This window comes from Sabethes cyaneus, chromosome 3, assembly GCF_943734655.1.
Source record: "Sabethes cyaneus chromosome 3, idSabCyanKW18_F2, whole genome shotgun sequence".
NCBI classification, from domain to species: Eukaryota; Metazoa; Arthropoda; class Insecta; order Diptera; family Culicidae; genus Sabethes; species Sabethes cyaneus.
The window spans coordinates 30,869,565-30,934,942 of NC_071355.1; the positions used below are offsets into that span (position 1 = coordinate 30,869,565).

Here is a 65,378-nt window from a genome sequence, read left to right on the forward strand (position 1 = left end):
CTGCGCGATTCGAAGTGTCCCCGGGAGTGTCCCCGAAACGCGCACGTAGCACATCACTCGTTCCAGAGTAGCTTTGATCAGTCGCGCCAGTTTGTCCGGAAAACCGTACTCGTGCATTATCTGCCATAGCTGTTCGCGTTCAACGGTATCGTATGCTGCTTTGAAATCCACGAAAATATGATGCGTGGGCACGTTGTACTCTCGACATTTCTGAAGGATTTGTCGGAGAGTAAAAATTTGATCCGTAGTAGCACGGGCCCCCATAAAGCCCGCCTGATACTCCCCTACGAATACTCTTGCTCTTGGGGATAGACGACGCAACAAAATCTGGGAGAGCACCTTGTAGGCGGCGTTGACCAGCGTAATGCCGCGGTAGTTACAGCAGTCTAGTCGGTCGCCCTTTTTGTCGATGGGACAGACTACGCCTTCCATCCACTCCTCCGGTACAGTCAACTTTCGCTAATTGCACTAAGCCGTCCGTTAGCCCGTTTAGTGAAAGACTTTCGTTAATTGGGCTGAGGTGTCAAAACCGAGGGACATATCGACTGTTTTTGTGGAAATCGTCCCAGAAAGGTTTATAAAAATATACACTCTTGTATTAACACAGAATCAAAGTAGAACCTAATCTTTTCATTGTTGAAATTTAGTTCTGGATTATTTAACAAGTAAATAGTAGAATTTCATGCTACAATGTTAATATATATTGGCATTTTTAACTGTTTCACCGTGATGCTAAAAATAGGAGGGTCAAGTTCATAAGGGATCGAAAAACGATATGATGTAATTGCGTTCCATTCAATTAATTTTAATATTTTCTATATAAATTATTTTCCTCACTTGAATGAACTATATTCAAGAGCCCCTTGGAAGAAAAAATACGCAGTCAGAAATGACGTTTGACTTCGTTTCAGATGGGCTATAGCCCAATTAACGGGAGCCCGATTAAAACGTAGCCCACTTAAAGATAGCCCAACGAACGAAAGTTGACTGTAGTTTCTCTTCTTTCCAAATCCTTGAAATCAGCCAGTGAAGTGCCGTTACTAGCGGTTCTTGGCCATTTTTGAAGAGTTCTGCCAGGAGTCGGTCGTTCCCGGTGGCTCTATTATTCTTCAGCAGACCGATTTCTCGTCCGATCTCTTCGAGATCGGGAGCCGGCACACTGTTGTCGTTTGTAGGTACGCCGAGGTTAACATCCATTGCGTCTCCTGCTGCTATATCGCCGTTGAGGTGTTCATCGAAGAACTGCTTCCACCTGTCGACCACCTCGCGCTCGTTTGTGATTAGATCCCCTCCCTCGTCCCTACACATGTCAGGATTTGGTGTGTGGGCCTTGCGAGTTTGGTTCACCTTCTCGTGAAACTTGCGGGTATCATTAGCCCGGAATAGTTGTTCAAGCTATTCCGGGCTAATGATGCCCGCAAGTTTGTTGGTTAATGATACCCGCAAGGGCATATTGGTCAAAGTCCCTAATAAAGGACACCTAACTGAATGCGGTAACTGGCGTGGCATCACGTTGCTCTGTATTACGCTTAAAGTACTCTGTAAGGTAATCCTCAATCGGATCCAGGAAAAGATTGACGCTACTCTCCGGAGGCAGCAAGCTGGATTCCGTGCTGGCCTATCATGTGTAGACCATATCACAACGCTCCGCATTATATTTCTTATTTATTTATTTATTACATGAACAGACTTATATGGTCCTAATGATGGTCTAACTTGTTAAAACTACTTAGTGATCAAGTGTATAAATAGTAATAAATTCAGATAAATATAACTAATCGGATATACAAGTTAATTGGACCGGCTGAAGAAGCGGCTGAATCGTTCACGAAGAGTTTGGCGCGATGGACGGAAATCGAATATGAATGCTACTTTGTTAAACATCCTCTGGAGACCGCTGAGAGCCCCATATTTGCTGTAGTTCGTACGGTGGTATGACGTCCTCAGCATAGCAGTATTTCGAAGGGATCCAAGCTGCACATCGAAGGTCGATTCGCTCTAGAAGTTGAGGGCAATCTGTTTTACCTCGCAGAGTATCAGCGACTAGCCGTATAGAGAGAAAGTATCTAGGTGGACCATCATACATCGATTTTCGTAGCTCGGTAAGTGATACGGATGTCGCCAGAGCAGCCGACGAAAGGCAAAAAGGGAATATGAGCGGTTCGAGATGACTACCCTGCGGAATACCTGTGGTGGCGCAAAATGTGCTGGATCTCCAATCGTCGATGGCAACCATCAGCTGACGATCTGTTAGATAAGAACGGAACCATCTCAAAAAAGTTCCGCCTATCCCAAGCCTTTCGAGTTTAGCGATTGAGATTACGTGATTGAGCTTATCAAAGGCGGCTGACAGGTCGGTATGTATGACGTCGGTTTGCGTCATTGCAGACATGTTGTCGACGAGGTGCACTCAACGATGTAATTCCTCGGTAATTGTCCACGTCTTGCTTGTTGCCTTTTTTGTGCACATGAAATATATAAGCAGATTTCCAGCAAGGCGGAAAAATACCGCTGGAGATGGAGTTCTGGAATACGAGCTGTAGTGGTCTAGCCAAACAAGAGATGTGCTTCTTCAGGAGAGCGGACGGAATTCCATTAGGCCAGGGGTTGGAGGACTTCAGTTGCGTAGCGGCCATGGAGATCATCTCGGTGTTTATCCCCAGATTACTTAGAGCTTGACCGTACGATGGGACGTTCCTTGCAGCGCAGTCGACATCGTCGCTGGTTAAACTTTCATGACTAAGCAGGCTTGCAAACTTTTCAACGAATAAGCTGCATATGTATGTAAAATTTGAGGCAGTTTCATCGCGATAGATCATAGAGGAGGGCAGCCCGCATTCCTTGCGTTGCTCGTTCACAAACTTCCAGAAAGCTTTGGGGTGCGACCTGAGTTTCCTCTGAATACTACGATGATATTGCTGAAAACAAACACGAGTGATTTGCTTGAACTCGCGATTTACTCTAACGTTGTGATGATGTAGTGAGAGCGTACGGTGTCTGAAAAACTTCCGTAGAGCGGCTCTATTGGAGCAGATCAACGAATTCCAGGACTCTCTTCTGCTGGTGTTCGTTGACTTCGAAAAGGCGTTCGACCGTCTCAACCACGAAACCATCTGGGGCGCACTTAGGCGTAGAGGAGTTCCAGATAAGCTGGTCCACCTCATCGAGGCTCAGTACGAGGCGTTCTCGTGCAAGGTTTTGCACAGCGGCGTCTTGTCCGACCCTATAAGGGTGACTGCTGGCGTGAGACAGCGCTGCATTTTATCACCGCTTCTGTTTCTCGTCGTTATGGATGAGATATTAGTTGGAGCAATTGACAGTAGACCAAATCGATGATTGCCTTGGAATCCTCTAACGATGGAGCAGCTCAATGACCTCGACCTAGCCAACGACATTGTCTTGCTCGCACAACGCCGAAACGATATGCAGAGCAAGTTCGATGACCTCTCCGAGAGCTCCGAGGCAGCAGTCGGCAGGCCTGACAGTCAATGTAGCAAAAACTAAGTCTTTGGTAATGAACACTGACACTGAGCAGGTAGACGCCTTTCAAATTCTTGGTGGCCAGACAACGCCCGATGGAGGTACCAAGACTGATATAGCCACACGGATCAGGAAGGCTAGGGGTGCCTTTGAAGGTCTGCGAAACATCTGGCGTTCAAACCAGATCACTCTACATACGAAGACCCGAGTTCTCAATTCAAACGTTAAATCCGTACTGCTATATGCCTGCGAATATTATTCGTACCTGGTCCTGGTGGCCCACCAACTGGATATCCAATGAGGACCCCATCATCGATGTCATCAACGACCGATAGTAACAGAAATTCGTGAAGGTAAGTGGAAGTGGATTGGATATAACGATGAGGAATAGGAAAGGAGCGAACGAGATCTGCAGAGAAGTACCGTGGACCCTCGTTCGTTTGACCATTTTTAATCTGAACACTTTTTAATTTGAACCCCGTTGGTTTGCACGACGTGCAAATTAAAAATGGTTCAAATGTCATTCTCAACATGACATCATTTGTTTAGGCAGACAATGCACATAAACACGATTTGTTTGTACTGACCTAGCGTGTTTATTCGGTTTCACATTTCGTTTTCCTAACGATTAAGATAGAAATCCGATCGGAAAATGCAATATTCGCACTTGCAACTGCCAACTAAAACAAACCACCAAAACAATAACAAAGAGCAGGGCGGCCAGTTCACACAGGTTTCAGCATATTTCGGGTTACCAGTTGTTCAAATTAAAAAGTAACCCCGTTAGTTTGCATGAGGAATCGTTCAAACGAACGGGGGTCCACTGTACTCGATTGGAATCCGCAAGGACAGCGTAGAAGAAGCAGACCCAGAGGCTCATGGTGAAGCAGTTTAGCCAACGACACTCAAGCTGTAGACGAGAACCTGTCCTGGCGAGTAACCGTCAACAGTGGAGATCTCTGATTTCATCCCTTTGTTCTGCCGGACAAAGCCGGATTTTGAACCACACTCACATATGAGCACTTTCATGAGGGTAAAAGACATCGCGTAGCATCGTAGTCGAGAATGCAGACAAGGCAGTAATGTCACGATCAAGGCACACTGTCATGGAAAGAGGAGACGAGGGAGACGACTGGGTAATTTTATCGTACCTCGAAGTACCAAAAACATCACGAAGGTCTAAGCCAGGGGGCCACGTGGTTCACGTATAGGAACTATGAATGCAGGCACAATTCGATAATGCTTGACATTTTGCAAATATTCAGCAATTTGTTACATATTATGTTGTAATTGTGAAGACGTAGTCCTACGTTCAAAGCATATTAAAAATGAATATCCTGCAAACAAATGCTTATATCAAATACTGTTCCTAAGCAATCGGTTTTGTGGGTAACGTCTGTCTCGGCGCGATGGACCAACCATTATCGCCGTCCTCGAAAGAAAGCAAAACAAATACCGTGGACCCCCGTTCGTTTGACCATTTTTAATCTGAACACTTTTTAATTTGAACCCCGTTGGTTTGCACGACGTGCAAATTAAAAATGGTTCAAACGTCATTCTCAACATGACATCATTTGTTTATACAGACAATGCACATAAACACGAATTGTTTGTACTGACCTAGCGTGTTTAATCGGTTTCACATGTCGTTTTCCTAACGATTAAGATAGAAATCCGATCTGAAAATGCAATATTCGCACTTGCAACTGCCAACTAAAACAAACCACCAAAACAATAACAAAGAGCAGGGCGGCCAGTTCACACAGGTTTCAGTATATTTCGGGTTACCAATTGTTCAAATTAAAAAGTAACCCCGTTAGTTTGCATGAGGAATCGTTCAAACGAACGGGGGTCCACTGTATCTGCCTCCTCCCCACCTTAATACAAAGCAAAATCCTGACTACAGCACTGTCATGACCTACCCGATCGTCTGTCACCTGCTTACACACGGTTGCCAGTATGCTAAATAAAAATTAATTTTACCATCAAAATTTCAATTGCGCGTCAAAATCCCCAAAATAAATCTTTCTCAAAGTAATTATCCCGCATTTTGCACCTTACTGGACACCGCAGTCTAAAAGTGCGACTGGCACAAAAAGTGCGACAATGCAAATGCTGTGAGTAAGAAAGAGAAAGAGTGACAACTGCAATGTTGCTGTTTTGTTTTGTCATATACATTGGCATTAGAGAAAATAATCTGGATTAATCCAGGTACAGCTGCAAAGCACAATAAAAATATGCCAGAGTTTTCTTAAACGGCTTTACATATATGTATGTACATAGACGTTAGATTTTGCACCATAGCTGCGATATTCGCAGGAATTGAAATTTTTGAGTTATGATTTTGGGTTATGATTTTGAATTTTAAGTAAAGCCTATTGGCAACCCAGTACGAACTTCAATAATGACAATCACAAGGATGACTGACAGTGACAGTTGACAGATACAACAAAACAAACGTCGCCTACTATACCTAACAAAAGTGAAAAGTGTAAAGAAAAGAAGAGCTCGATTCAGTCGGGGTTGTTTGCTGTGAGCAGTTAACAGAGAATTCAGTGACCGTTTGAGACGCGACCTTTAACAAACAGAGGTTTTAGAATCAATATATTCTGCACTGCATTTCGCGACTTGGTGTCTGTCCATCTAAATACATAAATTTGAGTTTTGTTCACTCTTGGTGGTATTGACTTGTAGTTGGTGCCTATTCGGAAGTAGCTTAGCGGAGCTTTCTATTCGCTCTTTTTTCAGATTTTCCTCTTTCCGGGAGTGCCATCCGATCTGGTCACTAGTTTCTTCCGAGCGGAGAGGCTGCGACAGTTCAACTGCACACTTTTCCTCGTTTTATGTCTAGTCTTTTGAGTTTTCCATTACTCTTCTCGCTTCTTAGACTACACGCATAACAAAAAACACCTCTCCTATACTAGAAACATTAAAAATGTCCGTAATAGCCAATAATATCGATTACCAGCAGAACGCTGATACCGACCAAAATATGGCCTCGCCATCCCAAGCCAGTCCACTCGCCTCGGCAGCATCCGGAGCGGCAGCCCTCGGTGGAGGCGCAAGCTCCAGCAGTGGACAAAAATCAAATCTTGCAGCGGTAGCATCTTCAAGCTCCAGTGGAAGCAACGACACCGCCACACAGGTACATATATCTAATTAAAACCAGCGACATAACTAAATCCAGTTTTAATTGATTTTACATGCTTCAGATCCTAACCAAACCACGGCTGCAAGAACTAGTTCGGGAAATCGATCCTACAGAACAGCTGGATGAGGAAGTAGAGGAATTGTTGCTGCAAATAGCCGACGACTTTGTCGAGAACACCGTTAATTCTGCCTGTCTGCTAGCTAAGCACAGGAAAGTCTCCAAGGTAGAAGTTCGTGACGTTCAGTTACATCTCGGTGAGAAACACAATGCTATAGCTTCATTTGCTGTTTTTAATGAAAGATTTCTTTTTTGTAGAACGCAATTGGAACATGTGGATTCCAGGCTTCGGAACCGATGAACTACGACCTTACAAACGAGCAACGGTTACCGAAGCACATAAACAGCGGCTGGCATTAATCCGGAAAGCAATTAAAAAGTATTAGGAAGTACTTCCGCGTCCTGTCCTAACTACATCGGTTCTGTCAGAAAAAAAAAACAGTGTTCACTTCAAACAGCCCCCAACGAACGTTCATATGGCGAAATTCGAAATAAAGCTTTTATTTCAATAAATCGACAAACGCTAGCATGCCAGCATCGCTTACTTACCGAGTTACAGTTCTGTCTTACGCTCGATTTTTACTAATTCCACTTCAAAGACTAGCACAGCATTAGGAGGAATCTTCTCTCCGGCACCGCGCGCACCGTAGCCCAGCTCCGGAGGAATGACTAGTTTTCGTTTTTCACCTTCGCACATGTTCAGCAGTCCCTGGTCCCAGCCTTTGATTACCTGACCCATACCAAGGGTAAAGGTAAGCGGCTCACCGCGAGGTATGCTACTGTCAAACTCCGTGCCATCTTCTAGGGTTCCCTGAAAAAATGCCAGCAATGGTTCGTTATACAAACAAGCGTCAGCCAAATGCAATCGCTCTTTGATTTGATATTTACTAACCGTGTAGTGCATGTGCACCAGATCACCTTTCTTGGTACGGATCGCACAGTTTTCGACGCGTTTTTTGACGCCAATTTTTAACTTTCCTTCACCACCATTTGCTTGACTCGGATAGATCGTAGCAAGAATAACGATTGAAAGGATTTGCACCGTTAAAAACTTCATATCGAGGATATATTTCGCTGAGAAAATAGATAATCTGCCGGTTCCTTGCCGAATTGCCACCGAAACAACCGAACCGAACGGAAAAACAAACAGAACGAGAACACGTACTCTTCTCGATCGAGCTCGAGATGGATGATGATTGATGATGATGATGACGCTTGGTTGGTTTGTGCGAGGGCTTTGGTTGTGGTGGGCTGGTGGGTGGGGGAATCCAGAGATGCCAGATTTGCGGTACCAAAACTCAATAATAGAGTTTGGGCGTCGTTCGCAAAGGACGTCCGGTATTTTTCGGCGGCCTCCATCGTCCATTTTCATCTTCATCAGCTTAACTCCCGCACTCCCACTAAGTAGGGCGGACGTCCATTGCCGAATCTTATAAAATGGATTTCTGTCTGTCTGTCTGTCTGTCGGGATGTACCTTATAGAATCAAAAACTGCTGAACCAATCGGCGTGAAAATTTGCATGTAGAGGTTTATGGGGCCAGGAAAGGTTTTAGTGATGGTTAGAGACCCCTCCCCCCAAAAGGGGGGGCTTCCATACAAATGAAACACAAATTTCTGCATAACTCGAGAACTAATCAAGGAAATAGAACAAAATTTGGCATGTTGGTGTTTTTGGTGGCAAGAATTTATTCTATGGTAAATTGAGACTCCTCTCCTCTTTAGAAGGGGAATTATTATTCCTCTCACCTTTAAGAGGGGGAGCTTCCTTACAAATGAAATACAAATTTCCTCATAACTCGAGAACTAATCAAGCAAATGAAACCAAATTTGGCATGTAAAGGTTTTCGAGGGCAAGAATATTTTCTATGGTGAATTAGGACCCCTCCCCACCTTAACAGGGGGGGCTCCTGTACAAATGAAAAACAAATTTCCTCATAACTCGAGTACTAATCAAGCAAGTGGAACCAAATTTGGCATGTGGGAGTTTTAAAAAGCAGAAATTTTTTCTACGGTGAATTACGACCCCTTCCCCTATTAAGAGGGGGGGCTTCCATACAAATGAAATACAAATTTTCTTATAACTTGAGTACTAATCAAGCAAATGGAACCAAATTTGGCATGTGGGGCTTTTAGGGTGCAGAAATTTTTTCTATGATGAATTAAGACCCCTCCCCTGTTTAGGAGGGGGGCTCCCGTCCAAATGAAATGCAAATTTCCTTATAATTTGAGTACTAATCAAGCAAATGGAACCAAATTTAGCATGTAGGAGATTTTTGAGTCTTGAATTTATTTTATGATAGTTAGAGACCTCTCACCCTCTCATACAAATAAAACAGAAATCTTTGCAAAACTCAAAAACTAATCGAACTCGAGAAATTCGAGACTCTTCCATAAAACATTAGTCAATAACAAGACCACAAAAACTATCTATAGTAACTCTAGATCATTCAGGACGAGACGGCCGCGAGTGTTGCAGGCGACCCACCGTCGGAAGCGCCGCCCACTGGGGGGAGGCAACTCTCCGCAGAAATCGCCACTGTCTAGGTTTATTTGTTTTTCTAGGTTTACCTGGGTTTCATGGAATGAGCGACAGCGAGTAAGGAGGATCGCGAAATGGTACTTTCCACAAAAAAGTTTTCCGTGAAATGGTATCCCGCATTTTGCACCTTACTGGACACCGCAGTCTAAAAGTGCGACTGGCACAAAAAGTGCGACAATGCGAATGCTGTGAGTGAGAAAGAGAAAGAGTGACAACTGCTGCAGCTGCAGCTGCAGCTGCAAAGCACAATGCTTTCCGCTTAAGGTTTTTCGCAAAATGATATTCGGCGAAATGTTGTACAACCATGGCGAATATTAGTATCCGCTTTCTGGCTATGGAATGAGGCAATGACTACCCATTCCTGGTAACTAATAAGCATTAACATAAGCAGCAAATCAGCGTATCTGGCATTTTATACTGCACGTTGTTGTATACAGTGGACCCCCGTTCGTTTGAACGATTCCTCATGCAAACTAACGGGGTTACTTTTTAATTTGAACAATTGGTAACCCGAAATATACTGAAACCTGTGTGAACTGGCCGCCCTGCTCTTTGTTATTGTTTTGGTGGTTTGTTTTAGTTGGCAGTTGCAAGTGCGAATATTGCATTTTCAGATCGGATTTCTATCTTAATCGTTAGGAAAACGACATGTGAAACCGATTAAACACGCTAGGTCAGTACAAACAATTCGTGTTTATGTGCATTGTCTGTATAAACAAATGATGTCATGTTGAGAATGACGTTTGAACCATTTTTAATTTGCACGTCGTGCAAACCAACGGGGTTCAAATTAAAAAGTGTTCAGATTAAAAATGGTCAAACGAACGGGGGTCCACGGTATTAGCTTTTTGACTGCATAGGTGTTGTAAATTGGCATCCAAAATTGTATTCAGATTCTTCGTGTCGGTAATTAGCTCTAAACTAGCATTGTCAGCACTATAAGAAGGTTATCAGTAAAGTAGCTGTATATTTTGCCAAAATAGCATTTAAGTAGCATTTAAGGCGACTTAAATGCTTATTGGCCTACATTTGAATAGCAATGGTGATGCTTATTGGTTACCTGGGATGCTTTCATAGTTACGTTCAATTGGCAGTTACGTATCATCTAAGGTTGAACTCCTCAGAAACTTGCAAAACTCGAGATTGTGACAAAGATCATCCGAGATTAATTTCCGAGGTTAATTTGTGGCAATACGAAGTTTGTCGGGGCAGAAGCGTTTTATCGAACACCGCACATTTATTTATCAGTCTTTATCACCCTATTGACATCTTCATATCAAGCTGCAGAATAATGCTAACTGAATTTGCTGGATTTTTTTATTTGTTTTAGGTTTTTATGACTGGATGTCCGAAATCTCGTAAGCCCTTTCCCCTAAGGACGGTATAGTATATACAAGACATAAAAAATCGAAAAGGAAACCTGATACAGCCTGAATTCGTTAATTGGGCCACGACTGCACTCCAGCTGATTCGCTAATTGGGCCGACTGACAGTTGTTAGAAAATTCTAAACTCGAAAATTCCATACAATTTTGACATTCAAGTTGTCACATAGCCCAATTAGCGAACGCTCAATTAACGAACCGCCCAATTAACGAACCACCAATTAACGAAACTTTGCTGTATTGTTGTTGCAGTTGAAAACCGTAATAATCGACGTGCGACATTCGGTTTTGTTCTTGTTCTGTGTGTCGCAACTACGTCGCACGTGGTGCGCTGTGATCGCACATTGATGCACTATACAGCGCACCACAATACGTTTTTTATATATGGGAGCTGTCAGTTTGTTACCCCGTTGGTGTCCATGTCCGCGGGTCCGACAGAATAAAGGGATGAAATCAGTGATCTCCACTGCTGACGGTTACCCGCTATGGCTTTTACCTGGCTACGCTGCGTCGCCATGAGCCTTTGGGTCTGCCTCTTCTACACTGTCATTGCGGATTCCAGCCGAATGCTTCTCTGAAGATCTCTGATGCATTACGCAAACCAGCTATTTAGAAGCGCAGAAGAGCCTCTGCTAAGCTTTATTGCAGCCAAAACCTCGTTGAAATCACCGAAACCACCAGGTTTAGATGTTTAAGAGCTGAGTAATGCTTTTCATTTCTAATAACAAAACCGTCATTCTGGCAAAGGTTAAATAAAATAATTTGTTCTGCCTGAAATTGTTATTTGGAGAAAATAGATATTAAAGGGTCGCAAACTTTTGCAATTTGCTTGCAGAGCTTACATCTCTTACTGGCTGCACTGTCACTCATTTGTCAGTGTTGTCTGGTTGTCATTATAGTTGTCATGCGTCACTGTCACTGTCATTGTCATTGCAGTCGCAATCGTTTTTCTTTTGTCTTGTCGAGCTCGAGTACGTCGAATAATGCATATTGCATTGCACTCGCAGAATAAGACAGCAGCTTAGTAGAAGTGAAATTCCTGTGACTGCCAGTAAATTAGAAAATTACAGAATTTCTAAATTTTCTCCCGTGATCGTTGTGCTCAGTTTAGTGGATTTACTGTCGATAGTGTAGCAGTTCCTAGGTGGGGTTTGAGTGTAGCAATTTCTTGACCTTGTGAAGGCAACCCCATTTGTGCCACGCAAAACAAACTTGCTCGGATTAGGGTGGAGTGTAAAACCGACACATTGTGCAATCGGGTGATACAGAAAATTCGATAAAGTGATACGATAATTGTGTGTGCACTGGTGACCCGTCCTATGTAGCAATTGTTTTTCGGTGGGGGATAACATACGGTGCTCACAGCAATGAGATCGCAGTTCAGCCCGTTCAATACATCGCTTCTAACGCCCAGCGGAAGTGCATCCGCATCACCGGGTTCGATGCCGCAACGACCCCCCCGACGAAGAGCACAATCGGTAGGCAATTCCAGCCACGGCAGTTCGCTAGCATTGGCTTCTTCGACTCCAAGAGGTTCCCTGTTTAGCGCTGTAAGTAAATCGAGCATCACTATAATACGTACGTGCCAGCCTATCCCACAAGGTCACGGCAGTCTAGAGCTAAAAGTAAGTCCACGACGTTTCACATCTTTCATGAACATGGCAGCATTTATCTTTGTTTGCGACGGGAGCTTGCAAGCAGATGAAACCGGTGCGGTGGCTGGCAGGCTGGCTTCCCACCGGGCGGTCCGTGTATTGCGCTACAGATAACGCTATCCGTCGTTTTGGGATGCGATGGCGTGAATTGCGCTATTCCAGCACAATCGCTGATAAGATAAGCTCGCGGTTATTCTGTAGAAAAAATGACAAAGTCGACCAAAAGCAGCATTAATATATGCAGCAGATAGTGCAAATGGGTTATTTTATTGGGCAAAAATAAACAGTGTCTAAACGGAAAGTTTTTTTCGAATCTTATTTCATGAAGCTGTAGATGCTTATGTTTCCTTGACTAAATGTAGTTTAAAAAAATCCCAAATGCTAGCTTAACCACAGCCGATTACAGAGGATCGGTTTATGTCTCTGTGGAAATAATAGTTGAAAAATAGTAAATTCAAACATAAATGGGCATTCTACTGTTATTGATGACAATCTTTTCATTACACTACCGGAATGTGAGAGGGTTTCGAACCAACATTCGTGCGTGAAGTGCGATATAGTAGTGATAAGTCTGAAAGACGAAATTAACTGCATTAACTGTAATCTCCCAGGGAAAGGAGAGGAGGTGGTGTACTTATTGCAGCTTCTACTAAGATTAATTCTTCGAAGTCTCGCGTCTCGAGCCAGCAATAGTGTAGAAGATCTTTGGATGAACGTCTATTGACCGATCATATTCGATTATATTTTGTTTATTTATCTACTTGTGAAGTTCTTCGTTCTTGAGAATGCTTGTTACGTGTTACAATAATCTTACAACTATCAAAATATTAGTTTTAACAAAGTTAGTAAAGAACACTCGCAATCACACTGAAATTCAGATTTTCTATTACGACGGCTTTGCTGACGCGTTCAAAATTGCTTTGTTTTCACGGTCGCTTCCGCAACCCAACGGCACTACTATCGCGCAGTCTCTCTCTCTCTTTCTATCGCTCGCTTTTCCCGCGGACATAAGTCGTAGGCCTAGGCATATACGAGTTCACACCGGCTACCAGGCAGACAGTCGCACGGACGTGTTTATTTGTGTTTTTTTTTAGTTTCAAATGCATCATCTAAAGCGCTCCAGTGGAAAATTTGGACTCGGCTAGATGTAATGAGATGTTCAGAGGCGTGCCCAATTGGTCCATTTTACGACCAATACTCTTCGATAGTTTCCGACCCCCGCAGTTCATATCTCGAGTCACGCTAGTGGCGATGCGATCAATTTACACATAACCAAAAGACCGGAACGAGATTGCTTTGCACCGTTCGGACCACTGTGACTATCTGAATGGTAGCGTACGATATTATAATAATTAAGTTGCTTATCATGCATAATCTAATAGTATAGTTTTGCTGGAGATGTTGAACCGATAATTGTTTTGATTCGTCCCACAATCCAACATCAAATCTTATCATGTTGAAAGTTTTGCTAACGTAATAAAATGCTCAAAAAGATAACATTGAATTGCCTGTTTCGATTGCATTGAAACAGACCAAGGTTTTGGTCTGTGGCATAATTTGCCGAACGTGAATTCATTAATCGTTCGAGCAAGCGGAAACGCTATTGTTTTCCTCCGGAATTGAACCATATGGAAATTATATAAAACAAACTATTTTGATTACCGATTGGTCACGTGCCACCGTGCGTAACAAATAAATGGATAGCGACGAATCCGTCTGCTATGTATCACGGTTTACGAAATTGGTACATTTTTTTAAGTTCATTGATAACAGACAAACTTTTATTGTTGGATGTTAAGGATATTCGGTACGAATGAGGAAATTATATGAATCGGTTGGCAGTTGACTAAAGTCTAACCATATATCTACTCTCGATATAAATTGACTAATTAACCAATCTCACCTAGAGCTGCAGGATCACCATGTCTACATGTTCTATGCCACGTCGTGGGGCGTGTCTACTGCCATCGATATTTCACTGGTCGTTTTTCCCCTTGTTAAGGCCACTCGTTTTATGGCAACAGCCTCCGATGGGAATTCGGCATCCTTCATCATCGAACGTCACAGCAGCTCTTTTTCGCGAATTTCACGAGAACTGACAACAGGTTCTGTTCCAGGCTTGCAACAAACAAGTTTTGCCGTCTCCATGGTAACACGAAATTTTTCCAGCGCCAGCACCTTTTTCCGTCGCGATTTTTCCGTCGACCAAAGTGACGGTTTTCACGGTGCTTTCCTGGACTTTCTCGAAGAATTCGCGATCATGGCACATGTGAGCGAATGCACCCAAATTCACGATCCATTCAGCATCCACTCACCATCAAAGCAAACGTAATATTTTGGTTTTCGCTTTTGGATATTTTTACTTATCATCGTCAGCTTTCTTCACATGCTACTTGCACTTCTTGCTGAAATAGCATGTTATTGTTTTTCTTGTTTTTCGGAACTGCTGCTTTCATTACCGCACATGGTGATCCTGGATTTCGTCTCTTTGCCATTTCATCTAACAGCTTATTCTTTACCAGCTACAGTGTCCAGGGTCAGTTTTTTTCATGTGTGAACTCATCACTGCGACCAGTATAGCTGACCTATTGTGATACATTTCTTTTTGCTATAATCGCTATTGAATGAGCGATATGCTTATTAAATTTTATGCGTGCTTGTGTGTATTGGGGTTTATCCTTCCTTGAAAGCTTGATCTACTTTACCCACTTATTCCTCGCTGCCAGTACTATCCCATATTATAACCGTCCCTAGCGAGGACTCATTCGTGCCTCTGACCAGTACACTTAACTATAGGAGGGACATTTGCACCGTCAAGAGGCGTCAGAGGGTAAATATAGAATTCAGCATGAAGGAAGGGTAAATGGAGGGGCCTGTGAATAAACCCATGCTAAAGTCACTTAACATCGAATGGCTTGATTCTACTAAGATTCGAACCCACGACCACTCGCTTGTCAAAGCAGACTCGATCAGCTTATCATCGGACCGGCTCTCCACTGCCGTCGTCAACGTATCAAATGAATCGGGCCGGGTCCTAAGAACGAGGGCAACCATCAACTGTTCACCCAAGTCCAATCCAGCGCACGACAGCTCTTCCAGCTCGAAAAGATGATTCTGCATGTCGTCTCGGTTCCGTTGTTAAACGATTTGTTGCAAATTCGTTGCAGCAGTTCAAGCTTGGAGCAAAAAGATGGTTTTTCATTATTTTTTTTGAGATTTTTCCAGTTTTCTTTGGCGTTCTTTGTGTTTCAAATCAGCAAAGGCTGCTGATCTTCCACAAGAAACCTTGCCTTTCGGTCTCCGGTTTTCCAAGTTTCCGTTAACGGGTCTGGAGTTTCGTCCTCGATGTACTCCCACAGGTCCTTCCTGGCCAATAACATCTCCGCCCTAAGCTTCCAAATTGTATAACTGAAATTGTTTAGGTTCACAATGAACACCTTACTGCTCTCCATTATTCCTTTCAGAATTTTTACGACAGTGGAAAAATTCAAACTGTTTGATACGTTGCTATGCTGCCTGAAGTAACAATGCTGGTTTTATTACACACTTACGACGGTTCTGGTGACCAAAATTGGTCATAAACACCGCAACAAGAGTGCAATAAAACTCAAATTGTTACTTAGGCACTCTGGATTCACAACCTACTGGATATTTGAAAGGGACGAGGAAATGATATGAATCGGTTGTCAGTTGACATGACTTTCCATAAATGTTTTCGGTCGATGGTATCACATGCAGCTTTGAAAGAGCAATGGTTTACTCCTGTTTGTGTCTTTTCGGCGTGTAGCACTGCGCATATTTGCCACTCGCGCAGATCCCCCTCATGTATTGATCGTTATACCATTACACCATTCCATACCAGTCGTTCCGTTGATTCCGTGCCACGTACAGTATCCCCACAGAGAACAGATTAACAGACTCGAAGGAAGTAATCGATTTTTTGTGTGTAAAATCTGTCGGTAGCGCCCTCCAGAAATAGTTTGCCAAACGCATCAAAAACATCCTTATACCTTTATCAATATTTCTTTGTGCTGGAGTTACATAGCAGCGATGGCAGCGACATCAAGATTTAGTTTGCCACTTACTGCTCGAGGGGTGCTCTATTGAAGGATTACTCGTAGATTACATAAAAACCTTTTACACACTTTTTGTCAATTACCTGGTAGTCTGTTCTCTGTGGTATCCCTCCGCTAATCCAACACCCAATAATCTGACGACTCGATAGTCCGAATCTCGGTAATCCGAAAAATTCCGAATTAAAAAGCATTGTTCTTAGCTTTTTTCAACCGAACACTGCCTCCATTTGGGGCCTTCATTTGAGTCAAGATGTTACTCATTCCAACTAAATGAAAATGGTAAGTGGTGCTCCTTATGACTGCGTTCAATTTCGCCAGGGGCTCCATTTTTCATCCCTCTGTTGAGAAACGTTAGCGTTTTTGCACTTATTTCTAAGCTAAACAAGAATTTAAAAGTATTTAATAGAATAAATTGAGCATTACTTAGTACAACACAAATTAATTGCGTATTTACGACAATTTTTTTCGGAAACTGCTGGAGTTGTTTTCGTTTTGATATAAACAACACGATCTTTCAAAACCCCACTGACGTCAGTTTGACTGCCGGATTATCGAGTCAAAATTCGTTAATCCGGCCATGAATTTGTCGGATTAGCGGGTTGCTACTGTACTGTTTTGATAGTATTTAAACAGTACAGCTTCGAGTGAATGTGCGTAGTGCGTAGACGTGCGAGTTTTAACCGAGGTTGGTGTCTAATGTTGTTCACAACGGAGTGTTTTGGGCATATCTTAACCATAATACCGTGGACCCCCGTTTGCACGACGTGCACATTAAAAATAGTTCAAATGTCATTCTCAGCATGAGTTCATTTGCTTATGCAGACAATGCACATAAATATGATTCGTTTGTACTGACCTAGCGTGTTTAATCTGATTCACATTCCGTTTTTCCAACGATTATGATAGAAATCCAACCGGGGAATGAAATATTTGCTGTTTGCAGCTGCGAATTAAATGAAACCACGGGAATGACACTTCCAATACCAACCTATACAAAAAAAACGTAGCCAACATAGAGCGGGCCCAAGCTGACAGCTTCATAGATGGGCTCAAGCTGACAACCGAGTCGGATGAATAAATTGTTAAATTTTGTTAGTTTTAGTTCGATTTTAGTCAAGGTTTTAGCATCACATAGCCAATTTCAGGCAGACAATTAATGTGAAATACATGAAACTGTGAAAATGGTTAGATAAATTCGTTTTGTGAAATCGCTATGCGTTTGCCGCCTTTTTCATGTGAGCAACGAAAATGTGACGTCATATCAGCCCCCTGAATGAAACCACCAAAACAATAACAAAGAGCAGGGCGGCCAGTTCATGCAAGTTTCAGCATTTTTAGGGTTGCTAGTTGTTCATATTAAAAACTAACCCCGTTAGTATGCATGAGCAGTCGTTCAAACGAACGGGGGTCCACTGTACCGGCAGTTGTCTGAGTTGACATTGGCGCTTCGATAGAATCCGACGTCAATGATGTTTGAGATGTGCCAACAGCAGATCGAAACTTGATCGATCTGTGTTTTTGTCTAATTTAGAAATCTCCAGGTGTACTTGCGAGGGAGTCGATCCTGGATGACCTATATTCTTGGAGGCTACAAAATCTATAAGGCTTAGATCCGTTTCGTTGGTCAACGGCTGTGCGCTGAACCCTCCAAACACCGATATGTATACCTCCTCCCCTCCTCCTGGTTTCTTCTTTAGTTCTATGGGTCTGTTCCGTTTGTTCCAGTTCGTTATTTTTTCCTCATTCATTACATAATTATTATGATGTTAGTTTGCCAAGGCCTGCGGCATCAACCCTCTGTCACCATACAACCTTGGCTTCCTCCGGGGTTGGTTATCCGATCTTCATCAAAGTTGCTCGTCTTCTTCAGCAGCATAGAGCCGGGGTGGCTCGTGCTGTTTCAAGCACTCGTCTCCATTCAACTCGGTCTTGGGCCACTCGTCGCCAATTTCCTAGTCGTCTCAGAAGCCGCAAATCGTTTTCGACCTGGTCGAGCCATCGTGCACGTTGGGCCCCCCTGTTCCTGGTGCCGGTGGGGTTGTTGAAGAGGACTATATTCGTCGCACTGTCGTCTGGCATCCTTACGACGTGTCCGGCCCACCGTAGCCTGCTAACTTTCGCTAGATGTACGATGGGAGTCTCCCCAAGCAGAGCCTGTAGCTCGTGATTCATACGCCTCCGCCACTCTCCGCTTTCAGTTTGTACTCCGCCAAATATCGTCCGCAGCACTTTCCGCTCAACACGGCAAGGGCGCGTATGTCCTCCGTAAGCAGCGTCACGCCTTCAAGTCCATAAAGAACTACCGGTCTAATAATGGTTTTGTACATTGTTAGCTTCGTGCGGCGGCGTATGCTTCCTGATCGTAGCGTTTTACGACGGGCAAAGTAGGCCCGATTTCCCGCTTGGAAGCGCCGCTGGATCTCCTCACTAGTGTTGTTGTCCGCGGTCACCAGCGATCCCAAATACACGAACTCCTCTACCACTTCTAGTTCGTCGCCATCAACGGTTACCGTCCGTGGGAGGCGCGCGTTTGTTTCCTTTGAGCCTCTTCCTTTCATGTATTTGGTCTTCGACGCATTTATTTTTAGCCCGATTCTCCTAGACTCCGCTTTCAGTCTGGCGTAGATTGCCTCCGTCGTCGCAAAGTTCCTGGCAATGATATCGAAGTCATCTGCAAAGCCTAGAAGTTGGCTACTCTTGGTAAAAATCGTGCCTCTCGTTTCGATACCCGCTCGTCGGATCACCCCCTCAAGAGCGATGTTGAACAGCATGCAGGATAAACCGTCACCTTGTCTCAACCCTCGTCGCGTCTCGAAGGGACTCGAGAGTGTCCCAGAGATGCGTACGAAACACATCACTCGATCCAATGTAGCTCTGATCAGTCGCGTCAGTTTGTCCGGAAAACCGTGTTCGTGCATTATCTGCCATAGCTTGTCTCGATCGACTGTATCGTATGCTGCTTTGAAATCAATAAAGATGTGATGCGTGGGCACGTTGTACTCCCGACATTTCTGCAAGATCTGTCGGATAGTAAAAATTTGGTCCGTAGTTGCGCGAGCCCCCATGAAACCCGCCTGATAATTCCCTACGAAACCATGTGCCATCGGTGACAGCCGGCGTAACAGGATCTGGGAGAGTACCTTGTAGGCGGCGTTTACCAGCGTAATACCACGATAGTTGCAGCAGTCTAGCCGATCACCCTTTTTGTAGATGGGACAAACCACTCCTTCCATCCATTCCTCTGGTAGCTTTTCCTCCTTTCAAATCCTCGAAATAACACAGTGTGGAGCCTTTGCTAGCGTTTCTCCGCCATGTTTATAAAGCTCTGCCGGTAGGCGGTCCTTCCCAGCGGCTTTATTGGTCATCAGCAGCCTGATTTCTCGTTTGACTTCTTGGAGATCAGGTGCTAGGACATCCCTATCTTCCATGGGCGCTCCTAGGTTAATTTCCGTTCCGCCTCCTTCTGCGACTTCGCCATTGAGGTGTTCATCGAAGAACTGCTTCCACCCAGGGACGTTAAATGTACTGGTTGGTGATAAAAATTTGAAGACTTTTACCATTTTATCTTGCTACCAGTCTTGCGACATGTTACTAGTACACAAGCACCGGAAAGAAATGCACGAACACCGAAAACATTTTTTGTTCGACATGTCAGACACTCTTCGATATGCGGGAAAAAGTGTCACCAGTCTTGGAGATACTTTTTTGTATTCTCTTTTGCTGCTTTGCGTCCGTAAGCCAAACATACAGCTTTCCCCCAAACAACACGGTTTTACATAAGAAGGTTCCCAATACATCTTATTCTCAATTACTTCTCTATACTATTTCAACTATAACTGTAAGTATAAAGCGGCTAATGCATGTCATTTCTACACGACATTTTGCGTGAATGGTCGGCTAACGTATGAAAATGTTTGCTTATTATCATGTACATATTCTGACTAGTCTCGACACTTATAAGATAGGCACTACCGGTACAGAAACAGTACAGAGCGATGGTATTGGTTAAGAGTATGACATGGCATTGCATGCTGGTAAATGTAATAGAAAAAGTGTAACCGTTTCGGTCCCTGCTTCCACCTGTCGACCACCTCGCGCTCGTTTGTAATTAGATTCCCTCCCTCGTCCCTACACATGCCAGGTTCCGGTGTGTAGCCCTTCCGAGTTTGGTTCACCTTCTCATAAAACTTGCGCGTGTCATTAGCTCGGAATAGTTGCTCTAATTCTTCACGATCTCTGTCCTCCTTTTGGCGCTTTTTTCTCCTCTGGATCGTGGTCAACTGGTTCCTAGCTCGTCGGTACTTGGCCAGGTTCTCTCTAGTGGCAATACTTAGATAATTTTTCCAAGCATTTTTTTTCTCTTCCACCGCTTGTTGGCATTCCCCATCAAACCAATCATTTTGTGTACTTCGAGGCTCAATATCTAGTGCCGCGGTAGCGGCCTCTCCGATGGCCGAGCGTATTCTGCCCCAACCGTCTTCGAGGTTTGGAGCACCTAACTCCTCGGAAGAAGGCAGTGCCTCATTCAGTACTCGCGCGTAGTTCTCGGCAGCTTGTGGGTTATCTAGCTGCCTGATGTTCAGCCGAGGAGGGCGGCTTTGACGTGTCCGGTATACGGTGGACAGCTTTGAGCGCACATGTACTGCTACTAGGTAGTGGTCAGAATCAATATCCGCACCCCAACGGGAGCGTACGTTCGTGATGTTAGAGAAGAACCGGCCCTCTATGAGAACGTGGTTAATTTGGTTCATTGTATGTTGGTCAGGTGATCTCCAGGTGGCTTTGTGGATATCCTTGCGTGGGAAAAAGGTGCTTCGGATCACCAGGCCTCGGAAAGCTGCGAAGTTTATACATCGTTGGCCGTTATCGTTTGTGTCGGTGTGCAGGCTATGGGGTCCTACCACCGGTCTATACATTTCTTCCCTACCGACCTGGGCGTTCATATCCCCGATGACGATCTTGATGTCCCGTGACGAGCAGCTGTCGTACGTTGCCTCCAGTCTCGCGTAGAACGCTTTTTCTCATCGTCGGGTCTACCTTCGTGCGGGCAGTGCACGTTAATGATGCTCTAATTGAAGAAACGGCCCTTTATCCTCAATACACACATTCTCTCGTCGATCGCCTTCCAATCTATCACGCGATCCTGCATTCCGCCCAGCACTACAAAGCCCGTTCCCAGTTCGTTGGTAGCGCCACCGCTCTGGTAAAACTGGGCCTTTCCGCCACGGATCTTCCATACCTTCTCTCCTTTGCGACAGATTTCCTGCAGAGCTACGATGCCGAGTTTGCGGGGTTCCAGCTGTTCAATCAGCACCCGCTCGCAACCTGCGAAATTTAGCGATCTGCAGTTCCAAGTCCCGAGTCTCCATTCGTCGTCCTATTCCGTCGCCTAAGTCGATGCCGAATATTCCGCTCCGAATATGCTTGAAAGTTGTTAGTTTAAGTTTATTTAGGTGTGTAGCCGTACTGGGGCAACACTACCGAGCCTCGCGATGGGGCTGCCATCTTATAGTGCCGAGACTCACTATTCCTCCTTCCCGGTTAGTATACGACCTTAGTTTCCATCGGGGTTGGTTACCCGATCTCCGCTAAGGTTGCTCGTACCCCGGCTATTATCACGAGGAGGTATGGATGGGAGTTACTGTATAAGAGGCTGTGAACTACTGTAAAGCAAAGGAAAGCAAAGCCTAGGTGCTACATTCCGTTATCGAAACTTGACCTTCTGTTTTTATACGACAGACTTCGCAGCCAGCTGTTAGAGTGCAAGACAATTGCAGGGACAGTTGCTAGGATCTTATTGACTCTAACAGCCTCTCCCAGTCGAGATTCGAACATACGACGACTGGCTTATTAGGCCAGCGTCATACCTCGAAGCCAATTGGGAGGCAATAACTACTGTAGGGTCTATTTTATACCTACAGGTGCCCAAGGTACCGAAGTTTCGCTTAATTTATTTAAATCTGCCTAATTTTTTTCAAGTGCTGTCTTCAACTAGGCCCAAAGATCTGCCTAGAGCACGTACGACAGTCTAGACAAGGTAGTCGAGAACACGATCATGCCATAAACGTGTGATGGACTTATTTGAGGTTGTTCGGCTGCTGGTCGTCGAGTGGAAATCGAAGTGTGAATCGATAGTGGGGCTGTGATTGGAGATGTTACTTTTGCCTAACAATGATTTTGGACTTTTGGAAACCCCGTTCAGTGCACCAGCTAGCTGCTGGTCGCTAGCTAGAGGTCGGGGGCCTTTACGATACTAACTACAGTACACCCCAGGGTCACTAGGCGGTAAAGCCAGCGTTTGGCTGAAATCAACAATAGGCCAGAATCGGCCAGCCTGAGATCAAACAGCGAAAAGTCGATAGTTGAAGAAGTAAAGGTGCAAACTGCGTCAGTGGTATTTAGAGGATTGAAGGCTTCCATGACACCAGTCTTGTTGAATCACGGAATTGTAAGTATTTTGTAAACCATGTTTCGTCCTCTGCAGAAGTTTATACCAGGCCAGGATTCGAAGTTGTAATGGACTGGAGCACCAGAAAAAGCGCAGAGTTGTTGGAAAGTTCCGCCGCTGTGCTAACTCGGGTGCCCTCAGATTGCCGGAATACGCAGCGCCAGCAACCGGTTTTTCGTGACCGCCGGTAACAAGTTTTTTGGAGTCTCCAAATCACCGCATTTTAAAGAGTGATCGCGATGCGATCCGTAGGAGTTTCCGCAATAACTTTGTGGATAGGTAATAAATGTGGTACTGGCTCGAGGAGCGTAATAAGGCATCTCATTCAGGGACAAACTATGAAACTATGACTAGTTTACGAACCCTCTGGCTCTGTGAGTGATATTGATATTGGTATTGCAAAGTAGTATAAAGAAAAAAAAAGGTACATAACACCTTCACACATAATATTCACAAGGATAATGAACTTTAATAAGCGCTACCATTTCGCTATGTTGTAAATGTTGTGGGTAATTTTTTTCAAAATTTTAGTTCTTGCTATTTGTTTTCAGGATGAGTTCATTCGTTTACATCATGGCGTCACCGGAATAATCACGTCCTGCATGATCGCAATAAAATGGTCCTTTATCCACCCGTTCCGCTCTGCTTACTTGAAAGTGGTGACTCTGGCAGTGCCTTCTTTCCGACCAACCACAAAGTTTTTATCAGGTTGTAAGGTTATAAAGTTTTTCGCTTTTCGCTGTTTCACTGTCAGCGTCATAATTTTAGCTTTTTACTTTTTTCTACGAAGCATACAGCTTGTCGTGATCAAAAGCTAAATCAGTCAGCCAGTTTTATTAACACGAGGTTGGTCTATCCCATAGACACGGAGCCTTCAACCCGAAGATCTGCGTTAAGAATCACGGCTAACACGCTACCGGACGAACGACGCCACGTCTCACGGGCAGTGCCTTGTAACTCGCAAGTGCCTGTACAGTTTCGTCGTCCTGTGAGTAAAAACGAGTGAGATTAAAACTTCTCAACTCGGTGGTTCGATTACAATAGATCGAGGAAGAGTCACAAATATAAATAACCCAACCCACCAGATGGTGAAGTTTGAAGATACATCGCGCGCTTAATAAGGGGGTTGTGCCGTCTCCTTTTGTCCAGCGCCTCTATAGTTTAAAGGTACATTAGTACCAGCGAGCCACATGCCCTGGTGGGTGTTGTGGTTCGAATCCGGTTACAGTCTCAGATTATAGCTTGGTTCGACCCATGTCCATTGTTAAGCGTAGCTACTAATAACCCCCCCCCCCTCATCTTTCCGGTCTTTCTTCTTCACTTTAAAATTTCTTTTTTCTACCGTCCCTTCGTCAATTGTAATAGAACTACCGTTTCAAAAAGAGTTGCTAACTTGATAGTATATCTGGCCTGATTTTTGAAAAGGTCCTAAATGCAAACGAGGAATTCTTTTCGAGTCTCCTCTCTTACGCTTACCACACATAACGATACAAATGCATTTGAACGCATCTTTTTCCCATGAAATGGTAGCTGGCGTCATAAGCTAGCTAACCGTAAAGAAAAATTGGATTGAAATGCTTTTATGCAGCCATGATAAAGAATAAGAGAGGAGACATGAAGACAATCTCTCAGTTAGGACCTATTCAAAAGCAGGCGAGATATATTCGTGAGCAGGAAATTCAAAATTTTACTGTCAGATCATTCTGATTGATTTGATTTATAGTGACCATAATAAACTATCAGATAGAATAAATAATAAATTTTCAGCAGTTTCCTTTGTTGTGCAGCATATGCGCATGAAATTTTATCCTGCAAGATGGTATGATAGGTGGATAAAGTCAATGCACCATCGAAATTTTGCAGTTTTTGTAAACTACTTGTTTTAACAAAATAAAAATGTCCAATTAATCAATCGCAAGCAAGATCGTTTTAGTTGCTACCTGTGACATGAAAACCGACTGATAAAAACTTTCTATCTGCAACTCACACTTTGCTTTGATGAATTTTTGTTTGAGGGTAAAAAAAATATTAGCATATGCCTCGCTTAAAAATGTTTTATTATGGTTTTATAGCTGGCTTTAGGTATATTTTGACCAAGCGGCTTTAAAAATTTTACTTGGGAATGGACGGTGAAACTTATTCTAGACAAGAATTTTGCACCTCGTTCGACCAGCTTTTCAGGCTAGTCCAACTCGACGTGCTAGTCTATTACAATCCAAAATCCAGCAATTCAAATTTCATCAAACAATAATAGTACAATGACAATGGCGTCACTATGGTTTCCAACGAAGCTAAGACTGATTGAGAAATGTATTGTTGAATGATTGTAAAGAGCAAAGTGAAACCGAACGGTCGAACTGAGAAGCAGAATTGGGAATCAGGTTCAGGTAATTTGTCGGGCTTCAGCAGCAGCGAGCGTCTGACTAACAATTTTTACCACCCACAAGCTAACAGTATTTGGTATTGACTAGTACGTCCAGATTTCAGAATGTTACCCCACCGTTAGTAATATGCACAACGTTATCCTACATAAAAAGATGACTCAGGCTATAAGAGATTTGATAAAATAAAATAACAAATAGCAGAACGAGCCATACTATTCTGACGAGTCACTAGATAAGTTGGAAACCGCTGAGATTGTTGAATCTTGCTCAACAAATTTTACGTTGCGGAGACGGTTGCGTCCCGAGCGCATGGTAGTATCCATCATCAGACAGCGCGTTATCATCAGCAACAGCCGTGCTTATCATTCATCATTCAGTGATAAACGTCGCAGTTGCTCGCAGCTTGTAAGTACAGCATTTTATCGGCTGATACTCAACGGGGATCACTGAATGGTGCTGGTTAGCGTAATCGAGTGATTGTGAGATGTGAAAAAATTTAGCCAATTTTTAAATTATTTAGTAATAATCTTCTGCTAGTTGTATTTGCCGGTGGAAAACTTTACGAAGCTCGTGGACTTACAATGGTTTCGGTAAATTTTGACCATGAGATTAAAAGTGTCTAGCTGATAAGAGTGTGTTCTACAATCAAAGAGTAAATTTGTAAGAAAAATCGATATTTTTTTGTTTCGAATTCCACAGAATGACGAGGATACCTGCATGGTGCGAATAAAGGTGGTGGCCGCTCATTCCCTAACCAAGAAGGACATCTTTGGAAACAGTGATCCGTACGTGAAAATAGACATCAATACGATCGTGGGGGATGCGAACATCGATTCCATGGTCACGAAGACAAAGAAAAAAGTAAGTAACGTTTGTCCTAGTTGCGTTTTCTTTCAGCTAATAGTGTCAATTAACTATTCTTAGACGCTCAATCCTGTGTGGAACGAAGAGTTTACTCTTAGGGTTAAGCCCAACGAACACAAACTGGTGTTTCAGGTGTATGATGAAAATCGACTGACCCGTGATGGTTTCTTGGGAATGGTTGAGCTAACTCTCATCAATCTGCCCCGGGAACAGGAAGGTCGAACGATTGGCGTAAAAAACTATCCGCTTCGACCCAAGAAAATCTCTAGTATGCTGCGATCCAAAATACGAGGTTCGTTAGATATCTACCACGCAGTCATGCGTGATCCAGAAAGTGCGGGTCCGGACTCTTGGAGTGCTGCCGTACTGCAAACGCCCACACCTAGTGTAAGTTATTAAATACCTGTGTATGCATTGATCGGTGAAACTGAGTTGAACTTCAATTCGGAACAGCTTCGAGCGGCTCAGGCTGCGGTCGTCAACGTGGAAAGTGCACTGCCAGCCGGCTGGGAGGAGCGACAGGATGCGATCGGACGAACCTACTACGTGAATCACATTGCCCGCACCACGCAGTGGGAACGACCGACGGCGGTACTGCCGCAGCACGGCATTAACGAGATGGCCGCCGCCTTTCAGCGACGGTTCCACATTAGCAACGATCCGGGCGACACCGAGGCCAGTAACAACAATGCGGTAAGTACAGTCGCTCCGGGTGTGGTTAATAACTGCTGATGGTATTGCTCTATGGTTTTGTACGATGTCCGAAGTGTTTTCGACTATCGACTTTGCCCAATCAGTCTCCTGTTTGTCCACGGTATGCTTTTTCTTTGCTTCTTTAGATGTTTTATAGTAAGTTAAGTGTAAGAGCTGGGGAAACGATTCTACTAATGTCAGTAACATACATAACAATTACCATTTCTTTAAAATATCTACAAAAATCTATGATTTATTCGGTCGAATATCGAACTGAAAATCATTTTATGACGCCGAGTTTTCTTGCGTTTTTCTAAATACAACGCAGACTTTCAAGATAACTTTAAGGTCACGAACTTGTGTCACTCTAGATAGAGACTGTGGCACGTCATGGTGTAGTCAAATATTATCGTTTTTGTTTCTAAAATGAAACAGGATAGTCTACTAGTTTTGAGATCAAAGATCAAATTAAAATTTCTAGATTAAAGACATCGAGAGCTAAAGCGGCAATCGAGTGATTTGGGTGCAGTGAAAGATGGTTTACTGGTCAGTCCAAGAGTTTGAAACAATCTGATAATCTGCCGTGACAATCACCGAGAATGTACCTCCAGTCTTTTTTTGAAAACAGGTCATGATGAATATAAGATATGGAAGCGAGATGAGATTCAAGCATTATTTCATCATTTCGTATTTAAGACACAGATTGCATTAATAGGAACAACTTTGAGAAAAGGTCACGATTCCGCTTTCGTTTCGGATCCATGAACATACCGCAATCGCCAGTTGCACAATCGGAGATTTCAAGAATTTTGCGGCTGTTAGCAAATTATGGGAATTGCTTGCAGATGCCATGACAACCCGCTTTTTTATACAACTTCTCTGGGAATCCGGAATGAAATTCGAAAATAATATAAATCACCACCCATCGCCTTTTTTTTATGGGAGCCTGGACCACTGCGACCATTAGTAAGATCTATTGTGGTATACTCCGAGTTGCTGTTTGCATAATCAGTTCGTTCCATCACTATGAGTCAGAGTGTTGGTCGCCCTATGAATTTGCAAGAAGGTATGACTTCCTTAATGAATTTCAGTACCTTTTTTGTTTCAGCAGACCATATCTCGCTAGGCGTTAGAACGCCCTCTCCGAGAATACGCAGTCTTCGTTGAATTAGAGCGCTGCATTGTCACAGTATATGTTCTGAGGTCTCGATCTCAAAATTACAGAATCGACATATATCATCTGTCAGCTTACCTGTATTTTTAAGGTGATATCTGCTCGGACAGTGTCCGGTTAAAAGACCGGTCAGCGTACTCAGATCCACTTTATTCAAACTGATTAAGCTGCGTGTGATGCTTTTGCATGGCGTAATGAAACGCTTTGATTGTCGTAATGTTGGAACAGCTCTCCAGTTGGCATCAATCGTTGATGATTCCCAGACTTTGAGCTCAGCTTTTACGCAGGCTGTAGACATCCCGCAGAATGGCTCAGACCCAACGAATTCAGTTGAAGAACTAATTCTCGCTAAGAGATCGGCCTTTTCATTTTTTTCTATACCGGCATGACCGGGTGCCCAGTATAAATTAACATTGTTAGTTAAAGCCAATTGTCTTAGGGAGAGGATGCACTCCCAAACCAGCTTTGACTGGCATGTGTATGCCTTTAAAGCATTTAGAGCTGCTTGACTATCGGAGAAAATACAGATATTGGCATGTCTGTATTTCCTAGTCAAGCAAATGTTTGTACAAGTTGATATGGTATGTATTTCTGCTTGGAAGACTGTGGGCCACTGTCCCATTGGAATTGATATGTCGATTCCTGGTTCAGTAACTCCAGCTCCTCTAGATTTGCCAATTTTAGGACTATCGGTGTAAAACAGGAGTGATCCCGGACGAGTCTTAGGATCACCTTCTTCCCATAATCTGCGATCGGTTTCGATTGCTTTGAAGGGTATATCGAAGTTTGTCCTAGTTTCCATCCAGTCTTCGTTCATGATTACCAGGGTGTTCAGTTAAAAATCTCTGAGGATTCGTAGGTGTCCATTGGGATCCCCATCTTGAAAATGTTTAACACGCCTAAGCCTAAGAGCACCTTTTTCTGCTTCAAGTTGTACGAATTGGTGCAACGGTAGAAGATATAAAAGAGCTACAAAAACTATTTTTATGCCAACGTAAGAACCGATAACTCAATATTTAGTGAACGGGACATAACACTAATAGTTCTTACAAACGGATAGTTTACCTTTTAAACCGACCGGTTTCGGGAAATATGTTTCCCATCAACGGGGTGATGTCCAACTGATTATCTTGAAGAGGTGGAGCATTTACAACCTTAACTTAGTCAAAGTGAAGAGCGGCGATGTTATTGGAGCATCGTCCTCATTCATTAGCGGTTGCTCAGCTGTAGCTGTATGCAAATATCTACAGCTGAGCAACCGCTAATGAATGAGGACGATGCTCCAATAACATCGCCGCTCTTCACTTTGACTAAGTTAAGGTTGTAAATGCTCCACCTCTTCAAGATAATCAGTTGGACATCACCCCGTTGATGGGAAACATATTTCCCGAAACCGGTCGGTTTAAAAGGTAAACTATCCGTTTGTAAGAACTATTAGTGTTATGTCCCGTTCACTAAATATTGATATAAAAGAGCATCTAGAGCTTTGGAAGGTGTGCTGGTCATTGCTCCAGTTATTGAAGAGCACGCCATACGTTGTAGCTTTCCAAGCATTTTTTGAGCTGTTATTTGTGTAGTTTTAGGCCACCACAATAGCGAAGCATATGTTAGTCTGGGTCTTACAATTGCCGAATAGATCCAGTGAATCATCCTCGGTTTAAGTCCCCACTTTTTGCCAAATGTATTGCTGCAAGCCCAAAGAGCATTGTTCGCTTTTGAGATTGCATACTCTAGATGATCGTTCCAATTTAGCTTATGGTCAAGTATAACACCCGAGTAATTTGTACTTTTGGATAGCTGCAATTGGACTCCCTTCAGCTGCAGAGCTGCAATACTGTAGGGGTGGTAGGGGCAATATGGGCCACCTAAGCAAAACGCGTCATAAAACATGTAGTGCGTAATCAAAATTCTAATAATTAACATAAACTTACGATTGGACATGTCTTTGATAAATTAACAATGTTAGAATATTGATTGACTATGAACAGCCATCAAATTTGAATGTTTAAAAAATGATACTTTTTGCTTCGTTCAAAACCATACGGGGCATAATGGGCCACTATGGGCACTTTCATTAAAGTTACCATTTTAGCCAGTTTTTACTAGAAAATAACATAAAAGATTATATGATATAAAAGAAAAGAGAAATGGTGACTATTTGCATTTCATTTAGCGGTTGTTTTATGATTGTTTCTATTTAACGATTTTTTTTCAGTTGAACAACATAGGCAACATGGCGGTTCAAGTGGCAGGTAGATGAAAGACACAACTTTTGCTCTGTAACCGCTATTTTCGAGTTGATTGTTGCGTACAATTACGCAGCATTATACTTGACTGTGTCATTTTAATGTTTATATTACTTTAAAGCGTTTATTGGTTATGTACAAATACATTGCCAGGTATGCTCATCATGCCCCTTACAGCTATGCTTATCAAAAATAATTATAATAATGCGATAAAACAACAAAATATCTAAATTATACAAAGTGATTGTTAATATATGGTAATAGTAACCATATATGGAGTGGAGAAGTCCAGAACACGCAACGAAATAGCTATAGAGCTTATTTTGTGGGTTGCAATTCTTATAGTATTTTTACAATCCTGAGTCGGCTCGAGTTTTTTCTTAATATCTCAGGCATGTCAACGAATTTGGATGCAGTTTTTGTTGAGGTGCTTATTAAGAGCATTATCAACAAGTTCATTAATAAAATTAGCGAAATAGATTGTCCAATATGCTCAAACGAACGGTGACCCATTTTGCCCCATATGCTCATTATGCCCCTATTACCCCTATTTCCTTCTTCTTGTAAATGGTATTCTGACTGTTTTAGAAGGGTTAATACTTAGTCCTTCCAAGTCACACCATTAAAGTGTGTAGCTCAGGGCATTCTATTAGAAATAGTATGTTAATACTTTCCCCTTACTAAAATTGTTATATCGTCAGCGAATCCTATGACTTCATAGCCTTTTTCAGCCAATTTATTTAGAAGATCATCGACTACTAGGGACCACAGCATAGTAGATAGGACTCCCCCTTGAGGGCAACCTCTAGTTGGTTTTGTCGTTAAAGTAAATCCTCCCAGTTTTGTAGTTATTGTGCGGTTGGTTAGCATAGCATGTATCCAACTGGAAATGCACATGTCAAAACCCCGTTTCTCCATGGCTCTATTTATTGAATTGTGGGAGGTATTATCAAATGCTCCCTCAATGTCAAGAAAAGCTGTAGCCCATCGCCTTATTCAGGGGATTCCTGTTTTAGTCGTCCAGTCGGTCTTTTGTAAATATAATTGTTTATTGCGCCTGCCTTTCCTTACCCTAGGAGTCAGCCCTCTTTTTGTCCGAAATGGAACAATGAAAGGGAGGTTATGCATAAATTAACAGTTCGTGGGCATTCATTAGCTAACCTCAAGTCTAGAAAGAGGAGTTGAATTCCTATTGAGCCCAGCGACACACGGGGCCCTGATGAAGTGGGAACCTATAAACGAAAGAATAATCGTTACCAGATTCAGAACACGGGTTGAAAACCTTACAGCAATCCAGTGCGATGCACCAACAGATGCTACCGACCTGCAGGGGAAAGAGAATTTCTACAGTTAGCTGAACAGTGTGGTTTTAAGAAAATCCCGAAGGGGGCCACTTGGACGAACGACTTCAACGCAAAGATTGGGTCAAACAACGCAGACCTTGAACGCGTCGTGGGACGCCATGGCCCAGGAGAGGTGAGCGAATACGGGGAACTATTCACAGAATTCTGTAGTAATAACAACATGGTCAATGGTGGATCGCTCTTTCCGCACAGACCAGCACATAAAGTTACGTGGGTTTCCCGCGACGGTCGAACAGAAAACCAAATCGACCACATCTGCATCAGCCGAAAATGCCGAAGGAGTTTTCTTGATGTACGCAATAAACGTAGCGCTGATATTGCATCCGACTATCATCTTGTTATCGCTGAAATACGTTTGCGTGTCGCACGTGTCCAACGACGGGAGGAGAAAGTTGGGTGCCGTTACGACGTCCGCCGGTTTGAGAATCCTGAAGTGAACGGGTCTTCCTCGAACAACTTGAATTCCGAGCCTCGGAGTTGCCGCCTGGTGGAACCGTCGAAGAGCAAGGGACAGGCATCAAGAATGCCTTCATCATTATCAGTGACGAAATCCTCGGCAAAGTGCTCAGCGGGCGGACGGAGTAGATTTCGGATGAAACTTGGAGGAAACGTGAAATAATTCCACGTAAAATGACACTTTTTGTGTTTGCTGAGCGAACTTAGTTTGCTATCAAGGAAAATTCCTAAATCTTTCACAGAATCGACTCGACTGACACTGACTGTTTGTATTCTATAGTCAAACAAATTTGTTTGTTCGCTTCTGCAGAATGAGATCACATAACATTTCCGTATATCAAGCTCCACGCCGTTCAATGTACACAAATTCAGCAGTGAATCGATACCGGATTGTATGTGGAGTGGAGCACAAATCGTTCACAAAAAGGTTGAACAGCAGTGGGCCAAGGTGGCTTCCTTGAGGCAAACCTGATTTTATCTTAAAAGAAAGAGAGAGCTAGTTCCATTAACACATACGAACGGTAAAATACGACGGTATCCAGCGTGTCAGCCATTCAGGGAATCCCAATCTTACCAGCTTCGTTACCATAAAAAATGTGATACCCTTTCAAACGCTTTAGCAAGATCTACATTGGCGGCATCGATCTACTGACGCTTCTCAAGTGCATTCGTCAGCGTAAAAACATGCGACATTAAGTCAGTAATCGTTGAACGTTTTTTTTTTGACAAACCCATAATTGATATTCCGAGGTCGAGGTATGATGAACCTTCAGTTAAAGAATTGTGGATAAGGTTTTCGAATACCTTTGGCAAGCAACTTTGAATCGAATTACCACGATAACTCTGTCCGAAAAATGTTTTGGCCTAGAAAATCGTGTAATCATAGGATGGCGAGTTAATTTCGCTTATCACAAAAAGACCAGCCGGTTAGGTTGAAAATTCCGAACTGGAACTCGAGTGCAACTGGATTTAGAATGAAAGTTGAAATTGAACTAGAAATAGACTTGGAGCTGAACTATAAACAGCAAAGCATGGGTGCTAATTCCGTTATCGAAATTTGACCTTCTGTTTTTATACGACAGACTTCGCAACCAGCTGTTAGAATACAGGACAGTGCGAGGTCAGAGCTACGATCCTATGGACTCTAAAAGGCTCTCCCAGCCGACATTCTGCTGAGAGCTAAACTATAAATAAGAGTTGAAATTGGCGTTGAAATCGGACTTAATATAGGGTATTAAATTAGACTTGAATTTGGACTAATTTGGGCTTGAAGTGTTATTTCAAATAACGTTTTTCGCTCACCCGTTATTCTCATATAACAACTAGATTCTATAGTTATCTGTTTGTATAGAGCGAAAGAAAAACATTCCGCTATAGAATGAGAGTTGATAATAGGGTAGCACGGGGCAAGATGTCCACCTTAAGCTCATTATCAATATATCCGCCACCGCCACCGCCACACCAAAGGGCTCAAAACCCTTGCTAGGTTTTTTTGCGTTATTGCTATAAGCTGTATTGCATATTGGGTGCTAAAAGTTATAACGCATTATCAAATATTCACGAGCAAAAATTCATCGATTTTTGGGAATTTTTCCTACCTGCGCGGTAAGTTGACCACCTTTGCGGGGCAAGATGACCATCCTTTCCAAAAGCTATTAAACCTTCATTGTATTTCACGTATAATTTAAATAATAAATATTATGGATTCAAGCTGCTCATAAACTATTTTAAACATTATTTGAATAATTTGGAGTGTTTAGTTAATCATAAAAAAGTTGTTCATTGAATGTACGTATTCCTCTGTGGTCATTATTAGACAGAAATATGTTAAACAATGTATTTTTATCGAAAACAAATAGATATGCGTGTTTATTCCGTTACAAATATTTTATGCAGCGATTGTTGCTGATTTAAAGTTATGGTTATGCAATTCAGTCTAGCAATCTAGGTCTACAAAGCGGTGCGCATTTTGCCCGGCAAGTAGATGTATTTTTAATGGCAATTTTTAGTAAATACATTATCTTCACAATTGCTGCAATACCATTATCTGATTCATTACGAAATTAAGGTTTCTAGCCAAAAATTGACCTTCCAGACAAAACTTTTGTTCGACAAAGTTGTTGCATGTAGAAAGGCGCTCATTTGTGTGCTATCCAATTTTGGGGTGGTACTTATTTTCAAACAAATCGAAAATCTAACTTTTTTATTTTGAAAAATAGAAGTAAACATTGTTCGTCAAAGTTGTAGAACTGTTAATTTTATGCAATTTAAAAAAAAATTGTTGTATCTCTTCAATTGACTGATTTGGAGCCATTTTTCTGAATCGATTTAGGATGACTCTTGAAAAAACCGTTTTTTTTGTTGTAGTTTTAATAGCGAAATTCTCGTAAATATTGTCTTCAGATGACTTTTAGAACTCTTTAAGACAAAAGTTTTGCAGCCTAGAGCGTGCTTATACATTGAGCAAATCATGAGTAATTAGCATTTTTCTTTATAAAATAGGCTCTTTTCAAATGTTGATATCTTTAGTGGCGGCAAACGAAAAAAATATTTTTTGACGGCATTTTGAAGTCGGAAGTAGCTTATTAATATCCTAATTTACCTAAAAAAAGTTGTAATTTAGACGGACTTTGTTCAAAAAATTTTCCAAAAAGTATCAAACTGGAACAGTTGAACTGTCCCATGGTAATATTATCCATTATAAACATTTTCTTTTTGCCAGTTAAGGTAACAATATTCTTTTAATTTACGCCGCTCTTCAGTGTGATGATAACTTACCAAAAAAGTAATACGACGGCAATATTTGTTTGTAAGTTTATATTAAAGCTCGGCCACGATTTTTTTTAATCGGCAAAGATTTCACACAGGCACAATTTTCTTTCGGCGATGACAGAGAGAAAAGTATTTGATAGAGCAGCTTTTCTTTACGATTCGATTCCATAATGTCCTTCATGGTGATTTTTCATTTCATTTGAGAAGTTTTCAAAAAATAGCTCGTGTTGTGTTTTCGACAGTAATGCATACTTGAAGTTCAAAATTCATACTTTATCAAGTTTTCTGCTATATTTAACAGCGAAACTGCCCTCTTTTGAATATAATCTTACGAATGCCTTGGGTATGTGCATACATTGCCATAGGAACTATCTTCCGCCATGTACTATTAAAAATTTAAAAAGAATATACGGGACAGACATGCTTTTATTTATCAACTTGCGCTTGTAAATAAAAGCTTAACTGTCCAATCTTCGAAATTTTGAAAAAAAAAATTCATTTGTGTTTAACTTTACAACAAAATTAATTTGGATAGTTTGATTACTAGTGTAACGTAATTTTTCCTCCGAAGACAGTAAAATAATTTTTGTATAATAACACACAACATATAGAGTAAGGAGGGGTAAAAGTGCGATTCAATGATTTATCGGTGTAGATTCCGAGTAAATTGACTACATTGGCATGGATGGGTGACTACTTTGATAGCTAGAATCTAACGTAAACTTTGGTTGCTTACGAAGTATAGTTGCTGAGTTATGTGCAAATGTTATTTTAGAGCGGTTTTGATGTAATTTTTCGTTATACGGCAAATGTGATATCAACAAGAGGATATTACTTGTTGAAAATTTGTAGCAGCGTTTTACATCACTCACATATCTGTTTTGAAAATACGGTGAAAAGAATTTACAAAATATATTTCGCTTTTCCGTAATTTAATCTAAACCCGTCAAGCGCCTAGCGGGGTAAAAGTGCGATTCACGGACGAGGCAAAAGTGCGATTTATGGACGAAGTAAAAATGTATAGCTAATTATATACAGCTTTAGGCACTGTATTACAGATACTAGAAATGGAAGATCTGCAGAAAACTGTGTGCTCTACAGATGTTGGCCGAAAGAAAACAATGTTTTTCTGCTGATGAAACAAAAAACAAACGCCTGGAAAAGTTTCGATCTAACGGAGGCTGCAATACACCAGCGCAAAATAGTAAAGGTGCAAATTGAGAATATTCCTTACCGAACCATAACGCAGATTGAAGATAATATGGTTTTGTTAGCTACTGTTGGGCTAATTTCATGGATTCGAGCTTCGTACTTTTGCCCCGTGGTATTCGTACTTTTGCCCCGCTAGTGGGGTAAAAGTGCGAATTGGCACTGGATCAGAAGAAAGAAGAATTCATTTTGCAAAACACTATTACCGCAGATGATTTATAGTTGAATGTCGAAGACGTTGTGTTACTGCATTACTATAAAATATATTATGTTGTTGCCCTTCATTATATCTCACGAAAATTGATGACAACTTCAAACATCGCACCCCTACTCTATATTTATAAACTAGCTGACCCGACAAACTTCGTATTGCCACAAATTAAACTGTGTTGTTCAGAAATCGTGAATCTCGGATGACCTTTGTCACAATCTCGAGTTTTGCAAGTTTCTGGGGAGTTCATGGGTGTTTTAATATACAAATTTTCCTCACAGTAAAGTAGAAAACATCTCTCCACTGCTTAGCCTGATAAAATAAAGCGGATAGCATTTCATTATTCGCCATCATTACAAACCATTTCGCCGACTACCATTTTGCGTAACACAATTCTCGGTTGACCATAACGTGGAATATAGAGTTTCGCAGAATACCATTTCGCGAAAAACCTTACGCGGGATGTACCATTTCACGGAAAATCTTTTCGTAGAAAGTACCATTTCGCAGGGGTGACTCAACTGAAGGAAAGTAATAGAGGTCAGTAGATCTAGGAAAATAAATATACCTAGATAGAGGTGATCTCTATGGGGGCCGTGATCGGCGCTTCCGACGGCAGGTCGTCGGCAACACTCGCGGCCTGTGGCCGTCTCGCGCTGAATTATATAATGTTACTATTAATAGTTTTTGGTGGTCTTGTTATTGATTACTGTTTTATGAAAGAGTCTAAAATTTCTCGAGTTCGATTAGTTTTTGAGCTACGCAAAAATTTCTGTTTTATTTGTATGATAGTCCTTATCCCCCTACCACAGGGGTGAGGGGTCTCAAACCATCATAAAAAAATCCCGCCTCCAACACCCCCCACATGCCAAATTTGGTTCCATTTGATTGATTATTTCTCGAGTTATGAGGAAATTTGTATTTCATTTAGATAGCAGTCCCCCTTCTAATTCACCATAGAAAAAATTCTTGCCTCCAAAAACCTTCACATGCCAAATTTGGTTCCATTTGATTGATTAGTTCTCGAGTTATGAGGAAATTTGTATTTCATTTGTATGGAAGCCCTCCCCCTCTTAGTGGGGGGAGGGGTCTCTAACCATCATAAGAACCTTCCCTGGCCCCAAAAACCTCTACTTGCAAATTTTCACGCCGATTGGTTCCGTAGTTTTCGATTCAATAAGGAACATCCCGACAGACAGACAGAAATCCATTTTTATAGGTATAGATTCCTGTATCCTCACTCTGTTTCTAGGCACTTCATTGCGTAATTGTGTCGGAGATATGCCAGTGTGTGCCGTAGACTGTACCGGAGTATGTGCTGAGTGTCCGACCCCTTGTGCGATATTAAGTTAGCAATCGTTGAACGTTTTTTTTCACAAACCCATAATTGATATTCTGAGGTCCTTGTACGATGAATCTTCAGTTAGGGCGAATCGTGGATAAGGTTTTCGAATACCTTCGACAAGCAACTTTGAATCGAAATATCACGATAATTCTTTCAGAAAAATGTTTTGGCCTGGATGGCGAGTTTATTTTGACTTATCACAAAAAGACCAGCCGATTAGGTTAAAAATTCCGAACTTTTGGGTGTAACTGGATTTGGAATCAAAGTTGAAATTGAACTAGAAATAGACTTGGGTCTGAACTATAAATGGTCGGTGTTAAATCAGACCGGACCAAGTCGCAAAATTTAAAAAAATATATTTATATTATCTATTTATATAAGAGGCTTATGTCTGTACCGAAAACCAGATCTCTGACAGGACGTCATAAGAGGCTTATCGGTAACTAAAACAGATCCCAGACAGGACGTCATGCTTTCGTAGCAATGGGATGTATTCTCAGTCACTCAGTCATTGGTCGACTGCTGGACTGCTCAACTGGACGACTGGACTGGTCGATTAGACTGCTCGATTTGATTGCTCGACTGGACTGCTTAACTGAACTGCTCGACTGAACTGCTTGATTGGACAGATCGACTTGACAGCTTGACTGCTTGACTGAACAGCTCGGTTTAACTGCTCAAGTGGACTAATTGACTTAACTACTCGATTCGACTGCTTGACACGTTTGCTTGACGTACTACTCGACCCGGCTGGTCTACTTAACTGCACGATTGAACTGCCCGACTGGACTGTTCGATTCGACTGCTCGACTGGACAGCATAATTCATCTGCTCAATAGACCACTCGACTCAACTGTTTGATAGGACGCTCGACTCAACTGCTCGATTCAACTGTTTGATTCCATTGCTTGACTGGACTATTCGACTCGACTGCTCGAATGAACTGTTTGACTCACCTACTCGATTGGACTATTCGAATCGGCTGCTCGACGCAACTGCTCAACCCGATTGCTCGATTCAACTGCTCGACTAGACTACTCAATTTGGTTATTCGACTCAACTGAAAACTTGATTCAACAGCTTGACTAGTCTGCTCGACTTAACTGCTCGATTCAGCCACTCAACCCGACTGCTCGACTCAACTTTTTGACTTAACTGTTTGATTCGACAGCTCGACTTAACTGCTCGACTGGACTACTCGACTGAACTGTTCGACTTAACTGTTCGAATCAACTATTCGACTCAACTGCTCAACTGAACCGCTTGACACGACAGCTTGACTAGACTGCTTGACTCAACTGCTCGACTAGACTACTCGATTCAACTTTCGAGTAGACTACTCGATTCCACTGCTCGACTGGACTACTTGACTCGACTGCTCGACTCAGTTGCTCAACTGGACTACACGACTCAACTGCTCGAATAAACTGTTCGACTGGACTAGGACTACACGACTCAACTGCTCAACTCAACTGCTCGACTCGGCTGCCCGAGTCGAATGTTCGACTCAACTGTTCGACCTAACCGCTTGACCCGACTGCTTGACTAAACCACTCGATGCGACTACTTGACTCAAGTGCTCGACTAGGCTACTCGATTCAACTGCTCGACTTAACTGCTCGATTAATCTGCTCGACTGGACTGCTCGATTTAACTGCTCAACTTGACTGCTCGACTCGACCACTCGATTCAACTGATCGACTTGACTGCTCGACTCAATTGCTCGATCGGATTGCTTGACTGAACAGCTTGATTTAATTGCTCGACTAGACTGCTCGACTTGATCGTTCAACTCGACTGCTCGACCCAACTGCTTGACTCGATTGCTTGATTCGACTGCAAGACTCGACTGCTCAACTCGATTGCTTGTCACGATATCATAATGATAGCAAACGATCAAGAATTTACTTAGCAACATTTTACTCTAATCATACTACATAATTGTTGCAAACACCCAGAAGTTTTTACTCAGTTAAATAAAATCCAATACGACCATAAAAGCTATTTGTTTCAGTTTCCGGCTGACTCTTTTATGTACAACATCTTAGAGCTATATTATGCAATTTAAGAACTCAAAGAACTAGTACAAAGATTAAACATGTTAGCAAACACTGGCCAATGGAATATATCCGCAGTTTTCTGAATTCTGACATTTATATTTTCCGGATCGTAAGATTCGGGCTCAACTAGTGAGTTAATAATAACAAACGGTCAAAAATGTTCTATGCTGCATTTTACTCTAATCAGACTACATAAATGTTGCAAACAGCCAGAGTTATGAGATGATTTCGAACGACTGATAGCTATAAACCATACAGAGCAGCAAACTTCGAACGCGTTTTTCTCAAAATCAGAGTTTTGTCACTTGGTTCGGTCTGACCAACGGGGTAACAAACTGACAGCTCCCATATATAAAAAACGTACCTCGAAATGCTGGTTCCTGGTTCCGCTACTAACCTTTGAGTGTGGTGAATAACTCGAAATGTTAACATTGCATGAATTTTCATGCAATACGCGTGCAAATTTTGTCTTTCAGTATACTATTTAGAAATTATTGTTTCACTCAAGACCGTGAAAAAATGTCGGCATGGACCGACAATCCCAAAATCATCGTCGTAAATGCTTATTGCAACAAAGTTGATCTACCTTTCATTCTACTTTTTTCGTTGAAATCTGCGTAAACAGATACAGAATGTTTGAAGCATGAACCTACAAAAAGGCATTTGTGCAAACGAAAACCAAAACAAGTAAAAGATTGTTTTTTTATATACATATGCTGGTTGGTACTGCAAAAAATTTCCACTCGGTTTCTTTACGTTTGTATATTTGTCGTGTGATGGATTAAGTAGATCTTATTTGCTTACGACTTTCATTTTAATTACATAATTATAAACAAATACAACAAAGAATAAAAGCTATCGATTTACAATCAGCAAGATAAATGTGCAATTTTGTAATACGCGCATTTCAAATGTAACGCAAGATGAGCTTTTCCTTCCATAATTGCTACTACAAAAGTGAACGGTTTCCTATAGAAATAATGCATCATTTATTATGGATGGCCCGAAAATGCGATTGCAGCGCCGCTTACAACACTGGTAGCAGTTACGGGAAACATGCTCTGAACTGTCATTATAATAGGGGACTTAACACCGACCAAATAAGACTTAAAATTGGCCTTGAAATCGGACTTAACATAGGATATTAAATTAGGCTTGAATTTGGACTAAGTTGGGCTTGAAGTGTTATTTCTATTTGTAATTGAAATGAAAAAATGGATTTGGAATTGGCCTTAAATTTGGAGTAATATGGAAAGGAGTGAAATTAGACATGAAATCGGCGAACGTTCACTGAGCTACTAATAATGATCTAGCAGCATTGTAGCACCGTAAATACTAATAGATACAGCAAAACATTTTTCAGCAAAATTGTAGACAAATAACTAGTTCTACAAATGTCCCATATATATCTTGGTCAAATTTTGCGGTACCGTCAAATGAATCAAAATTGAGTCAAAGTGATCGAACTGTCCCTGAGTAGAAGAATTTTTTTTTAATCCTTCCATTGATTATAATAGTAGATTTGAATGGAAAAAAAATCTTACGCATACATCACGTGATGTTGATTGCTGTTATTACCTACGATGTTTGTTTACAAATACAACCGATCTATTGATGAATACATTTTATGGTATTCGGAAGTTACCGACCAGATTACTTGGTATTAATTATCGAGTGTGTTTTTACCGACTAATCAGGGTCTAATAGGCAATGAATTAAAAATAAATACTGCAAGTTGTAAACACAACAATTTATTTATTCACATCTAAAGTTTCAACATAGATTATCTCAACATATTTACATTTAAATTCACTAATCAAATCACATGCGCCGAATGAAATAAAAACTGAGAATCTTTCTCTGGTCGTGTGAGCAAATCCCGGCACAACAAAATGATCTGCTAAATATCACAATTAGATTGGCTTTAAGAAACATAGTTAGTTTGTTTGTGATTATAAACAAATTATTGGAATTCAGACAGACGTATCATGCGGCATTCATAGGCAGAACTATATTTGATAAGAGTGTGCTAGGTTAGCCTATCGCTTCATAGTAATCGGATGACTTTAGTAAACATATACATATTCACACAGCCGGTTTTGTTTTCATTTATTCATTGCAATGTAAACCCGCCAAACAATGCAGACGAATACAGTGCCAACCAGTAGCACCAGGACAGTGAGACCAATCACCGTGAGCCAGCCTCTATCGATGTAGCTGTGCTTTTGCATACAAATCTCTTCTGCATAATTTTCCTGATTGCATCCGAATGGATCATTTTCATTTTTGTAACTTATATTGTGACGGTCCAGGAGGGTGATGGTCTCTGAGAGTTCACCATGACTGATTAAATTGCCGCCTATGTAGAATGTTGTCAGCTTCGGCATTGCCTGTAGCAATGCCCGAGTGTTAATCGTTTGCAGATAGTTATGTTCTAGGTTTAAAGTCTCCAGTTCGGGAAGCGTCATTTGCTCGTAATTCAGTTCCTTTATTTCGTTGTTAAAAAGTTTCAGAAAACTTAAACTTCGTGGAAATTCTTCCATCGAGACACGTACAATATTATTGCCCTCAAGGTTGAGAATTTTAAGTTTTTTGAGACCCTTAAGGGCGTACCGAGTGATGATTTCTATTTGGTTGTCGACTAGATAGAGGGTTTCTAGGTTTACCAAACTAGTCACGTTAATCAGGTCAGTGATGGAGTTTCTGGTAACATCCAAATATGTAAGCAACGGGTCTCCTTCGGCTTTTTCAATTGAAAACTGATTAATATGATTGAAACCGAGATTGGCTAGTTTCAGAGAGCGTGGGATTTCCAGCATCTGCAAATCGACGTCAACTAGCTCAAGCGCTTCGGGTCGGTCGAAATTATTGTACAGTTCAGCATCCAGCACTTCTACTCGCGATTGCTTTTGAACTAACCAACCATTGTTGATGATGCGCACGTGAGGGTAACCTTTAGGAAATATGTGCGCCTTTGAATTATGTTGGCTGTAGTTGACGTTATCCAAAATACACATGTGGGGATAGCTGCTGGGGATGCAGCTGTGGTTCTGCACGACAGCGTTCGCCAACACCCAAAGTGGGATAATTTTTAGGAAACTTGAAAAAATATAATACGTAGCTTAGAATAAATGCACTCAATTCACATTACCAGCGCACTCTTACTGCTTAATCACCTTCATCTCGCTGGCTTTAATGCTTAATTTAAACTGAATTGAAAGCTAGACAGTAGCTTTCAATGAGTGAGCCCTTATCGGGCAAAACAAGCTGTTTATGTTGTTAATACTCAACGTAACAATTTATAGTCATAGTTTTGATAACGCTGCTCTGCAACATCACCGCTTTGAATTCAGTAACAGTGCAGTTTACTGAAGCACTACCAAACCATGCGTCCCCTTGCGTTCACGAATGATGGTGACGCATGGTTTGTAACGCACCCTCCTTAAAGCAAATCGACCAAACAATGCTGTTTTTCCCACAATACAGGACACAATGAGTATCACCTCCGAGAGTAACACCAGCCTGCGAATGGATCAATCGTTGAGCGAATCCGTGAACGGTGACAACAACAACAGCACCACCAGGTTGTCTTTAATCATTCAAACCCACACTGTGTTTAAGTTCTTTTCTCTCTGACACAAGCCTTTTCTTTTCGTTCGAAATCTTCCCTATGAAGAAGTGGTCTATCGCCGTCACCATCGACTGTATCCCTTCCGAATGGTACCAGTGGTAGTGGAAGGCCCATCCGACCAGCCCCGTTACCGCCGATGACTGCCTCTGCGGGTACTACTCCGACCAGTGGACGACGGATGGCTCCTCAGCCACCAACAGGGGCTACCACCTCGCCGCTGATTCCGGCCTCGCGACACCCCCTAGAGAACAACCCTAGCTCCATTGCGGAGGACGAAAGCAACAACAATACTAACGGTGGTGTGCTGCTTAACGACACCGGGGGAGGAACCACGGCACGGGAGGTAGATGTTCAATGCCAGTCTTTACGCATTTCGCTTGCGCTATCCGCTGCAAGATTTTCAATTTCTAACCAGTCAATGCACCCGACCGCTTGTGGTATAAAATACACCCGTCCGTTGTTGAGATCCGTGTGGTTGTGGGGTCGCTTTCGTTCGCACTGATACTAACGCACTAAAATCGATTCTAGTCGAGCACGAATCGAAGAGTTGATTGGAAATTAGACTAATTGAGATGTAGTTAGGCTGGTGGTGGTAATCACGGTCTAAAGATGCCTTACTAACGAAAGCATATGTTTTTGTATTTCATTACAGCTTGCGGACAGTACGATCAGCAGGATAAATGCTAGCAACAGGTCGTCACCCAGCAGCTCACCTCAATTGGGAGCTGCTGTTTCGCACCAGCCGCCACTGCCTAGTTCCGAAGGTTTACCAACGGGTTGGACCATGCAATTTGCCGGTAACGGGCGGCTTTTCTTCATCGATCACATCAATAAGAAAACGTCCTGGGTCGATCCCAGAACCGGTGTTGCCAGTGCGATTCCTAATGCTGCACAGGCTAACAGTGCAACGGCTGCGGGAGCGAACGGCGAAGTCGCCGGAGTCGCCGGTGTCACTGGCACCGGTCGAGCTGACGACGAACTAGGGCCACTGCCGGAAGGCTGGGAAGAGCGTGTACACAGCGACGGTAGGACGTTCTTTATCGATCACAACACTCGGGCAACACAGTGGGACGATCCGCGGCTGTCGAACCCCAAGATCGCCGGTCAGGTGGTGCCATATTCGAGGGACTATAAGCAGAAGTACGAGTACCTTAAAAGTCAGCTGAAGAAACCGGTAAGTGGTGGCTTGAATCGGCGTTTTTGTTTGTTGGTTTGCCTGAGAAGTTGCATTACTTCAAATGTTTTTAACGCCAAAGTCGACCTATAATAAATTTTGAAATCAGTAACGTCAGAGGGAATCATAAAATTTCACTCCAAAATATGGTTAAGGCGGAACCGAAAGTGGCTCACGTTATTGTGTTAGTACGACAAACACTGTACTGTACATCTCATGTGTTCGTTAAAATCCTAAACGTTTATTTGAATATTGCATTAGTATTGGTAATAATGTCAAATAGCGGAGCTTGCAAACATAAACAGCTGATTCGCAGCCAACCGCACTGACTACAAACATCCCGAAAAAGGGGTTGTTTTCTTTATCAAGGCATTCCGATTCAATCAAAATTAACAGCAGCAACTGAATAATGCGTAGGATGACTAGGATACTTAATTAATCCGCTTGCATCGGATTGCGTTTTTGATTCCTGCGTGTGCGTTTTGTTTGTTTACCTCACTCTAAGCTCATCGATGCGGCGAAAGTTGAAAGCTCTTTAAAAGCTCATTTATGTGACGAAAGTTTGATACTGTGTTGCTGCTTTTTTGGAAATCGCTAGTTCAACGAAATATGTGCGCAACCAAATATCTATTAACTAATTCCAAATTATACATTGGTCGCTTTTATGAACACGTAATGATCGATATGATCAGTTAAATTTTTTTTCCATTAGCAATTATGTTTTGCTGAGCGTTGATTGATACATAGCAGAGCGATAAATTGAATTACAAGTTTTAGGAAATTATAACAGCGCTGGAAGCACTGATTACGTGGCGAAAGCGTACTCTGCCAATACAGATGCATTTTTAAGGTGCAAAACAATACATGCTTCAAATGGTAGCCATTTACCCAGCCATCTTTGAGCCACTTTCGGTTTCCCCTTAATGGGGAATTCAATCTGGTAGAACTGATGCGCAGTCAGTTAAGCAGCTTGCGATTCAAATTTCTTGTGCTATCTATGACGTGAAAAATAGTTACATTACGATCCGGATTATCTCCGGGAAAATCGAACCAAATTCTGCCAATATATTTTTTCACTAAAGATCAATTATCTAATGTGGCTTTTTTAAGACTCTAGTTACATATAAATCGAACAAAAATCAATCATGTTCGCCCGCCGGAAAATTTCTATATCTCACAAACTCTTTAACTTTAACTCGAATAACTATCGTCTAACTATAGCTTTCCCACGAAAACTGCTTGAAAAATATTTCGCCTCTCTGCCACTGTCTCGCTTCCGAGCAGTCGACAACGGTCAGCATAAGGTGGCAAATGGTTGGGGTTTTGCCACGGTAAAAATCCAAAAACGAAAGGTTGGAATCTGGCCTGTACTGCTTCAATCCGGTTGCTCCAAATTTCGTTATCGGGACTCCATATTATGGCCAATGTCTCCAGAATGGAGCGGACAAGTGAAGAGCACAATGACCGCAAGCAAAACGGGTCAATAAACGGGTAGGTTTTAGATCGTCAGCGTAAATGAGTTTACAACCATGCGGGATAATAACACGTCATTGAAGAATAAAGAGAACTGCAGCGATCCCAGGTTACTCCCTTGCGGAACACCAGACAGGGTAATAAAACTGCCTGACTCAGTATGGCCTAATTTAACAGAGAGCGAGCAGGGATAACGTACAGATCGATTGCCGGCGTTAGAGGGAGTAGCTTTTTAACCAGCAGACTACCAGATTTTTGACGTAGGACTACGTCTTATCAAAAGCAAAATCATAGGACTACGTAAAGCCAAAATTTGAAATAGCAGACAAGTTTTGAACAAAAATAACTTTCATATTTCTTAACCGATTAACAAGATTTTTCTGATTCGACCAGAAATCCTTCTAATTGAATTGAAGAATTGAAAAAACAGGTGTTTTAATTGATTTTTAGTACCAATTGATGATAAGTAACGTGTGAATTCTTTTCATTTTGCTCACGATTTCCTAACTTTAAGGCAGATCTTCAGTAATGATTGCAGCAAACGAAGCGTCAGATTTCGGCAAGTTCGCAGCATTCAGCATTTGATGCTCGCCGACGAAGGTTTACCTTATCGTCTCGTCGTTAGCCAGTCGTCATCATGTCCACGTCTAAGTCCAAAATTTAAGCCACATTCAAGTTGAAGTTTAGTTTCAATCGCAAACCGTAGCCCAAAACCAAATCCAAGCCAAAATTCAAGCCCATCAGGTCCAAGTCCCGTCGTCCCAAAAACCTGTCTAAGGTGTCCAGAATACAACCCTTCTGACTTTTAAGTAGTTAATTCAAGGAATTGAGGTCCGGTGATTCAGGTCATTCCTGTGGTGATATAAAATGGCGTAAATTCTAACGACATCACTTATCACAGTATAATCAATATATATAGAATGCCAGTGTCGCTGGTGTGTCATGGATATTTTGGTGGCAAACATGTTGCTGGTTCGTGTCTTGGATACGGGAACTACATTGTCAAATTGCCCAATAGAAAATTTTCCTGCCGACGAAATACCCCAAAACGACCAAATCGGGTGATTTATCCTACGTGATTTACGGAAAAGCAGAAGGATTTTTTATTGGGTTACCTTTTTAGTTTGACAATCAGATTCCCGTTTTGAATCGATCACTCACACATATGCGCATACAGTGTAAATACGTAATTTTCAAATGTGTGATGTTTACCACGAGCACTGCAGCGACACTGGCATTCTATATATATTGATTCTACTTTTATCACTTTTACGTTGCACTTGATTAATGAGTAGGGATGCAAACCTGTTCCCACATTCACACTCGAAACATATTACATATTGAATACGCTGGTCAGCCAAGGCTTTGTAAATGTCTGTAAGCTTCAACGCATTTATACGATCACTAGTTGAGCCCGAATCTTACGATCCGGAAAAGATAAATGTCTGTTCAGAATTCAGAAAACTGCGGATACATGCCATTAGCCAGTGCTTGCGATGATGTTTAATCTTGGTATAAGTTCTTTGTGTTCTTATATTGCATAATATATTGCATAATACCTCCACTGTGCTGATTCTATAGGCGGGCAATATGGCTCCTTTGTGTGAGTGCCTCTGAACCGTCTATTATCTGCCGCAAACCGATTCATACGGTCGGTATTAGGTAAGACAGAACCGAGTGGCAAAATTCCTGACCTCGAGAAAAGCGCATTCAAAGTTTGCTGCATTCGAAATCATCTTCTAACTCTGGCTGTTTGCAACATTTATGCAGTCGTATTAGAGTAAAATGTTGCTTAGAAAACTCTTGATCGTTTGCTATCAATAACTCACTTTTTTAAATTTTGCGACTTGGTCCGGTCTGATTTAACATCGACCATATGGATATCATATGTATCATGCGAGTCGCTACAAGCAATCGCGTTGAGCACGCGAGTCGAGCAGACGAATCAAACAATCTAGTCAAGCAGTTTGTCGAGCAGTCGAGTCGAACAGTCAAATCGAGCAGTTAAATCAAGCTGTTCAGTCAAGCAGTCCGGTCGAGCAGTTGAATCGAGTGGTCGAGTCAAGTAGTCAAGTTAAGCAGTTAAGTCGAGTAGTCTAGTCGAGCACTTGAGTCGAGCAGTTGAATCAAATGGTTTAGTCAAACAGTCGGGTCAAGCGGTTAGGTCGAACAGTTGAGTCGAGCAGTTCATTCGAGCAGTCGAGTCGAGTAGTCCAGTTGAACAGTTTATTCGAACAGCTGAGTCGAGTAGTCCAGTTGAGCAGCTGAGTCGAGCAGTCGAGTCGAGTAGTCCAGTTGAACAGTTTATTCGAACAGCTGAGTCGAGTAGTCCAGTTGAGCAGCTGAGTCGAGCAGTCGAGTCGAGCAGTTCAGTCGAGCAGTTGAGTCGAGTAGTTTAGTCGAGCACTTGAGTCGAGCAGTCGAATCGATTGGCTTAGTCAGGCAGTTAAGTCAAGCGGTTAAGTCGAACAGTTGAGTCAAGCAGTTTATTCGAGCAGTCGAGTCGAGCAGTTGAGTCGAGTGGTCCAATCGAGCAGTTAAGTCGAGTAGTCCAGTCGAGAAGTTGAATCGAGTAGTCTGGTCGAGCATTTGAGTCGAGCACTCGAATCGAACAGTTTAGTCAATCAGTCTAGTCGAGCTGTCGGGTCAAGCGGTTCAGTCGAGCAGTATACGAACAGTTGAGGCCAGCAGCTCAGTCGAGTAGTCCAGTCGAGCAATTGAATCGAGCAGTTGAGTCGAGCGCCAAATCGAATAGTTGAGTCGTGCAGTTAAGTCGAGCTGTCGAATCAAACAGTTAAGTCAAGCAGTTGAGTCGAGCAGTCGGGTCGAGTGGCTAATTCGAGCTGTTCTATCAAGCTGTCAGTTGAGTCGAGCAATCAAATTGAGTGGTCTAGTCGAGCAATCAGGTTGAGCAGTTGAGTCGAGTAGCCGATTCGAATAGCCCAATCGAGTAGTTGAGTCAAGCAGTTCATTCAAGCAGTCGAGTCGAGCAATTGAGTCGAGTAGTCCAGTCGAGCAGTGGAATCCTGTAGTTGAGTCGAGCCTCGAATCGAACAGTTGAGTCGAGCAGTCTAATCGATCAGATAAATTATGCTATCCAGTCAAGCAGTCGAGTCGAGCAGTCGAATCGAACAGTCCAGTCGAGCAGTTCAATCGTGCAGTTAAGTCGAGCAGTAAGTCAAGCAAATGTGTCAAGCAGTCGAATCGAGTAGCTAAGTCGAGTAGTCCACTAGAGCAGTTAATTGGAGATGTTCAGTCAGGCAGTCAAGTCGATCTGTCCAATCAAGCAGTTGAGTCGGGAAGTCGAATCGAACAGTCCAGTCGAACAGTTGAGTCGAGCAGTTCAGTTAAGCAGTTCAGCAGTCGACCAGTGAGGTGACTGAGAATACAACCCATTGCTACGAAAGCATAACGTCCTGTCAGGGACCTGTTTTTAGTTACCGAAAAACCTCTTATGACATCTTGTCAGAGACCTGGTTTTCGGTATAGACATAAGCCTCTTATATAAATAGATTATATGAACGGCTTGGGCGCCGTTATCCACCATCGCTCTCTCGACAGTTTTGCCAAGGTTATCGCTCAAATTTCGAGGTCACTTACAACTAAATTTATGGTCAATTGATAGAATTAATCTTCGGACGTGAATTAGTGCTACAGATAGATCTCAAGCCTGTCGAAATTTTATGCAGTCACAGATATGACCTGATACAGTAATTCTAGTGAGAAATACATGATAGTATCAATATCAATAATGTGCCTTGCAGCAGTTTTACGAGTCCTACGCAAATTTATATTTTAACTAGCTGACCCGACAAACTTCGTATTGCCACAAATTAAACTGCGTTGTACATAAATCGTGTATCTCGGATGACCTTTGTCACAATCTCGAATTTTGCAAGTTTCCGAGGAGTTCATGGGTGTTTTAATATACAAATTTTCCTCACAGTAAAGTAGAAAACAACTTCCCCTATCGCTCAGCCTGATAAAATAAAGCGGATAGTATTGAAATATTCGCCATCATTACGAACCATTTCGCCGAATGCCATTTTGCGGAACACCAATTCTCGGTTGACCATAACGCGGAATATAGAGTTTCGCAGAATACCATTTCGCGAAAAACCTTACGCGGGATGTACCATTTCACGGAAAATATTTTCGGCAAAGTACCATTTCGCAGGGGTGACCCAACTGAAGGAAAGTAATAGAGGTCAGTAGATCTAGGAAAATAAATAAACCTAGATTGAGGTGATCTCTACGGGTGGCTGCCCCCCGCAGCGGCCGGCGCTTCCGACGGCAGGTCGCCGGCAACACTCGCGGCCTATGGCCGATTCGCGCTGAATTATCTAATGTTACTATTGATAGTTTTTGGTGGTCTTGTTATTGATTAATGTTTTATGAGTCTAAAATTTCTCGAGTTTGATTAGTTTTTGAGTTACGCAAAAATTTCTTTTTTATTTGTATGAGAGTCCTTATCCCCCTACCACAGGGGTGAGGGGTCTCAAACCATCATTAAAAAACTCCTGCCTCCAAAATCCCCCACATGCCAAATTTGGTTCCATTTGCTTGATTACTTCTAGAGTTATGAGGAAATTTGTATTTCATTTGTATGGGAGCCCCCCATCTTAAAAGGGAGAGAGGTCATTATTCCCCTCCTAAAGAGGGAAGGGGTCTCAATTCACCATAGAAAAAAAATTGCCTACAAAAACACCCACATGCTACATTTTGTTCCATTTGCTTGATTAGTTCTCGCGTTATGCAGAAATTTATGTTTCATTTGTATGGGAGCCGTCCCTCTTAGTGCGGGGAGGGGTCTCTAACCATTATAAGAACCTTCCCTGGCCCCAAAAACCCCTATATGCCAATTTTCATGCCGATCGGTTCAGTAGTTTTCGATTCTATAAGGAACATTCGGGCAGACAGACAGAAATCACTTTTTAATGGGAATAGATTTGTATGGGAGCCCCCCTCTTAGTGGGGGGAGGGATCTCTAACTATCATAAGAACCTTCCCTGGCACCAAAAACCCCTACATGCAAATTTTCACTCCGATCGGTTCAGTAGTTTTCGATTCTATAAGGAACATAGAACAAACAAATCCATTCTTATAGGCATAGATTTGTATGGAAGCCCCTCTTAGTGGGGGGAGGGGTCTTTTGCCATCGAGAGAACCTTCCCTAGCCCCAAAAACCTCTACATGCAAATTTTCACGCCGATCGGTTCAGTAGTTTTCGATTCTATATGGAACATACGGACAGACAGACAGAAATCTTTTTTTATAGGTATAGATAATAATTATCCTGTACTTACCAAATACATTGAAAATATGCTTGTCAAGTAATGAGGGGTGCAGTGAGGAGTCACCTTTGCCAGAAATAGTCCACCAACTATTTCTTAGGTCTCATTCTTTTGTTTCCGTGACCATGGTCGATTGATTAATGTCTTCGGTGCCATATAGAAGAAATTTATTTGCCTTAAGTGATAATTGTAAAGAGCACTCGATGGAACGTATATATGTGGCCGCAATATACGATTCCTTCAGCTTCGACCAGTATTGTCTCGCGGACTTCGGGCCTTGGACGGTGCGAGTAATATGCCATTGCCGTAAGTAGCGCCTTTATGGAGCGTGCCATACGTTCCCACTAGCCGCCCAAGTCAGAAGCTGATGACGGAATGAAATCCCAAGATTTTTTGGCATTTGTGAAGGTCACGGCACAGGATGAATGAATTTGCGGTTAAGAATTTTCCAGTAAGTTGTTTGTTCCGACGAAATTCGTTCCATTGTCGGAGTATTCGCTAGACTGTGCGACTGTTTTACCATGAGCAGTCCAAAATAATCAACTCCTGTGTTGTTGAAGGGTCGAATAAAAGGATGTGAGTCGAACGCTGGGAAGTGATGCGCCGACGAGTAGGAACGATGTTCGATGTTTTGATGGTAAGATTGCGGGACACTTAGCTTCGAACGGGGTAGCTGGGCAGCCCCAAATCTGCTATACATCCGGGTCACCTTATTCGTCAAAAAATGGTATGAGTTAATACAGCGGCCTGCCTTTGGACAACTGGCTTGTTTCCGATCCCTGCTAGGTCTAAACGCACCTTTAAGGTGTTTCAAAAACGTAAAACTGTCGAAATTTTGCTGACCCTTTGCTTCGTTTCTGCACACACAGGCAAACGTACCGAACAAAATCGACATCAAAATCCGGCGAAATTTCATTCTGGAAGATTCCTACCGGATAATCAACTCGGTAACCAAAGTTGACCTGCTGAAAACGAAACTGTGGGTCGAGTTCGAGGGAGAGGCCGGCCTGGACTACGGTGGACTGGCTCGCGAATGGTTCTACCTGCTGTCGAAGGAGATGTTCAACCCGTACTATGGGCTGTTCGAGTATTCTGCGATGGACAACTACACGCTGCAGATCAATCCGTCCAGTGGGCTGTGCAATGAGGAGCATTTGAACTACTTCAAGTGAGTGTACATTTTTTCCGTAATGACAAAAATCATTGTGATTTTCCATCAAATCATATTCAGATTCATCGGGCGGATAGCTGGCATGGCGGTGTATCACGGCAAGCTGCTGGATGCGTTCTTTATCAGGCCCTTCTACAAAATGATGCTGCAGAAGCAAATTGATCTTAACGATATGGAATCGGTGGACACTGAGTATTATAATTCGCTGCTCTACATCAAGGAGAATGACCCGTCCGAGCTGATGTTGACCTTCAGCGTGGACGAGGAGAGCTTCGGAACGATGAGTCAGAGAGAGCTGAAACCCAACGGAGCCAATATAGAGGTGACGAACGAGAATAAAGACGAATACATCAAAATGGTGATCGAGTGGAGGTTTGCGGCCCGAGTCAAAAGCCAGATGCAAGCATTTCTAGATGGGTTCGGCTCAATAGTTCCACTGCATTTGTTGAAAATTTTTGACGAAAATGAGCTGGAACTGTTGATGTGCGGTATTCAGTGTATCGACGTGAACGACTGGAAGCGAAACACGCTCTATAAGGGAGATTACTACGCTAACCACGTGGTGGTGCAGTGGTTCTGGAGAGCTGTGCTCTCCTTCAACAATGAAATGCGGGCGCGGTTGCTTCAATTTGTGACGGGTACTTCCCGGGTGCCGATGAATGGATTCAAGGAGCTGTACGGTTCCAATGGACCGCAAATGTTCACGATTGAAAAATGGGGCACCGCGAACAACTACCCGAGAGCACACACTTGGTGAGTACTGTATGAAATTTGTTTTCTCTGTATTTTTTGTAACTTTTGGGATCCTTTTTTTTGTCTGTTAAAGTTTTAACCGGTTGGACCTCCCACCGTATGACAGCTACTCACAGCTTAAAGATAAACTGGTCAAAGCAATCGAAGGCAGCCAAGGATTTGCGGGTGTGGATTAGAGCACATGATTTCGCTCTAAGCAAACAACATTCCACCCAGATAGCACAAAAACACACACACTAACACTAACACAGCCACACCCATATGCTACCTGCGGTTCTGAAAGAACAAGCAGATCAATTATAAATAATAAGTTTTGATAGCACTAAGCGAAAAGTTGCGCTATTCACAACAGTCGATGAAAGGCAATTTAATTTCAGAGCATATTTTCATTTTTATCTGCCATAACAAATCGAGTCTCCTCAACCAAAAATCGGTGAAAACTAGGAAACAAATTATTTTCCCCTTAATGGAAAGGAAGAAAACGAGTACCAACGAAACGAGAGAGAGAAAGACAGAGAGAGAGAGAGTGCCTTGCAGCAGAATTTGCCTCGTAATTTCGCAATTCCGAAGTTTTCAAGCAATAACCTCTGTCGGAGGAAGAACTAAATGGAGAAACACGAGTAATTTTCAACATCCAGAAAAACCAAAAATATTTATCATTTTAATCAGTTTAGACTAAGGCACATGGTGGTGAAGCGCAGAGCGGCGCTCGAATTTTGTGATCTTTGAACCTCTGTCTGGACACACCCAGTGATCGCGAGACGGGAATTGTTTTGGAACAAAGAGGATTCTTTGTTGTTTGGCCGGAATTGTGAAAACTACACTAGAGGTGCATGCATACAAAATATAATACCTAGCTACGAATTAGTCTGTAGCATATGAAAGCTACTTGCGGACATTTACGAGATAGAGCACGAAATCTGCATGTATTATAAAAGTTTTTAATTAAAGTGCAAATATTATTTCATTTTTTTACGGGTAGAATTTCCCATCCGAAAGCCAAAATAAAACTAAAAAACAGTTGGTTACCCTAGGAATTGTCAATTGTATCAAGAGTTCAGAGCTGAGAGAGTCTTCCAGCTGGGTCAGAGTCGTAAACATACCCTCATAAAATACGGACATGTCTTCCAGTACCATTAACAAATGATATTTTTCTGAACGCACTGCTGCTTCCCACAATCCTCCAAAGTGGCCGCAAATCTGCACAGCCCTATAACAATACAGCATACCAATTTTCCAATCAGCTCTCAATGCACGGCCTAAGCGAGTGTAAAAACGATCTTGGCATAAAATTGTTCAATTCTGCCTATAAGATGCTCTCCTGTAATCTGTTTTATAGACTGACCTGACCCTTCCAGGAGTTTACCCATCATCAGTTACTACACAAGTCCCGGGAACGCAACTTGCAGACTCGTCATCTCATCGTGATAAGCTCAGTTTTGACGTAGGACTACGTCTTACGGCAAGTTTTGAGATAAGGTGTCATTCCAAAAAATCGAAAAATGCGAGCGTCACGAAAAATGAAAGGTTTTGAGCGCTAATAGCTCAGCGGTTTTCCGATCGATTTTCAATATTCTTACACCAATCGATCGGAAAATCTTCTAAGAATTGACCCAAATGAAGAAAAATATGGATTCTTGATGTTAAACTATTGAAAAATAGAAAATAATGAAAATATGTTTTATCAGAATTCTCGCTTCGTGATTGGTTGAAGATTCTTTACGATGATCTAAACCTATACCAATTTGATATCTGTGCTTGGGAAGTAAGCCAAAACATGTGACAAAGTTTCCTCATTTCAGCAAGATTTCTTAACACCGCGGTTCAACCTAGACCATTTTGATGTCCTTGCTTGGGAAGTACGCCAGAGAGAGTAACAAAGCCCCCTCGTGCCAACAGATTTCTTACGAACGCGATTAAACCTAGTCCAATTTGATGTCTGTGTTAGGGAAGTGTGCCAGAAAAAATGACATAAGTTCGTTGTCCCAACAGATCGCAAATTCTTTACTGCGAGACGAGTAAATCTCGAAGAATTTGATACGCATGCTTGCCGTTTCATTAGAAGTGTAGTGAAAAGATGTGCTGTTGATAAAATAGGATTGAATTGGTAAAATCCTTTCAACGTGGGAAACCATGAATAATAAAAACAATCTTTAATTTCAGTAAGGTAGCAGGAAAGCAATAGTTTGTGTTCTTGATTTTGTTAAATTGTTTTCAAATGCATAATGTTTTGAGAATTGAACGTATGCAATGTTACTACTTTAATCAATGTTACATACAACGCATATAGCATGTATACATGATGAATCGAATGATTACAAGCATGAACACATGCCACTATCACTACAAAGAGACTTACGTAGTCCTACGTCATTTATATATGCGGTCGTGTCTTGTACACAACCCCTCTGATTTTTTTTATCGTGATGGGCGACATGCAAAAGCGCGTGATTGGGTGGTGGCCAATCGACAGCCGTATGTGCAAGTTGAGGATTTCTTCAACATTATCAACCTGCATAGCCCCCACCTAGGAGGTGACGAGACCGATAAGGACGATTTTCACGCGCAGCTTGAACGTGAATACGACAACTGCCAAAGACATGATCTCATTGTCGTCGTCATCGGACACCTTAACGCTCAGGTTGGCCATGAGGAGGAATTCAGACCGATTATTGGAAACTTCAGCGCACACCCGTTTACGAACGAAAATGGCCATCGACTCATTGGCTTCGCCGACTCCAAAAATATAGCCATACGAAGTACCTTCTTCCGGCATAGCCCCCCATATCGGTACACCTGGAGATCACCACAACAGACGGACTTACAAATCGATCACGTTTTAATTGATGAAAGGCATTTATCGGGTATCATCGACGGCACAATCTATCGCGGCGGAAACATCGATTCTGACCACTAACTTTTGATGGTTAAAATGCGCCAGACTTTCCGTTGTTACCAACATTCGGTACCGTCGCCCGCCACGATACAATCTATTTTTTATATTGTTCATGCAGGGAGAAAATCTTCATAGACAGCGCCTTCACGGTGCCGAATAGAATTCGCAAGGTGCCAACATGCGCTTACCTACTAAAAACTCTCCTGCTCCCTATTTCCTGATCCCCTGCCGGAACTACCGTTAGGCTTTACTTCAGGAGGGAGGTCGTGCATAAGCATTCCGTCTTATCCGTTGCTTGTGTGGGTTCACACAACACCCTTGCCACTTCATACCGCCACTACCCTTCACCTAGGGCCTGGGCTGCCCACTCAGCCCATTACCTTCTACCCGATTAGCCGATTAGCCTTCTACCGATCCAGGACGCGATGTTCTGGATCAGCCTATGGGTCAACCTGCCGTGATCAGCGTGATCCCATTCCGCCTGCCAATGCCTAATAGAGTCCAGCCTAACTCTACCCTAGCGCCCCTAACGTTCCTCTGCCTATGGCACTCGATGTCCTTACCTAGAAGTATGCATATGAGAATCATGGCTGCAATAACCCCAATCGCATCCAACGGTATGGTACGGTAGCCGCTCGCAACGCTCAATGCCAACAGCCTGAACATCTTGTTCAGACATGCCTGATTGCGCTTACTATCCAAAGCCGGGGCCCATGCCGATGCCGGTGCACCATACCATAGCACCGACGTGGCAACACTGGCCGTCAGGCGTCTCTTACTGCTGCTAGGACCATAGCCGTTCGGCATGATCTTGGACAGCGCAGTAACCGTTGTTGATGCTTTACCACAAGCATAATCCACATGGCTGGTGAAGTTCAGCCTGTTGTCAGCCATAACACCCAGGTACTTCACACTTCGTTTGGAGACGATCACCTGTCCTCCAACGACTATTTTGACCTCTAAGGCCGACTTGCGGTTACTGATCATCACCCAATCGTAGATTGACGCCCGCCATCCAACCCTCTATTATGCTTATGGAGTCCGATGCCAGCATTTCCACTTCCTCTAGAAACTGTAAGCATTGTAAGTACGATATCATCGGCGAAGCCAGTGATCTCGACCCCAGTGTGTAGTTCGAGCCTCAGCACCCAATCGTACATGACATTCCAGAGCGTGGGGCCGAGAATCGAGCCCTATGGAACACCCACTGTCACTTTGTACTTCTTCTCCCCATCCGCCGTGTCGTACACTAGCGTCCGGTTCTCGAAGTAACTTTTAAGCAACCTGCATAGATGATCCGGTACCCTCATCCTATGCAGCGCTAGCGCGATTGCAGCCCAGTTAGCGCTGTTAAAGGCGTTTTTGATATCGATTGTGACTATGGCACAATACCTGTCGCCTCGTCTTTTCCGTCTTATAGGCTTCTCGGCCCTCTCTACCAGGGACTTTATGGCGTTTACAGTGGACTTCCCCTTACGGAAGCCAAACTGCAAGCTTACCAGCCCGACATCAGTCTCCACCCCAGGCGTCAGCCTGTTTAGGATTACCCGCTCTAGCAATTTGCGTAACGTGTCCAATAAGCAAATTGGCTTGTACGACGAGGGATCACCAGGTGGTTTCCGCGGCTTCGGCAGCAGTACCAATCTTTGGACTTTCCATTTGTCTAGAAATTCGCATACCTCTAGGCAGTTCTGAAGCGTCTCTCTAAACATATCGGGGGATGCTTGGATCGCCGCTTTGAGAGCCTCGTTCGGAAACCCGTCAGGACCGGGCGCTTTCTTCGTTTTTAAATCCCTGGCAATTACGATGAGTTTCTCATTCGTGACCGGAATGAGAACATCATTCGCTTGCCCGTACGGGGTCGGAGGCCACCAAACTGGATCGTGTTACGGGAAGAACCCTTCCACGATGGCTTTCAGCTTTTGGGAGCAGGTTTCCTGCGGCGCGGACGCACCCGTCATTTTTTCATCACCACCTGGTATGCACCATCCCAGCGGTTCGAATCCACATCGCGGCATAGCTCCTGAAACAGGATTTCTTGCTACGCCTCCTTGTTGAGCGCCAGTCTGGCCGCTCTAAGTTTGACTTCCCGAGCTGTTACTATTCTTTTTGTACAATGAGGTTTTTTTGAATACAATAGCCTTTGTTTCTTACCGGCTTGGGTCGTCTTGGTTGGTCTCCTGGAAAAAACTACAAAATGGCGGACTTACAACCCACGCCAACACCAATGGTCACTGAGCGGAATAAAACTATAACGAGCAAACTTCAAAGACAAGCAAAAGGAAGTGCAAATTTAAATAAATTTACAGCTCGAAAATTACCAGACCATACATTTATTTTTTTAAAAACAAGGGTTAGTAGGTCACTTTTACTTGCGCAATTTTCGCCGGAAAACTTCCTTCTGGCACCCCGCGTGCCGGGATGGTTGCTGCTGCTGCTCGTTGGTCGACTTTGGTGACGGGTGATGCGAGGGGTGATCCAGGGGTTGAATCCACTACAGGAGGTACAAACGGACGCAGCGGCGTCCCGCTTTTGATGACAGGGTGCACAAAACCAATAGTCACGGCCGTGAATAAGTTTTAGCCAAGCTGGCCAACAATTGTTTGCATCTGACGGTCAGTAATTCACCGACGGGGCACTGTAGCGTATCTAGGCCTAATAACGAACGGCCGAATCGCAACCCAGAGGCACTGCGCACAAATAAAACTACGGATTAGCGTCCAAACTGGCGTGGGACAAATTTTCACGACACTCTTCGATCGGTCCTTTGACCTTAAGCTATTCCCATTTTGCGATTTCAACACTGGCTCACTAGCTACGGCTCGTACTGTTCGGGTAGGCTATCGGTGGGCTTAGCGTTCGCACGACACTGTGTTTGGCCTGATTCGGTGGGTCCCTTGACCTCGCGCACTGTATACCTCCGGGTTCACGGTCTAATTACAAGATCTCTCGCGCCGGCAGTTGCGGGTGCTTTTAACTATCCTCGGTCCGCTTTCCGCCCTGAACCCCCCTTGCATTTCATTCCGCTGCCCCGTTGTTTTTCCTACGGCTGCTGATGGTACTAAATCTATGACAATTTTTATCGTTTTATGTTGGTGTCCCGATCAAACTTTAACTGTATGATAATTTTAAAGTAACGTTGCATGCAAAATATTTATTTAATCTATACTATCCCTAACCATAAAATTGAATCCTAAATAATATCAAGCAAAACTAAACTAACCAAAAAATATAACATGCAAAAAAAGAAAATAATTTAAATAAATATCATTCGAGGACACCAACTTGGGCTATTAAACATAAAATAAACATCTCTCAAATATGCAAGCACAGAGAACTGACATTTATTTTACATTTAGACATTTACTTACAATTTTAACAAAAAAATAACAATATAAATAAGGGTAATAATCAAGCTGGCCCAGTGACCAAAGGATTTTATTGTGACCGTGGCAAAATATGGTCACAGAGCTTCAGCATCTGCATCGGTCCGGGCCCTCTGCGTTAGCCTTCTCGCTCTGTGGCATCTGGAGCGGAGCTGAGCAATGGTCTCGCTCCACCAGTATACCGAGCGATGATCGTTCGTTGGCTGCCCGTCCTGGGCGCCACGATACAATCACTACTGAGTACGCGCAACGCCTTGAGACTACGCTGCCGGGTAAGGGAGAGCTAAATAAAGCCCCTCTCGAGAACTGCTGGGATAACGCTAAAGCAGCCATCAACGGCGCAGCGGAAGGTGCCATTGGGTTCGCTGAGGAGTCGACGTAGCGACTGGCTCGACAAGGATGTTACATGAGAACAATACAGCGCGGGCATCGATGCTGCAGCAAGGGACCGTCCAAACGTGGAACGATATAGACAGAAACGAAGACAGCAACCCCATTTTTTCCGGGATAAGAAGCGCCGTCCGGAAGAAATGGAGTACGGGGACATGAAACAGCTGCTTCGTTCACAGAAAACGCGTAAATTCTATAAGAACGTATCCCGCAAAGGTTTCGTGCCGCAAGCCGAACCACCGACGGAGGGATGAACATGAAGCAACACTACAATGAGCATCTGAATGGCGCAGAGACGGAATATGAAGACAGCAGGGAGAACGACTACATCACAAGTTGGAATTTGAGAACTATCGAGCGATCAGCATTCTCAACGCCGCCTATAAAGTGCTTTCTCAGATCATCTTTAGCCGTCTATCGTCACTAGCAGATAGATTTGTGGGAGGTTATCAGGCCGGTTTTGTAGACGGGCGATTGGCAACGGACCAAATCTTTGTGCTGCGAGAGATCCTCCAAAAGTGTCGCGAATACCAAGTCCCTACGCACCACCTATTCATAGATTTCAAGGCGGCCTACGATACTATCGGCCGTGAAGTGCTATGGAAAATTATGGACGAAAACGGCTTTCCCGGGAAGCTGACAAGACTGATTGAGGCCACGATGGTGTTCGGTGCTGTGTGAGGATTTCGGGTGTGTTATCAACACCTCTTGAAACATGCAGGGGACTTCGACAAGGCGATGGTACTTCCTGTCTCCTGTTTAACATCGCGCTAGAACATGCGGGGCACGATCTTCAACAAATCTAGTCAATTTATCTTGTTTATCTTTAACTTAAAATTATAATGTTCTTTATTAGTAGTCTAAGTTTGATAATGTGAATCTTAAATTAAATGAACATCCCCACATGAAAAAACATCGATTACACCGAGAGACATTGATAATAGCGATATACGTGCACACTCAAACGATACAGTTCAGTAGCCAATCGATCATGGGGCAATCTATACTTCCTTTGTCTATCTTAGAATTGATACGATCACAGCTTAGAAATAAAGTTATATCTTTTCGTTTTACTAAATGAAGTGAAGTTTTCAATAAAAATAGACGGCGCTTTCTGTTATGTTTCCCAACCGCCGAATCAAGGAGTAAAAGAAGAAACATTTGGTGCCGTGACCAGGATTCTGGTTGGGAACAATTCGGCCATTCTATCATCAAGCGGAATTACTGGATACAAAGCGCTATTGTTCTATTATTCAATTATTTTTATTAAACTCGGAGGACATTTGGCGGACGAATAAAATAATGGAAGTTTGATAAAATCCATGCGTTACAGTTGTACATGCACGGCGACGGAATTGCGGTTTTACATTGCTTTATCATACCTGGATACAGGATATATGTGCCATTGCTTTCTTTGGGATTTATTGAAAATTAGTTCAACATTTGGATTTGTAGATAGTCACAATTGTTTTTGGATTCAAGGCCTATAATAAACAAGCCTTAGTTTCTTGGGGCGGTGGCTACTGGTGGCTAATGCACAACGGATTTCTTGTTACGGCTTAAGGAACAACGTAGGGTGAAAGCAGAATATGTACGTGTGTCGAGCATAATCGGACGATTTCGGACATCACGGATTTTGGATTGGCGGTAGAGCATTAGCTGGAAGGCGCGACGTGGTACGTTGCGTGCAGTGCTACTACTTTTTGGGGAAGTTATACCATACTGGCATTAAACAACGGAAGATATTCACGGAAATAATACATACACGGAGGGGCGGATTTTTCAAGTTATCTACACTGGGATTTGGTTGGAGTTGGAATTAAAATTAAATTTATTTGACACACTGTTCAGCTGGTAATAGTTGCAGTTATGGCTGAGCGTCAAATCAAGGAGAAAATCAAAAAACGGATTCGAATTATCGCATCTGTAAATCGGCACAGGCAATTTTTGGAGGAATTTGACCCAGATGTTCATACGAGGCAAGTACAGACGCGGTTGGATAAAATTGATGCAAAGTTTGAGGAGTATGAGGATTTACAAAATGAAATTGCTGCATTAGACACGGATAACATTTTTGAAACGGATAGTAATAAGGCTGATACTGAGTTTGAAAGGATCTACTATGCACTACGGGCAGCCTTGCTGGAAAAATTGCCAGTAGACACGTCAAGGCAGGATTTAGACAACACAATGGCACGTAACATTAGCACTTTTGGTGTGCAAACAGGAGTTCGTTTGCCACAAATCTCATTACCGGAGTTTGCAGGCGATTACAAGGGTTGGCTAAATTTCAAATCGACCTACGTTTCTTTAATCCATGAATCCGGAGAACTCAGTGAAATTCAAAAATTTCATTACCTTAAATCAGCACTTAAGGGTGAAGCAGCGAAATTAATCGATTCGTTGGCGCTTACGAATGAAAACTACAATATTGCATGGGGAACGGTTTCAAAGCGGTATTCTAATGAGTATCTCCTCAAGAAAATGCACATGCAGGCGCTGATGGATTACCCCAAGGTAGAAACGGAATCAGCATCTGCCATTCACGCTTTAGTGGATGAATTTGATCAAAGGTTAAAAATCATACAACAATTGGGCGAAAAAACAGAATACTGGGGTGCTATGATCGTACATTGCCTATGCTCTAAACTGGACACTAGAACTTCGCAGCTTTGGGAAGACCATGCAGCTTCAACTAAGGATCCGTCGTTCACGTTTCTAATGGAGTTCTTGGAGAAGCGAACAAGGGTACTAGATGCCGTTACATCAAACGTTGTGGACGCGAAGGACAGTTTGCTGAAGTTGGAAAGCAGACGGCAAAGGTTGGTAGGTTATGCCGCTGCGGAGAATGGTTCGAGTATGTTAAGTTGCTGCTGCTGTGGGGAAAATCATTTCGTCGGTCGGTGCGGTAAATTTATATCAATGAGCTTAAAGGAGAAGCTGCAGTTTGTGAATAATCAGGGATTGTGCAGCAATTGTCTGAGGGTAGGACATTGGGTACGTGAATGCAATTCGAGGTTCACTTGCCGAGAGTGTGGAAAGAAACACAATTCGCTAATTCATCCCGGGTTCCCCGTAACCAGTGTTGGTGGAGAAAACAATTTTCAGCCGGTTAGAAATAAACTAAACGAGGATGATAGGGTGGCTTTTTCTACAAAATTGGCTTCAAACGGCGTCGAACCACGAAGGGAGGAAATATACAATTCGGATACTCATTATTACAGCTAATGATTACTTATTGATGTGTTATTAGTTATAGTTTGTTGAAGCAAGTTCAAGGGGGCCAGTAATGTTTATCTTTAACTTAAAATTATAATGTTCTTTATTAGTAGTCTAAGTTTGATAATGTGAATCTTAAATTAAATGAACATCCCCACATGAAAAACATCGATTACACCGAGAGACATTGATAATAGCGATATACGTGCACACTCAAACGATACAGTTCAGTAGCCAATCGATCATGGGGCAATCTATACTTCCTTTGTCTATCTTAGAATTGATACGATCACAGCTTAGAAATAAAGTTATATCTTTTCGTTTTACTAAATGAAGTGAAGTTTTCAATAAAAATAGACGGCGCTTTCTGTTATGTTTCCCAACCGCCGAATCAAGGAGTAAAAGAAGAAACATATCTGTTTCGTTGACGACGTGGATCGTGGACATTTTCGGAAGGATGTTCCAGGCGGTTGCTGAGCAGTATACCAAACTGAAACGAGAAGCAGTAAAGATTGGATTAATGGTGAATACGTTCAAAACCAAGTATCTGTTAGCAGGAGGAACCGAGCGCGATCGTGCTCGCAAAGGCAATGGTGTGGTAGTCGTCGGCGATGAGTTCGAGGTGGTGGAAGATTTTGTATACCTCGGACTACGGACTCCACAAGACCCTAAGGTCTGGTAAGCTTCACCCCCGTTCCAAATGTAGCATATTCAAAACACTTATGAGACCGGCAATTCTCCGGAAAGCACTGGCTGTTTATGAACGTCGTGTGCTTAGGACGATTATTAGCGGTGTATGTGAGAATGGGGTATAGAGGAGAAGGATGAACCACGAGCTGGCGCAGCTTTTCGGCGAACCCAGTATCCAGAAAGTTTCTAAAGCTGGAAGGTTACAATGGGCGGGACATGCTGTGAGAATGCCGGACAACAACCCCGCAAAATGGCTTTCGCCTCGAATCCGTTTGGTACCAGATGCAGAGGTGCGCAGCGTGCTCGATGGTTAGACCAAGTGGAGACATGACCTGGAAAGTGTGAGACAGTCGAAAAGTTGGAGATGCACAGCCATGGACCGAGCTAGTTGGCGGAACAATATATTGCAGGTCAAATCCGGGGACAGCGAGCCAGGATAAGTAAGTAAGTTCTATGAGGGGAGGGGTCTTGAACCATCATAAGAACCTTTACCAGCCTCGAAAACCCCTACATACAAATTTTTACGCCACTTGGTTCAATAGTTTCCGAGTATATAAGGGTCATACCGACAGTCAGAAATTCGTTTTTATATGTATAGATAGGTTTTTTAGTAAGGTGGAGGAGCGTTTGGTGACACATCGAAAATTTCGATATAAGGCTAAAAATACATTGGGTAGTTCAATGGTAAGTGGGACTCCATCCTACACTTTCTCGGTTGGTACTCGAGTGTTTTATGCGATTTAAGTATTGCCACAACCGTACATTAAATAGAGCTCCCCCGCCGACAGTAATTATTTTTTGTATGATTGCCTTTTGCTTCTACCACCGAGAAGACAATTATCGAGTGCACTGTGGAAGGAGGAGCTTGCATCGTGTTTCGATGGACGATCCGTTTAGCTTGGCCAACTTACTCGCGAGACCGGGCTTTGCAGGCAGTCTAAATATCTTGCCGCTTCATTTCTGGGATGCGATCCGACGGGCAATCCGAGATTCGCTTGCGAATGCTTCCCCTTCCCGGTTCGAGGCCACGCGGTAAAATTTCGCGTAAGTTATCTGGCGACTTCGAATAACTTGCATGCGCCAGAGTTATTTTTATAGGAGACTTTTTCGTGTATTCATAGGGCAACCTATCGGGAATGGTTTTTCATCAGGTGCCCTTTTCCCCATGCCGGCGCTAACGCACCGAGCAGTCTTGTCACTCGGATTGATGGTCAGCGCATTCTTGAACAGTGAGCAATCCGTTCTCCTTAACGGCACATGGCATATTTAATCGCATACTTCTTGAGCGTAGGGTGTGGATCGATAAGATCACCCTGCACTCGGTCTTCCTCTTCAGCTATTGCCGTACTTAACCGTCGACTTAACTACTGCGCAACTCCAACGGGCGAAGTCAACGAACGAACTTTTGGAGGATCTTCCGCAGTGTAAATATTTGATCCGATGTAGACCGACCTTCAAAAAAGCCGACTTGATAAGTTCGCACAAATGTATTCGCAATTGGTGATAGTCGACGGAGAATGATTTGGGAGAACACTTTCTTGGCGGCATTGAGAACGATGATCGCTCTATGGTTCTCACAGTACAACTTGTCGCCGTTTTTGTGGATCGGGTAGATAACCCCATCTTTCCACTCCTCCGGTAGCGGATCCGTATTCCAAATTCAAACGGTACAAACAGCCCACTTTTCTGGTCGCATTTTAATAGGCTCCGCTCCTATGCTATTTTTCCCAGC

At 42.8% G+C, this 65,378-nt stretch overlaps 4 protein-coding genes across 10 annotated transcripts; 2 read left to right on the forward strand and 2 right to left on the reverse strand.

The window, feature by feature from the left end:
• The first annotated feature begins 5,961 nt into the window (after nt 1–5,961).
• On the forward strand, nt 5,962–7,235 carry LOC128741273 (transcription initiation factor TFIID subunit 12). 5 transcript variants are annotated; one of them, XM_053836963.1, is made up of 4 exons: nt 5,962–6,070; nt 6,449–6,625; nt 6,693–6,885; nt 6,947–7,235. In XM_053836963.1, the coding sequence occupies exons 2-4, from the start codon at nt 6,473–6,475 to the stop codon at nt 7,072–7,074; spliced, it is 474 nt and encodes a 157-aa protein (XP_053692938.1). In that variant the 5' UTR covers nt 5,962–6,070; nt 6,449–6,472; the 3' UTR covers nt 7,075–7,235. The 5 variants fall into 5 exon arrangements, with proteins under 5 accessions (XP_053692938.1, XP_053692939.1, XP_053692937.1 ...); XM_053836964.1 differs by having other exon boundaries at nt 5,979–6,070; nt 6,452–6,625; XM_053836962.1 differs by having other exon boundaries at nt 5,982–6,170; nt 6,229–6,625.
• Nucleotides 6,988–7,858, reverse strand: LOC128741274 (peptidyl-prolyl cis-trans isomerase FKBP2). Of its 2 annotated transcripts, XM_053836966.1 has the most exons (3): nt 7,581–7,858; nt 7,238–7,499; nt 6,988–7,110 (listed from the first exon to the last, which is right to left on the reverse strand). In XM_053836966.1, the coding sequence occupies exons 1-2, from the start codon at nt 7,743–7,745 to the stop codon at nt 7,242–7,244; spliced, it is 423 nt and encodes a 140-aa protein (XP_053692941.1). In that variant the 5' UTR covers nt 7,746–7,858; the 3' UTR covers nt 6,988–7,110; nt 7,238–7,241. The 2 variants fall into 2 exon arrangements, with proteins under 2 accessions (XP_053692941.1, XP_053692940.1); XM_053836965.1 differs by lacking the exon at nt 6,988–7,110 and having other exon boundaries at nt 7,164–7,499.
• Nucleotides 7,859–11,592: 3,734 nt separating this feature from the next.
• On the forward strand, nt 11,593–54,021 carry LOC128741325 (E3 ubiquitin-protein ligase Nedd-4-like). Of its 2 annotated transcripts, XM_053837062.1 has the most exons (10): nt 11,593–12,162; nt 25,875–26,036; nt 26,100–26,426; nt 26,493–26,732; nt 43,056–43,153; nt 43,246–43,543; nt 43,853–44,374; nt 52,011–52,309; nt 52,373–53,065; nt 53,139–54,021. In XM_053837062.1, the coding sequence occupies exons 1-10, from the start codon at nt 11,980–11,982 to the stop codon at nt 53,239–53,241; spliced, it is 2,925 nt and encodes a 974-aa protein (XP_053693037.1). In that variant the 5' UTR covers nt 11,593–11,979; the 3' UTR covers nt 53,242–54,021. The 2 variants fall into 2 exon arrangements, with proteins under 2 accessions (XP_053693037.1, XP_053693038.1); XM_053837063.1 differs by lacking the exons at nt 43,056–43,153; nt 43,246–43,543.
• LOC128741326 (leucine-rich repeat-containing protein let-4-like) lies at nt 41,338–42,684 on the reverse strand. Its single transcript, XM_053837064.1, has one exon. It carries the CDS (start codon nt 42,584–42,586, stop codon nt 41,675–41,677), a length of 912 nt encoding a protein of 303 aa, XP_053693039.1. The 5' UTR covers nt 42,587–42,684; the 3' UTR covers nt 41,338–41,674.
• Nucleotides 54,022–65,378: the final 11,357 nt, after the last annotated feature.

Coding starts and splice junctions, on each gene's coding strand:
- LOC128741273 (XM_053836960.1), top strand. CDS start 6,416: ATGTCCGTAATAGCCAATAATATCGATTACCAGCAGAACGCTGATACC. Junction 6,626..6,692: donor GCAACGACACCGCCACACAG/GTACATATATCT, acceptor TACATGCTTCAG/ATCCTAACCAAACCACGGCT. Junction 6,886..6,946: donor TGACGTTCAGTTACATCTCG/GTGAGAAACACA, acceptor TCTTTTTTGTAG/AACGCAATTGGAACATGTGG.
- LOC128741325 (XM_053837062.1), top strand. CDS start 11,980: ATGAGATCGCAGTTCAGCCCGTTCAATACATCGCTTCTAACGCCCAGC. Junction 12,163..25,874: donor GAGGTTCCCTGTTTAGCGCT/GTAAGTAAATCG, acceptor CGAATTCCACAG/AATGACGAGGATACCTGCAT. Junction 43,544..43,852: donor GAGGAACCACGGCACGGGAG/GTAGATGTTCAA, acceptor ATTTCATTACAG/CTTGCGGACAGTACGATCAG.
- LOC128741274 (XM_053836966.1), bottom strand. CDS start 7,745: ATGAAGTTTTTAACGGTGCAAATCCTTTCAATCGTTATTCTTGCTACG. Junction 7,500..7,580: donor TGGTGCACATGCACTACACG/GTTAGTAAATAT, acceptor GCATTTTTTCAG/GGAACCCTAGAAGATGGCAC.
- LOC128741326 (XM_053837064.1), bottom strand. CDS start 42,586: ATGTGTATTTTGGATAACGTCAACTACAGCCAACATAATTCAAAGGCG.